Source organism: Ananas comosus, linkage group 18 (assembly GCF_001540865.1).
Source record: "Ananas comosus cultivar F153 linkage group 18, ASM154086v1, whole genome shotgun sequence".
Lineage (NCBI taxonomy): Eukaryota > Viridiplantae > Streptophyta > Magnoliopsida > Poales > Bromeliaceae > Ananas > Ananas comosus.
The window spans coordinates 9700537-9760295 of record NC_033638.1 but is presented as its reverse complement, the minus strand read 5'-3'; the positions used below and the strand labels follow the sequence as shown (position 1 = coordinate 9760295).

General features: G+C 38.2%; 8 protein-coding genes across 12 annotated transcripts; 6 read left to right on the top strand and 2 right to left on the bottom strand.

The window, feature by feature from the left end:
- Nucleotides 2606-4597, top strand: LOC109724471 (tetraspanin-6). The gene is made up of 3 exons (XM_020253312.1): nt 2606-3364; nt 3865-4184; nt 4360-4597. Exons 1-3 carry the CDS (start codon nt 2873-2875, stop codon nt 4397-4399), a joined length of 852 nt encoding a protein of 283 aa, XP_020108901.1. The 5' UTR covers nt 2606-2872; the 3' UTR covers nt 4400-4597.
- LOC109724385 lies at nt 5928-14673 on the bottom strand. Of its 2 annotated transcripts, none has more exons than XM_020253198.1 (4): nt 13907-14673; nt 13010-13795; nt 10600-11619; nt 5928-9228 (listed from the first exon to the last, which is right to left on the bottom strand). In XM_020253198.1, exons 1-4 carry the CDS (start codon nt 14085-14087, stop codon nt 6191-6193), a joined length of 5025 nt encoding a protein of 1674 aa, XP_020108787.1. In that variant the 5' UTR covers nt 14088-14673; the 3' UTR covers nt 5928-6190. The 2 variants fall into 2 exon arrangements, with proteins under 2 accessions (XP_020108787.1, XP_020108786.1); XM_020253197.1 differs by having other exon boundaries at nt 5928-9231; nt 13907-14672.
- On the top strand, nt 20203-23341 carry LOC109724458 (protein YIPF5 homolog). Its single transcript, XM_020253289.1, has 2 exons — nt 20203-21225; nt 22847-23341. Exon 1 carries the CDS (start codon nt 20419-20421, stop codon nt 21217-21219), a length of 801 nt encoding a protein of 266 aa, XP_020108878.1. The 5' UTR covers nt 20203-20418; the 3' UTR covers nt 21220-21225; nt 22847-23341.
- LOC109724014 (E3 ubiquitin-protein ligase MBR1-like) lies at nt 25187-34173 on the top strand. Of its 4 annotated transcripts, none has more exons than XM_020252605.1 (7): nt 25187-25383; nt 30006-30091; nt 30195-30854; nt 30946-31244; nt 31364-31465; nt 31578-31724; nt 33802-34173. In XM_020252605.1, the coding sequence occupies exons 2-7, from the start codon at nt 30037-30039 to the stop codon at nt 33943-33945; spliced, it is 1407 nt and encodes a 468-aa protein (XP_020108194.1). In that variant the 5' UTR covers nt 25187-25383; nt 30006-30036; the 3' UTR covers nt 33946-34173. The 4 variants fall into 4 exon arrangements, with proteins under 4 accessions (XP_020108194.1, XP_020108195.1, XP_020108196.1 ...); XM_020252606.1 differs by lacking the exon at nt 25187-25383 and adding an exon at nt 26983-27114; XM_020252607.1 differs by lacking the exon at nt 25187-25383 and adding an exon at nt 29330-29532.
- LOC109724015 (uncharacterized protein At4g08330, chloroplastic-like) lies at nt 34456-35260 on the bottom strand. Its single transcript, XM_020252610.1, has 2 exons — nt 35150-35260; nt 34456-35063 (listed from the first exon to the last, which is right to left on the bottom strand). The coding sequence occupies exons 1-2, from the start codon at nt 35179-35181 to the stop codon at nt 34691-34693; spliced, it is 405 nt and encodes a 134-aa protein (XP_020108199.1). The 5' UTR covers nt 35182-35260; the 3' UTR covers nt 34456-34690.
- LOC109724119 (phosphoinositide phospholipase C 2-like) lies at nt 38774-43025 on the top strand. The gene is made up of 9 exons (XM_020252810.1): nt 38774-39237; nt 40028-40224; nt 40726-40861; nt 40963-41208; nt 41299-41555; nt 41767-41884; nt 42025-42177; nt 42283-42369; nt 42568-43025. The coding sequence occupies exons 1-9, from the start codon at nt 38917-38919 to the stop codon at nt 42859-42861; spliced, it is 1809 nt and encodes a 602-aa protein (XP_020108399.1). The 5' UTR covers nt 38774-38916; the 3' UTR covers nt 42862-43025.
- Nucleotides 43569-45387, top strand: LOC109724120 (rhodanese-like domain-containing protein 10). The gene is made up of 2 exons (XM_020252811.1): nt 43569-44200; nt 45004-45387. The coding sequence occupies exons 1-2, from the start codon at nt 43743-43745 to the stop codon at nt 45212-45214; spliced, it is 669 nt and encodes a 222-aa protein (XP_020108400.1). The 5' UTR covers nt 43569-43742; the 3' UTR covers nt 45215-45387.
- On the top strand, nt 49439-52109 carry LOC109723657 (putative serine/threonine-protein kinase-like protein CCR3). Its single transcript, XM_020252087.1, is given in 2 exon segments — nt 49439-50684; nt 50686-52109. Coding segments are annotated over 2 exon segments (2199 nt in total). The 5' UTR covers nt 49439-49661; the 3' UTR covers nt 51862-52109.

Below are 59759 nucleotides of genomic sequence, written 5' to 3'. Positions count from 1 at the left end.
GTTAATTTTCTGTAGTACTCGTTTGTCCCTTTTATCTTTAGAAGTATTGTTCTATAAAATACACTTAAATAAAATTTTTGTACTTTATTTCAGCCAATTAGAAATTTTTAATATAAAAATATAAAAATAATTTATAGTAAAAATTTGGATAAATTATATTATTATCCTTGAATTTTTGGCTAATTTCACTTAACCCCCAAGACTCCTAAAATAGACATCTAATACCCTAAACTTTAATATTTCATTCGTTTTACTCCTTCCGTCAGTTTTCGGTTAACGGAGCTTGACGAAAAACTGACGGAAGGGATAACATGAACGAAATATTAGAGTTTAGAGGGTTAGATATCCATTTTAGAAGTTCAAGGAGTAAAGTAAAACTTCGCCAAAATTTCAGGAGGTAACAATGCAATTTACCCCTATTCCTACTGTTTCAGTGCCGATACATCTCTTACACGGTCGACACTAAAATCGTAACAGGAGTCGGCAGCGAAAGGACAAAAATTTCGTGGACATCCGTGCTCAAACTATTTGTTTGGGCACGGATGCGGATGGGCGCCGCGTGGTGTGCGGCGCCCATCACCACCGCCCCTTCCCCTTTCTCTCTCTCTTTCTAAAAAACGGAGGCCCCCGGATTTTTTTTTTTTTTTTTTTTTTTTTTAAATCTAACCCCAGGGAATGCCAGATCCGCCACAAATATAGGGAATCCACTGTTCACACGGACAGAGTCTCCCCNCGGTCACGATGGACGCCGCACACCACGCGGCACCCATCCGCATCCGTGCCCAAACAAATAGTTTGGGCACGGATGTCCACGAAATTTTTGTCCGCAGCTAAACACCTCATTCGGCCGAATTTAATGCCTGTGAGTTTCATACGGAGTATATCCGTAAACCAATTTAACTTATATTAATTTTTTTGAAGAACATTTATATAAAAGTCAATTCTAAATCCTTTTGGCATTAAAGCCAAATCTCTTCTCATTTTTATTAAATCAATATTTGATAAAAATTTAATAATAATTTTATCCACGTATTATCTGCTGCTAATATGAGCTAGTCTATCTCGCGTAAGCATATTAAGTGCCATTTAGTATATAGAAAATTCAGCATAAAGAATTTTAATCTATTAAAATCATCTAATATAAACAATTTAAATACGTTCTGTTACTGAGGAGTGACGAGACCACCTTTTACTATCAATAGCACAAAGTTATTGGTGCTATTAGTTTTTTAACCTTTCGATTGAGAAATATACGATTAGGATGATGTGGATTCCCTAGGGTTGAGTGGGTGGTTGGTTGAATAGTATAATCTAACGGATAAAAATAATAAAAGGGGTTAATCTAACGGCAGAAAACTTGATAGCACCAAGTGTTTGGTACTATTAATAGCACAGTAGCCGGACTCTCTCTCTCTCTCTCTCTCTCTCTCTCTCTCTCTCTCTATATATATATATATATATATTTCAGTGCATGGAATTACATAGAAACTGCACATGGCTTACAAAAGCAAAAACTTTTCGCTGCGGCCTGTGGGCCAATGTATATTGTTACTTTAATTTAAACACTATTATTCAAACTTATAAAGCTCAAACACACAACGACACAGTGTGGGGTGGAAACAGTGTTTAAGACCATGATGATGCCATGTCTCCATCCTTACCCTCCTCCGAGATAAAGCAAAGCTTCTCCTTTACATATCACTATAATGCAACACCAAGATTCTCTTCATTACATGCTGATCCACGAAAAAGGGAATACCCATTCTCTTTTTACCTCTATTTTCCTTCGCCACTAAGGAAAAAAAAAACAAGTATAAAACATGCATGGGACCAACTACAAAGACGCTCAAAAAGAATAACTTAAGTTCATGTACTCCAACTCAGTTGTTTTTATTTTTTATTTTTTTTAAAAAAAACTCCTCAAGCCAAGAAAAAAATAATAAAAAAAAGCTATTTTTTTATACAAATATATGGAGATCCTCTCAATTGTACGCTTTTCTAAAATTTGATCATTGAACTTTAATTTATTCTATTAATGCCACTCTAAGTCCCACTTATTTTACTATAAATTATTTTTTAATTAATCTTATAATTAATTAGAATTAACTATTTTGTTTGTTAGCCACCAAATCACTAACCAACTTACAAAATTCTCAATTCTACCAGCTCAAAAGCAATTTCAAATGACTTATAATTAAGGAACTCCTTATAAAAAATCCCTTTTATAAAATAATATGAAACAATTATTATACTTAAAAAACTTAATAAGTGGGTAGTGAGCGAACGGAATTTTAATATTATATAATAATAAACACGCTCTTCCTCTATCTCAGATGTTCGTATTTGCTACACGTGAAATAATTATTATTCTTTTTTTTTCTTTTTTTTTTTTAGAGAGATAGGTAGCATCCTACCACTTCGTTTATTTCATTTAGAAATAAATTTAGCTAGAAATGTAAATCAATTAGGATCCGAACTTGGATCTCAGCTATCGATCACCAAATCCTTGGCCACTTGCTCTAGGGACGGTCAGTAATAATTATTATTCTTTTAAAACTTGTTAGAGAATCGAAGTTTAATATTACATTACATTTAGCAATACCAAGGTTTTAAATTCAAAAAATGTGGAATAAAAAACAAGTGAAGAAGAAGAACCTGCACTTTTTCCACACAAAGGGAAAGTAAAGTAATGTAAAGGAACCTCTCTCTCTGCAGCAACACCCATGAAATCACCAAAGTGAGAGAGAGAGAGAGAGAGAGAGAGAGAGAGAGAGAGAGAGAATTTGAAGAAGAAGAAGAAGAAGAAGAAGAAGAAGAAGAGAGCAAAAGACAAGTATAGAGAAGTAAAGAGAGAATAAACGGGAGCAGAGGAATGTATCGATTCAGCAACACGATGATCGGGTACCTGAACCTGCTGACGCTGTTGGGGTCGATCCCGATCATCGGCGGGGGGTTGTGGATGGCGCGGAGCTCGGCGACGTGCGAGTCGGCGCTGCAGACGCCGCTGCTGGTGCTAGGGTTCGTGGTGCTCCTGGTGTCGCTCGCGGGGTTCATCGGGGCCTGCTTCAACGTGCCCTTCGCGCTGTGGCTCTACCTCCTCGCCATGCTCGCCCTCATCGCCGCGCTCCTCGGCCTCACCATCTTCGGCCTCGCCGTCACCGGCGGCGGCGGCGGCGCCCCCGTCCCCGGCCGCGTCTACCTCGAGTACTCCCTCGCCGACTACTCGCCCTGGCTGCGCCGCCACGTCGCCGAGGCCGCCTACTGGCGCGCCGCCCTCGCCTGCGTCGTCGGATCCAAGGCCTGCGACAAGATCGCGCTCTGGACGCCCTTGGATTACCTGCAGAGGGATCTCTCCCCCATCCAGGTCACACCGATCACCCCCCCTGTTTACTTTGCGTAATTGAGCCTCCCCATAACTTTTTTTTTTTAAAAAAAAAAATTCTTTTTTTTTTTTCCTGATGTTAACCAAAACAGAAGAACAAGCGGAATTCTCTAGTGTTGCAAATTGTTAATTCGGTATTTAGTTTTGCATTATCAAACTATATAATAACGGATTGGGGATTTCAATTTGTGCGGACATGTGTTTGTCCAAATTATTCAGCTTCTTATATTAAAAATTCTAAGGATTTGAATCCGTGTGGATGGACACACTTCTCTGCAGTTTCCTAACTACGAGAGAATTTCAGTGGTTTAGTTGCGTTGTTAATTTTCTGTATAAAGTGTCACATCACTAGAACTACAGCAATCTAAAGTTTTCATATTTGTGTAACTTTTCCACTCTATTATGTGAATCTACTATCGTGGAAACATTCATGTCTATATATATATATATATATATATTTGTACTGTATCCTTTGATCACAGTCCGGGTGCTGCAAGCCGCCGACGTCGTGCACGTACACGGCGGGCACGGCGATGGCGGCGCAGGACGAGGACTGCTACCGGTGGAACAACGCGCCGAACGTGCTGTGCTACGGGTGCGACTCGTGCAAGGCCGGCGTGCTGGAGCAGGTCAGGAGGGACTGGCACAAACTCTCCCTCCTCAATGTCGTCGTCCTCGTTTTCCTCATCGCGATATACGCCGTCGGCTGTTGCGCTTTTCGGAACGCTCGCCGGGCCGAGTCCGAGTATCCCTATGGCGAAAATCACATGTCGAAAGTCCGGCCCCGGTGGGACTATTACTGGTACAGTATATCAAGCAATGCTAATTCATCGATAATATTTGAATATTTGAAATAATTTTGATGCAAACATTGCTCTACCTAGTGAGAATGGCATATGTTTGAATTTATGATTCCCATTGATTCGTAGCCCTTTTATGTAATCTAATATGAAGCTCGGATTATTGTTTTATTGTAGGTGGAGGTGGTGGCGTGACAGAAGAGAACAACTCTACTAGCTCCTTTCTTTATGGTTACTGATAAGAGTTTCTTCAATGTCTCTTGCGTGTTATTATTATCTATGTAAAGGAATAGGACTACGAGAGGAAGGGGAAAATTATAGCTCTGTTGGGTTCAGTGCTCGTATTTTGCCTTGTAAGTTTTGTTTAGGAATACTATTGCTCACTAGTCAGAAATTTTTCTTTCTTTTTTCTTTCTTTTTTTTTGGTTTAATGATGAGAAATTCTCCCGCAAGCTTTGGAGAGAGAGAGAGAGAGAGAGAGATTTTGTCCAAGTTCTGAACCAGAGATTCGTAATTGGGGAGATACATCGTCCAACAATCATAATCTTCGGGCGATTTGATAAAAATATAAGATAAAATATAAGATTTAGACGCTTTAAGGTTGACTAGATAAGCATGATATCTAATTTGATTTGTTCTAGATAAAGATTAAATTCTTCTTCTGAGTTTCATATAAAAAAAAAATGAGAAAGATAAAATAACTCGGCTATTTTTGGATTAGTTTTATTTCTTCTTGGGGTTAATCTCTAATAAAGATATAGGTGTGGAATTACGAGTCCTAGTCCTATTTTGAAAAGTTTATATATTCCGGTATGGGTGTCGTCCTGCATGCAGAAATATAGGGGCATACATTGAATACAGTTCCGTGCTTAATAAATTTTTGGCCCTGAAATCAGGTTGATTCATCCCATATCAATACAATATGCGAGTATTCTTCACTCTCTGTCCCTGTAAATTATCTGCATCAAAATGAAGAATTCTTTTTTCTTTTTCTTTCTTTTTTCTCCCCCAGTATTATGCTATCATCTTTCTACTGCATGCGATCATCTCTATTTGACACGAAGTGGTGAAATTTGAATTGAAAACGGCTTTTCACTTCACCAACACGGTGTTTGAAATAATAATAACAGGCAGTGGAGTCATAAAATAGAAAAGTAACAAGTGTATTTATTTCTTTCTAAATCCTTGGAGTTGTAATACAAATATGCAACGCATGCCCTGTTTTCTGAAGGAGCCGTTTGGAGATATGAAGATGGGAGTGGGGGGGGGAACATCTTTCTCAGCGTCCAGAAAATAAGATGAAAAATATTCTGATCATCAAAATTAACAGCGTAGAATATTTACATTAAGCATTTATAAGCAAAAAAAACAAAAAACAAAAAATTCTCTTTTAACTGACGAAGATAGCCCCCATAGATCTGACGACTGAAACTCCAGAAAACATGCTTCACGTCCAGAAATCTGAGATAATCTGCAAATCTCAAACTGTATCTGAACAAAAGCAACAGAATACAAGGCCATACTCCCAGTCATGTACTGGAAACCAAGTTGACGCATACAAAACCCCAACCTGTATGGATGATAAGAACTGCCAAAACAAGAACTCTTGAACGGCGAACAAGACGATTGGGAGAGTTTTGAGAACGGAAATTTTGACAGGAAATAATTATCCAACTAAAATCGTCACTGAGAAAAAAGAATTCATGAGTCGAGATTTACCAAATAACTGCAGCAAAACACGGCGCTGAATCAATTGGTTATGTATAATGATGAGAAGATATAATAAAGGAAATAAAAACGGCCCACCTGGTATACTGGGTACCGTCCTCGGAGAGTGAGGATAATAAGAGCAACTAATTTCAAGAAGAGCCTAGAGTGTATGGGCAGGAAAGCAAATCCACTTTCCCCTGTTTTGATTTCATTCCAGTAACAAAAGAAAAAAAAAAAAAACTAATATTATACAACAGGGCATCAAAGACCCTCACAACATTTTTCCTTCTTCCCTTTCCTACCTACCTCCTATATCTCCCGTCCACGATTTCATTTCGGCGCCAATAACTTGACCGCTTGAAGGATACAGCATTTTTAGGGCCGCAACTGGGTCAGAGACAGCTCCATCGGCAAGAATCCCTGCGGGCCCCACAATATTTGCCGCCCCTAACCGAACCACTGCCCTTCCGGACTGCTTGAACCCCGACATGGGTTCGATCCCAGCCCCCCTCTTCTGCAGCTCCGTGAAGTTCTCGACCCGCTTCCCGTCCGACGACAAGTGCTGCAAAAAAGATGGGTGATAGTCTTTTATAATGGCATTGCCCCCCGGAGCACCATCTTTATAAAGCGATACTCCAGCCAAGGAACCTTGGTATTTTGCCAACATGAGAGCCGATTCTGACAAGGATGAAAAGCCGGTCTGTATTCTATTTCCGTCCCAGAAGCCATAGCTTCTTACCGGAAGCTCCTCAAGCCCTGTCTTGCTGCTGCTTCCAGGCACGGATGAGTGCGGAGCGCCATCGTTTACAATGTTGGATGGCTTCGCCAGTGCAGAGGACCCATTCGTTGCAGGTGAGAGAGGCCTGCTTTTGTTTTCAGGTGGCGAAGAGGTTGACTTTTGAGAAGAGGGTTGACTAAGAATTTTCCCGAAGAGCTTGATATCGCCAGTCAACTGAGACTGCTGGACTTCTGACTTATCATCAATTTTGGAGGGAGTTAGCGTTGCGGAGCTTGAGTGCGAAACACTTGACCCATTGCATTTGTCCTTCTGTGCATTCCAAACAAAGAAGGGGTTCGATTGGGAAGCACCATTTCTTCTTGAATGACTTTCGAGTAAAAAAGGGTTTCCACTAACTGAAGGAACTGATTCTCTTTTCACCTCATTCTGATTGAAAATTTGCAACGGATACCCTTTTAGAACCTGCAAGGGTTGATCAACCTGATTCAGCGAAGGATTCTTTAGCACATACTGCTGGTATAGATCTCTTGCTGCCGAGCACTGATGCCGCTTGTTTGTATGCTCATCAGAATTCAAAATAATCTGGGAAGGATGAGTTCCATCGAAACAAATAGATGAAGGGTTAGAAAAAACTGCGCTGGATTGCACAGATTGACAATTTTCCTGCTTCAATGTAATACCCTGCGTCTTTTTTGGTAAACAAGTACGAAGTTCTAGTGGAAGCTGATGCAGGTTATTTGTGGAAATGGTAGTAAGCCTTGAACAAACACCAAAACTGTTTTCCAGGTACAAGTTATTTTCGTTAGCACTAGGATCCGATCCAAAGCAAAGAGTATAGCTGCTACTTGTACCCAAATCAATGCTTGCACGCCTTCTCCTGTTTGATCCGACCTCAGGCGCTAACGGTTGATGCAAGTTTACCTCCTTTCTCAACCCATTAGAAGATAATACTCCAGTAGCATCTTTTTGTTGAATAACACATGCGGTCTGTGAGTTCAACTTCCCTTCCAAACCAGCAGTAACAAAAGCCTCAGATGGAGGGATCACACCTCCTTCAACTTTCTTTTTTTCTGTGTCAATGTTCTCCGCAACTTCAGGCTCTACTGGTTCTTTACAACTCAGTGCAGCAACACTATTTTTGGGAGTGGTATAAGATTCTTCTTTAACCTCTTCATTTTCCACCTTTACATCATGAACAACACATTGTTGCTTATCAACCTTGGAGCCATTCTCTTCAAGGTTTATCTCAACCTTTCTCTCATTTTCTTCAAGATTTATCCCAACTTTGCTTTCATTTTCTTCAAGATTTATCCCAACTTTGCTTTCATTTTCTTCAAGATTGATCCCAACTTTGCTTTCATTTTCTTCAAGATTTATCCCAACTTCGCTTTCATTTTCTTCAAAATTTCTCTCGACTTTACTCTCATTTTCTTCAAGGTTTCTGCCGATCTTGCTCTCATTTTCAAGGTTTATCCCTCCCGCCACCTCATTCTCGCTTGACCTATCAGCTCCAGCATGAGCAAGCCCTTCACTGTTCCCGTTAGCAACAGACTGAGATACATCACCATCCACCTTGGAGCAGGATTGAGTGCTGCAAATTGCAGAGTCTATCTCAGCAGCACAAATATCATCCGTATCGCTCCTCCCTCCATTGGTATCACTCGTAGGCAAAATACCAACATTGTCATTCCCCTGAAGGACGGCATCGAGCCCAAGACATTTCCGAGCTTTGCTAAAAAAGATCTTGCATTGCTCCCGTGACCGTGTCCCCACACACTGCGAGATCCTTGCAAAGTCTTTCCCGTACGTGCTTAAGGCGCGAATAAAAACAGATTTCTCATCATCAGTCCAATCAACTGATGCCACCTCACCACAATTCTCATCTGAGCAAGTATCTTCCTCGTCAAGGTTCTGAGTTACCTCTGTTGCCAGCTGTCGGTCATTCGCAACATACTTTATCTTTTCAGAAGGGCTGATAGTTGTAGTGATGCAAGAGCTCATTGCTTCGGAGGATATAGCACCACATATACCTGCCAATACACCCGCAGCTATAGATTCTCTCTCATTTCCTGACATCTCTTTGACACTTTGGGTGTGTTCTGCTACAAACGAAGCCGCTTCCAGCATATCAAGTGACGCAGCATTTGCCCCAGGATTCCACCTCTTATCTGATGTTAGAAGGTAAGTGCTAGTGGGTAAGCACTGTTGCTGCTTTCTAAGATCTAGAAGTTTCTTCACTTCACTGAAACTCTCTGACTTATGGTTCTTGTAGTAAAACTCGACGCAATCAGCTGTTGTTTTGTGCGTAAGGAAAGAAGAGATTCTACCAAAATCTTTACCAAAAGCTGCAAGTTTCTCCATGAAAATATCCTTTTCTTCCTGAGACCATGGGTTTACCTTCGCCTTTTCCTTCTCCAATGAAATTGGATCTTCAATTATACCATTGTAAGTAATGAACTTAGCATGCTTTTTCTCCTCGTTGTCTAAAATTAGTGCAGGCATCTTCAAGTAACTTCTGCAAAGCTTGGTCTGAGAGTCGGAGAGCAGTTTGCTTGTAAATTCCACTATTTCAGTTGTAGGGACTAGAGTTACATTACCTGCTGTAGAGGGGGAAAAAATTGAAGCATCAGATTGGGTATAAAATGAAAATAACAATGAGAAAATGCATATTAAAAAAAAACATAATATAATATCATGAATTGCATCCAAGTAAATTGTTAATGATTGTAAATTACAAGAAATAAGCAAAAAAGCTAATAAATGACGAGCAATGCTATGAAATGAATCAAGAAATTAACAACTTGAGCAAACTAGTTTAGTAAAATAGCATGTTTATACATTTTAAACATTATATTGTGACTAAAAAATCTAAATGTGCAAAATTTAGTACATATTATAGCTCTTAAAGCACGTTAAAGACAGATAAGAATGGCACATCACAGGGGGACAAAAGGGATTGCAAACATAATTGGAAAAAGCCTTCATGAACTTCAATGTGAAAATTTCACCAAGCAGGTGTAATGAGAATGTCTACTTGAAAATCTTTGAACTTTTGGCTCATCTATGGACTTAATATAAAAATCACCAGAAGCAATTGTAATTAAAGCCAGTAGGTAACCATCGTTTCAAGTAACTTAACAAGTAAAAACTCTCCCATGTTGACTACCAACTACATACTAAATCTCTGAACTTTGGGCTCATCAATTGGCTTAAATTAAAAATCTCCAGAAGCAATCGTAATTATAACGGCTTCAAGTAACTTAACAAATGAAAACTCTCTCATGTTGACTACCAACTACATACTTCCAACTAAATGTATTAGTATTTTATCTTGTATCATGAGGCATAGATGCATAAAAAGTACACATGATACATACTATTCAAGTTATAATGCACAGAAATATATACTTAACAGGGAAAAATTATGCTTTCCATTGGTAACAGCACATTGGCACGACAAAATACATCCAACTTTGGAACATAACACTATCTCAAAAGAGAAAAACACAAGGGAAATCTCCCTAATGGATATACTCGAGCTCATAAAAAATCTTGTTAATCTTGAAAGTTTTGACGGCATAAAATTGTTTTCACAAACACCCTGCACTTGGCTTGAATAAACGCAATTTGTTTCGCAAAAAGGTTATCCAGCATCCTAAAATTCCTGACATTTTTTAAACACTAAGAAAGCTAAGATAAAGATAAAGAGATAATGCTAACCACATAAACGGCGCAGTCTAACAACAAAATAATTTGGCTGACACCTGAAGAAGTGGATCTCGCTCAGGACGAATTCAAAAGCATGCTTAAAAAACAATTAAGGTGATATGTACTAATATAGGTGAAAATAAGCAGAAACTATGAAATAACAAGTATTAACTAAATTTTGAGGAAAAGAAAAGGCTACTTCGATAACTTTTTAAGAGGTTATATCATATGAAAGGGGGAAAGACGGATTCTTGACTGACCAGGCAATGCAAATCGGGAACGAATGGAAGAACGCTGCTTTTGAGAGCCACTATGAGAAGAGTAATTGCTTATGTCAACACGCTTGTTCGACTTCGTACGACTCTTTCTTACAGAGAGCAAACGAAGATCCTCCTTCCACAAGTGGTGGAATGCCCTAAACTTAAGAGAAAGAGCTTGCTCCTTGAATTTTAATATGCGCTTACGCACAGCAATCTTTTCCTTGACTTTTAAGTCATTTTTCCTGTGACGAGAAAGGTCACTCGATTCCCAGATATCAGTTTTTGATTGATTAGTAGGCAAAGTTTTGTTAAAAACATCTAAAGCTCTTCTTTCTGAATCCTGATTAGATGCCGTAATTAAAGATATTAAGTTACAACTTGTCCTGCCATGTGAACATGCAATAATAGCATAATCTCTGCTGCTGACATCCTCAGTTGAATGCTTTTTACCATCATCACATATAGAAGTCGCCTCTAATGTATCATCCTTCAGACGTAAAGGGCATTCAGCTGGTTCTGTTTGAACATCTTTGATATCAGACTCCTTAAAATGCATTAATGCAGAAGGAACTGCCTCTAATTTGCCCATTTCCACATCTTTAGAATTCTCCGATACACCATCCGAAGCCCCTAAACAAGATTCTAAGGCATTACTAGCAGGTAAGTTGGAAGGTAGATGGCAATCATTTTCTGCAGTAGAGTCCACAGTTTTAAGCACACTTTCAAGCAAATCAATTTCACTCTCAGTTTTCTCCAATTCCTTGGAGACATCTCCCTTCAATTGAAACAATTTGTTCACAGCAACAAGTCTTGTCGAAGTAGAATCTCCAGAGCATGCGTCCTCCGGTCCCAAAAGGTCAGCCAGTATACTTGTTAGGGAACCAATGGGATTGTCCAAGTAATCTAGCTTAATTAAGGATTCTCCGGAGCAATGTTGAAAGCCAAGTCCAGAAGCACTTTGATTATTTGTTTCATTCTCACTATTCACTGCCTTTGTACAAATCTTGTCATCTGTAAGTGCTGCAGAAGATCAAAATCACAGATGTTAGATGTATTCTTCACTGCAAACTGCAATTGAAAATACTTTTCATAAGCAAATAACAACCTAATATAATATACATCTTTGCCACAAAAGAACCAGGGTATGGACACAACTTGCACAAAATCCTATTGGATGGGATTATTATTAGCAATAAAGTGGCATAAATCAAGGTATTAATAATTTAACAGCAAAATGTCTGCGACAAAATGTAACAAAAAGCCAAAGAATGAAAAAATAATTGCAGATAGAGATTATGCTGTAACAAAGGCAGACATAATTGTCATTAATTTAGCATGATGATAATAAGGCAAAATTCATCTCTATCATTCGAGATGTATCTATTTCAGAGTGAGAATGAAATATTAGAATAGCCAGTTCAGTTAATCGTTCTGACTACGGATTTAAGGTTGTGTGAACACTCATGTTCTACCAAGAGATATTTCAATTTTCCGACGCATGGCAAATCCAACAAAACTGGAAATATATACTTTTAAAGAAATATCTTCGCAGGTCAAAGCCAGAAGATATAGGGGGAAAAACAAGCAATAATGCTTATTTCAATCGACAAACAACAAAACTGTTCATGATTGACGTCAAACTTTTCCGGCAAGGAGTCAGGCATACATTTATCGTCAACTATCTAAACCTGAACAAAATTTCTGCTAAGTAAAGCAAGAGAAGCACTAGCCGGCATTTTACAAGACCATATTGGTAGGTGGAGCAATACATGTCAGTGGGGGTGTTTACAATCATCCCACCAAGATTCCAATATCCATATATACAAACAAAAACTGTTTGTCTGTTTTGCAAGCCAATTGACACAACTGTACAAACTCAGGGTTTGCAAGCCAATTGACACAACAGTGCAAACTCAGGGGCAAAATTTGTGCCGTAATTGGTTTAAAAAACCTTTTCACCGATCCTTCAGTTTTCAGAATTTCCACTTTCCTGCCAACCCCAGAAAGCAAATCAACCTTATACTAACAAGCAGCATCTAAGCAATGAACTGACCGTTGAAAAAATAGCTAAGTCTCCCGAAAGAACGAAATGGGAGAAGCCAGCATAACATGATAAGATGCTCCAGTGATTCAAATATGAACTACTAATTAAAAACAAGAGAAGAAAATGGTTGCTGCTGACTAATACTCATCACAGGGAAGAGATGATAGTTCAGACAGACAAAAAAAGTTAAGTTTTGAGAGCAGAACACCAGACTCGTCAAAAATACACAACCAAGAACAGCTAATCAACTGTGAGATTTTAAGTTCCAATAACAAAATAAGAAATTGCATGAAAAAAAAAAATATCAGGGACCAAACTAGCATATCGAGATCCAGGAAAATGGTATAAAGGAAAAATTATCCTCACCTGGTGAAGAACTGCAGGTGGCAGAGGAAGGAGTTGCCGGAGAGGAGCATCCTGCGCCCCCGGCGGCACTCGGGCTGGTCAAATCAATAGATCCTTGAACCTTCTGCCTCTCGTACTTCGCCAGCCCCTGACCCCACCCAAGCCGCGGCTTCTTCCTTGCCGCACCCTCATCGGAGGGCTGTGGGGAGGTCACCGGCGATCGGATCGGAGTCTCCTGCCCCGAGGGCACTGAAACCTCCAGCTTTCCTTCCTCTGGCTCAGATCTGCCAGATTTTGCTGAGGATAAGCTAGACGACCGAGGCCACTTCAGCGGCTTCCATGAGATCGAGCCCAACGGATGGTCCCGATCTGATCGCTGGCCTGTACCCGAGCCATCATCAACACCACCAGCGTTGTTCTTGTCATTCTGGTGATCTTTCAAGGGGGGCTGATGAGATGTGGGTGATGAGATCGGGACTGCGACTGACCTTGGCGCCGTCACTGGTGGGGGGTGATGATGGTCATGGTGATTGTTCTGCCGAGAGGATGAGGAGAAGTAACCTGAAGAAGAGGAATCCCAAAAGGGAGATCGCCGGAAAGATCCCCGGCCCTCCCTGCTGTTGCTGCCGCCACCTCCACCTCCGCCGCCGCCGCTCCTGTTGCTACCGCCCCCGCCGCCGTACCTTCCAGAGGGTCTAAAGCCCTCATCTTCGATCCAAAATCTGTCCGATCGAGACGGGGTGCAGCCATGGGAGGCGGGATCTTCGGGATAGAACTGGTGGTACCCTCCGCCCTGCCGGTAATGGCCTGTAGAAAGAAAGCACCGCAAACGATGAGGATAAGGATAAATCGACGGCGAAAAGGGCTTTGGATTCGGCACAGAAACCTCAGATCTGAGAGGAGTTTCCACGACAGTACCTGACGGAGGCCGGCGAGGGGAAGCGCGGAAGAAGGGGCGAGGCCCGTGGTAGGGCTCTCTCCACCAAGGCGTAGAGGAGGCGCCACCGCCGCCTAGGGCATCGGAGCCCGCCCCTCTATCGTGCTTCCTTTCCTTGGAGACGAAGTCCTTGCGATCCCACGGCAAGGGTTCAGGAGGCATCAAATTTCCCAGCTACAAAGGGGCATCTAGGCCCCTCCGCCGCACGAATCTAAGCAACGCAATTCAAAAACCCCAACGACCCTCTCTCCCCCGACCCAAACACCAACAAGAGCCCCAAATCCCTAGGGTTTCCGCTCCAGGATAGATCCAAATCCCTCGCTCCAACCTCTGACCCCAGGGCGAAAACAACGACTGGAGATCGAAAGCCTAAGAAAACCAACGAAAACAACCGAAAAAAGGAGCGATCTTTCTCGCCTCCGCGTCCGAGGACCCGCCGCAGAGATCTACGGAGGAAGAACACGCCGCACGGAGAAGAAGAAGAAGAAGAAGAAGAAGAGGAAGAGGCCGAGGAGGCGATCGCCGCCGCTTCCTCCCCACCGCCGCCGCTGCCCACCGCCCTAGGGTTTGCGATGGAGACGGTCTCTATCCCTCGCGGTCGCTGTGTGGAAGGGAAAGCGCCGAGCTATGGAGAGAGAGAGAGGAAAACGTGAGCCGATAAAGGAGACAACCCAACCTGGATTTCAATGTCCTCCGCAGGCGCCATTAACGCGATTTCAATCCCCCCTCACGTCCGCTAAAAAATTAAAAAATAAAAAAAAAATCGCCCCTTCTTTTATCAATTTATAAATAATAAATAAATAAATATAATTAAATAGCGAATTATTTTAAAATAAAAATTAATAAAAATAAAAACCCTCCCAATATTTTAATCCTCTTTCTCTCGTTTTCTTCCTAATTTGGCCTTTTATGCGGACTCCATCTCCTTCCCCTCAATTAATAAAACCCCCCTACCTCGGCCGAAATTACGACTCTACCCTCGTCCCCATCCGGGTGTTTCTTTTTTAATCCAGCACTTAAAGGCGAGGCCGACCTCGTAAAACCGGGGATTCGGTAGGGGCAGTTTGGGAAAATTCTCTTAACTCTTGGGTTTCGCGATACTTCTCAACCCTCATCACCGGGGCCGCCTGGTCAACCGCAGCGGTGGCATGAGATCTGCGGCCACGTCGAGGAGCCCCGCACGTGCGACGGCACGTGCGGAGGAGGAGTGGGCGGTCGCATGCGGCCGACTCGCACGCACGCACCGCACGCCGCTCCGCAGCAGGGGAGGTGGGGAGGCGCGCCTAGGGCTGACGTGGCATTGCAGTACACAGCGCCGCTGGAATCTGTGATTAATTTAATTATTAATTAATAGCATAATAATAAGATCATTAACTACAAGAAAAAAATGGATTATTATAAATAAGAAAAAATAATACCAATTATATAAAACTGGTGTTTGTGTCAGAAAATCAAATCTAGAAACAAGAAAAATAGAAAAAATAGAAAAGGGAAGGGAGATATTCTTTGGTCAAGTTGACAAGAATGGGAAGGGCTTTTTAGAAAAGATACCTCGAGTCATGGCATGTAGTGAGGAAAAACGACGCACTAGAAATGAACGGCGCAGATTGAGAGTTTAGATTATATTTCTAATGAATAAAGCGAATATTTCGTAACAGAAAGTCGTACATAATGAAATATTGTATTTGAGAATGCTTTGGTTGGGATAAATATAAATACAGAAAGCAAAATAATGGGTGAGATTTCAAATAGAGTTTGAAATTGGGTCGGGTTGGAAATCCAAACCCATAATGTATCCGTAAATTATTTTTGTAATCTCAAATAGAGAATTCATAGCCTCTTTTTTTAAGAACATGTAGAAAAATTAATCACTAAACTAACTAGTAATTATTATTATTATTATTATGATTACGATCTAAACTGAATTAGATGTGTTGATAAGGTTCTTTGGATCACAGATTCCTTGTGCACGAAATTCCAAACGTTTGCTCCACTCTTTTGATTTGCATGTTTATAACTCAAGTTGTTTGATTTTTAAGCCATGGGCTCGTAATCCAACCTGACCCATATAATCCTCAGAGACCCTTTCAACCATAGCCCCACTTTGAAATAGGATATCTACTTCTTTTTTTCTTTTTTTTTTAATTGATTATTGATGGATCCTAGTTGGTGCCTGAGGTTACAAGTTCGATTCCTAGTTGATTTATATTTCCAGCTAAGTTTATTTCTAAATAAAATAAACGAAATGGGTAGCGTACTATTTATCTCTAAAAAAAAAAAAAAAAAGATTGATCCATGTTTTAGCTTTGATTATTTTAATTTAAAATTTCTTAATTAAGAAAGGTAAAAAAGAATTGTTGGATTTAAAAATTCAATAGGTCACCAGTATTACCTTGGTATGATAGAAATAGAAAATGATTAAAACTAATAAATCTGATACAGCCATTAATGAGTTTGATAAATCCTCTAATTTAATTTACTAAAATTATTTGATTTTACTAATTTAAAAAGTTAGGCAAGCATCAATAGTATATAAAAAAAAAAGAGAGGCCATTTTAGAATGGAAAATAGTTGAAGGGGTCTTTGTACAATTTTATCAAAACTTAATGAAACTTACCTTTTATCTACTAATAAAAGGTTGCTAAGGTTTACCTCTCAAGTTGATGTGCATTTGTTGGCGAAAAATACTCTTTCCAATTTTTAAGTGGATTGTAATTGAAGTTAAAATAATAAAATAAAAAAAAATATCGACCAAATTGCATGGCATTCCAAATAAAAATTCACTCTGAATCCAGTTAAATTTTTTGAATTGACAATCAACCCAATTGCATAGTGATTGGGTCCCTAAATCATTTAAAACAATATTTCAAATAAAATGAAATTCAAACTTTGATTTGCATTTTATTTAATATAAACTTTATATAAGCCTTTCGGGTATCGTAAGCTCTTGATTATTGTTTGGTTGTTGAAATAAAATTATTCAATATACATATTTTTTTTTCACAACTGAAGGGTAAGAGTTTATATTTTTAATTGCTTGAAAAATATTAAAATCAATAGTTTAGAACGATAACAAATTTTATCTATAAAATTATTTATCTTATTCCAAAAAAAATAACTTTCGTCTACAAAATAATATATCTTATTTCAAGATAAATAATTTAAATTAATTATTGTGATATTTATTATACAAAATTAAGTTATTTACTATAAATAGTAAATAAATAGTATTTACTAGCAAGTAGCAACTTTATAGCCCTTGGATACATACTAGCATCAACACCAAATAGTAAATTTTAGTCATCGAAGAAGCAAAAAATCTATAATAAATAATAGGTAAATATGTACAAAATTAATCTAAACTATAAACTATTTTGAGTTAGTTATCTAATTTATAAAAATTTTAATTTTACTATATATTTTTTCAATTTGTTTTATCCGAGTAAATCAACGCACTTTGACTTTAAAATTTAAACTAATTATTTAAAAATTATATAAAGTAAATTAACCAAAATTATAAATATAATTAATTTAAAATAGTTTATAGTTCAGATAAATTTTTTATATTTTTACATAAATACTATTTTTTCTACTCTCAACACTATAGTTTCTCAATTCTTATTATACGAGTAGCGCTATTATTCTCTTATGAATGTAGAATTTTTTGTCCTTATAAAGTATTTTTAATGATGGAGCTTTTGAATCGACGATCTATACCGTTAAATATAAATTAGAGTATCTAAAATTTCTAAAAAATAAATTTTATAATTTTTCAAAATTATAATAAAATCGATCAATTGGACATAAAATAAACGATCAAAATTAAATGTCCCATTAGATATAGAGAATTAGATTCTTTAATTGAAGAAGATTGGAGTTATATATCTCAATCTAGGTAAAGAATAAAATTTTCTATTAAAAAATTATCAGATTTTATTTTTTTACACTGTTAAACTAGCAAGCATTTCATACCGACCGTTAAAAATTATCAATTTTAAAATTTTTTAAATTATAAAATAAATAATATATAATTCTATGAAAATTTAAATACTTTAAATTATTTGGAAGTTTTGTTATTAAAATTTAAAAATAATTTATAGAAATATAAAGGCCAATTTGCATAAAAAAATTCACTTATTTTGGGCTTTTGCAAAATCGAGCCATCTTTTTCGTTTTTGCAGATTCGGTCCGCTTTTTCAGCAAACTGACCAAAATTTCTCGCCGGCAGAGCGGAGGTGGAAACGGTCCGCCTCTCACCCTCATTTTCTCGCCCTCGCCCTCGTCCAGGCACCCCCCACCTTCCTCGCCTCCAACCCCGCCAAGGCCGCGCCGCGACTTTTTTTTTTTGCTTTTTTCTTTTCTTTTCTTTTCCGACTCTTCTCCACCGTCTCCGACGACGACGCCTCTCTCGTCCTTCCCCGCCCTTCTCATCTCTCCCTCTCCCTCATTCTCTGCCGCCTTCGACGACGATGCATCTTCGCCGGCGCCGACGTTGACACCGTGGAGGTCACTGCGGCGCTATAGGCTCGGAGCGGGGGTCGTTAGCAGCGTCGTCACCGGCACCGTGGCTGTTGGTAGAGAGGGTGACAAAAAAAAATTATAGAAAAAACAGAAAAAAAAATAAAGTTAAAAAATTATATAAAAAGAATGATGAAAATGAAATTGTATCGTTAATTACAAAAAAATTATAAAGTACATTACTTAAGATGTAAACTGCTGCTTTAAGATGAAAATTATACTCTTTGAACGAAAATTACACCTTTTGGGTAATATTTATACTGTTTCTATTCTTATTGCACTTTTTCAGATGTAAATTGCATTCATTAAAATAAAAATTATACTCTTTAAACGAAAGTTGCACTGTTTTTCTCTTGTTGCACCATTTCTCCTCTTGTTATACTATTTTTTATCTTAAACTGCACCCTTTTAAGAGATATTTATACTGTTTATCCTCTTGTTGCACTGTTTCTCCTCTTGTTACACCATTTCTATGTAAACAAGAGGAGAAATAGTGCAATAAGAGGAGAAGCTGCACTGTTTTAAGAGATATATATACTGTTTCTTCTCTTGTTGCACTGTTTCTCCTTTTGTTGCACCATTTCTATGTAAACAATAGGAGAAATAGTGCAACAAGAGAAGAAACAGTGCAACAAGAGGAGAAACTGCACACTTTTAAGTGATATTTATACTGTTTCTCCTCTTGTTGCACCATTTTTGTGTAAACAAGAGCAAAAATAGTGCAACGAGAAAAAAAATAGTGCAATAAGAGAAGAAACAGTATAAATATCACTTAAAAGGATGCAGTTTAAGGTAAAAATAGTATAACAAGAGGAAAACAGTGCAACTTTCGTTTAAAGAGTGTAATTTTCATCTTAATGATTACAGTTTATATCTGAAAGAGTGCAATAAGAATAGAAACAGTGTAAACATCTCCCAAAGAGCATAATTTTCGTTCAAAGAGTATAATTTTTATCTTAAAGCAGCAGTTTACATCTTAAATAGTACAACTTATAATTTTTTTTGTAATTAACGATGCAATTTCATCTTCATCCTTCTTTTTATATAATTTTTTATCTTTATTTTTTTTCTATTTTTTTATAATTTTTTTTTGTTACATTCTCTACCAACAGCTACGGCGCCGGTGACGGCGCCGGTGACGATGCCGCTAAGGACCCTCCGCTCCGAAGCTGTAGCGCCGCAGTGACTTCTACGGTGTCGACGTCGGCGCCGGCGAAGATAAATCGTCGTCGGATGCGACAGAAAATGAGGGAAAGAGAGAGATGAGAAGGGCGGGGAAGGGCGAGAGAGGCGTGTCATTGGAGACGGTAGAGAAGAGTCGGAGAAGAAAAGAAAAGAAAAAAAAAAAAAAAAAAAGTCACGGCACGGCCTTGGCAGGGTCGGAGGCGAGGAAGGTGGGGTTGCATGGACGAGGGCGAGGGCAAGGGCGAGGGCGAGGTCGAAAGCATGAGGGTGAGAGACGAGACGGACCGTTTCCGCCTCTGCTCCGCCTCTGCTCTGCCGGCGAGAAAAAAAAAAGAACGAGAGAAACGAAAAAGAGAGAGAAAGAGAAAAGAGAAAAAGTAAAAAAAGTATTTTGATCAATTTGCTGAAAAAGCGGACCGAATCTGCAAAAATGAAAAAAATAACCCGATTTTACAAAAAAATAAAATAAATGTTTTTTAAGCAAATTTGCCAAATAGAAAATCGAACGCAATTATAAAAGTATAATAAGAGTCCTAAGTATAGATATGTATGATCACATTTCTTTGTTTCGAAGATATTCATTCCTCCCGAGGGAGCGAGCAAGTTTTTACACATCCCACCGGCGGTTGCTTTTAGCAGCGTTCGTAATCGTAACTCCCGTACTTGTTCTGCTTCCGCTTCCCTTCCTTCCTATACAATCTCTCTTACCCACGGTGCACATCTCCTTTTTCAACTCTCGCCCCTGTTTTTTCTTTTTTCTCTTTCGTTTCCCTTTCCCCGATCTCGCGCCATGTCGAAGGAATTCGCCGTCCCCCCCGTCGTCTTCCCCTCCGGCGCCGCGTCCCCCAACCTCCCCCAACACCGCCGCCACGCCGCGGCGGCGTCGGCGGCGGCGGCGGCGGCGGCGGCGGCGCCCTTCCAACCCCCTCGCCCCTCGCCAAACCCTAGCGGGCCCCCCAACCCCGCCCTCCCCTTCATGTCCTTCGACATCGGCTCCGCCGCCGCCTCATCCTCCTCCGCCGCCCCGATCTTCTCCGGCCCCATCTCCGCCGCCTCATCCGCCTCCTTCGAGGACGAGCCCCCGCTCCTCGAGGAGCTCGGCATCAACACGCGCCAGATCTGGCGCAAGACCACCTCCATCCTCAACCCCGTCCGCGTGAACCCTAACCTCCACGAGGACGCCGATCTCTCGGGGCCCTTCCTCTTCCTCATGGCCTTCGGCCTCTTCCAGCTCCTCGCGGGTAAGTTCCACTTCGGGATCATCCTCGGGTGGGTCACCGTCGCCGCGCTCTTCCTCTACGTCGTCTTCAACATGCTCGCGGGGCGCAACGGGAACTTGGATCTGTACAGATGCGTGAGCTTGGTCGGGTATTGCATGCTCCCCATGGTGATCTTCTCCGCCGTGTCGCTGTTCGTGCCCCACGAAGGGGTTTTGATCTTCGGATTGGGGGCGGTGTTCGTGCTCTGGTCCACGAGAGTCTGCGCGAGGCTTCTCGTCGAGCTCGCTTCGTGCGGGGACGATCATCGCGGCCTCATTGCCTACGCTTGCTGGCTCGTCTACATGCTCTTCTCGCTGCTCGTGATATTCTGATTCTGGGTTAGTAGCTCTCTTCTAGTCAAATATTACTTCTTTATTTCCATTGTCTTTCATCGTCTCGTATTATACTATTTTCGTTTAGACAACAGGTGCACTCAATAGTATGTTCCTTGGTTGTGTTTGAGATTATTTTCGACATTAATTACTCAATTTTAGTATATAAGTTTCACGGTAATCTTATGCAAGTTGTTGAAGCTGTTAGATTGTCACCTTCTGAAGTTTTATCTCGTCAACAAGTTGTGGTTCAATCATTTACACTCTCCGCTTTTATTTAATTTTTCCCTGTCCAAGTTATAAAGTTTGTTGTTCAATCAGCATCGAGTTGTATGATACTTGCTCTTTATCGATTGCTCTTTGGCTACTGATAGATGGTTTTAGAACATTTCCATCAAAGGGATCACATATGCTGTTGAATTTATTCTTCCTTACCTGCTTGGTCATTGTAGCTGATCAATCTATAAAATCTGGTGGTACATTAAGGGAAAGACGGAAATCAGCAATGTGAAAGAGGCTTAAAGTCTAAACAGGTAGTCTATGGAGTTTGAATGTTGTGTATATATTGGGAATTGGTGGCTGCCAAAAAGTTAACTAGATCAGTGAACTTTCTTCAGACAAACGAGTAGTATGCTGTCATTTGTAATCTTTGCACTTTTGAGTATTTTGCCATCAAACTCGCTTAAATTGCATGTTCATCGCATCTTGTAAGCAGAGCTGACGGATCCGTGTCAGTGGTCAAAGATAAGAGATACAACTCTACCGAGTCTCTTTTACTGATATAGGAAGTAATAATGAGATCTCAGTTTCAGATAGTTGTAATATATACAGTTTTGTATTGATTAGGTCATTAGTAAACTCATGATTCATCAGCAGATGAATTACCATCATACATCTCTTGTAGTGCAGCATCTAGGAAGTCTCATATTTCATCGAACTAGCCATTATATCCAATTGTTGTGCCTGGCTTATGAAAATCTAATCTTTTCAATTTGAACCGTTGAGAAATTAAGAAGTACCAATTTAAATGCATCAGAACAATCTTTCCCACTGAACGCTTAGATACATACCTTTTCCTACAATCCTTGATCCTTGCTTTTATGGTGCCAGTTTTGTATTCGTTCTCCCTCTTTTTTTATAGTAAGGTTATTGCACCTAAGGCTAACTCAAATGGTCAGATACCAGGTTTGTTGCTTGTATCTCTTATTAGTATATATGGAGATTCTAAGCCATATTTCAAGGGATCCCTTAGACCCTGCGATTTAGCAATAGCTTCAAATTTGTACTAATTGCCATGTTGACTCAACTTTGTTGCATGTATAACACGTCAAATGGCAACATATGCTTATGAACTCCCTTAATTCATTTGAATAATGGAGAATGGTCTCAATTTTACCTTCTTCCGATAGGACCTGTGTTTGCTGTATTTATAGCCTGTGATCGTTCTCTCTCAGGATTGCTGGGTTGCTGCTTTTTGTGTTGTTTGATAAGCATGATGATTTCCTTTTCTTCACTTTAATGGTTTTCACGAGCTGCTCCTTTCTTCTTGCTGAATTTTTTCTGTTATACTTCTTGGTTACCACAAATTCTTCGGAGTGACAAATATATATATATATTTTTCCTGCAGTTTTTGTCGGGTCATTCGCTGGAGCATTATGTTGAACTCACCATATCGTAGGGACATAAATTCATTTGTCAGAAATTGGCAAAACTCCTGAATGTCTCCTTCAGCCATTTTCTATGGAACTTCAAGCATTAGGGCCTGTCCAGTCTACGATTGTATCTATGCTTGGGTTTCTTCCTGTTTCTCTCTTTCTCTCTTTCTTTCTTTCTCTCTTTTGGCTAAAGATGTAATTCATAAGCAGGGCTTCGCGAAGCAATACTGATTGTGGAATTGGAGGAATGTGTTGTAGATCAAGAAATCTCCGTGCGGTGTAAACTGGATTTAGATTTGAGACCATCGGTATCATTAGATAGAGTATTCTTTTTGTGACCATTAATGGATTCCCTGGCTTGCTGGCATAGTGTTTGCTTTAGTATTAGCTGAATTTCCTTTGATGGCTTTTACTTTTCTATTTAACAATTTTTAATTTTTGTTAAATAATTCGGCGTTCTCATTGAATATGAATATTCCTCAATATTCTTTTCTCATCCATTTATATTACTGTTGTTATCAACATGCTGCATTTATTTTACAAATGAATTATGATTACGTCAATTCAATTGTTATCCTTTTTTTTTCAATTCAAACTTGGTGTTTATTATATTTTATTTTTCGATTTAAGCTTGGTTTTTTTTTCAACTCAAACTCCTCCTTTCAGAGTATTTTTAAGCTTCTAGATGGTTCAATCTGGGCCTTGGAACCGAACTTCAAACATCTAGACTTGGTAAACATCCACTTTTTCTACTCTCTTTTGTTATTATTATTAATGCCGATCTAAAGCAACACGGCTCCTCAGTGCACGTTGCTAATGCTTATTACTTTTACCAATATATAATGGTCGAGTGCACCACCTATTTGACTTTTATAAATTTGTGCAACTCGAGCATTTAAACGATTAGTTCCTCTTAAATTCGTGCTTAGAAAACTTCTTTAAAGAACATTGTAGAACATATAATGATAGAGTTACCAATAAAACATTCCTTGTAGAACAAATTTTTCTTAAAAAAATAAGAAGCTTAGTTCTTACTTTTCAAGCAAAAAATACTGTTTTATAAAGATCTATTTCAGAGCAGGTGGTATAAGTTCAAATCATGCGAATCTCATGCAACTCTTAGCTAGGTTCGAACTGCATGAATAAACCACGAAAGAAACTGGTTGAAGCTTCAAATTTTTCCAAATTTCTTTGCATCTTTTCATTTCAAAACTATTTCTTAATTATATTTAATTATTGCATCGGTGCTAGAGATTATCCCAAAGAAGCACCGAGTATTTGGAAGAAGCTTAATCCCATCATTAGGGTCTAATACCAAACAACAAGATTATCGGTAATAAATATTAAATAAATAGCACAAGAGGCGACAAATACACGTCGTCTTTTATGCGTGCTACACTACACTTAAAGAGATATTATTGATTGACTACACGCGGTACACTTGCACATTCCGTGCACCGTACCATGTGAACCGTTCCTCATAGTTCATGAAGGACTTTATTATTTATTATAGTAGTTAAAGTAGTTTAATGCTGATTGTACAGTAAGATTTTTTTTTTTTTTGCAATTACATAAAGTGTGCACATTGTATACCAAAAAAAAGAAAAATGTGATAAAAAATATTCTATTTATTTCTATAAAAATATTTTATTATATAAAATATAGTGAATTGGCTAGAGATATGTTATTATGGGACGGTGCACGGTATGCACAGATGCACCAGGCGCAGGCAAAATTTCTTGGGTTCAAGAGAAGTATCGCATAAATGAACAAAACGGAAGAAATTATTTCCTGCACCTGGCCCACTGGACCAGGCTAGGAAAGCATCTTTTCACGGTTAAAACATCAATTTTTTTGGAAAAATTATTAGAAAAATAAGCATTATATGAACAAAAAATCTATTTTTTTGTTGGGCGAGAAAAATACAAAGTACCAAAATAATATACACATACATTGTATTTTAACCAATGTTGTATATAAAATGAAAAACTGTTTATATTTATTTAACATGGTGGGCAATGTTTATACTATTATTTGTCTCGCAGTAAGGAGAAATAATAAAAAATAAAATAAATAAAAATTCATCTATCTATATCAGGCAGCGGTCGGATTTTTGCCACGTGTCCGGATCAGGGAAATTTTTACTTCCGCTACACGTCATCTCCCGTCTACACGCGAAACACCGGAGCTCTATTTACCATTTATAAAATATAAAAAAAAACATTTAATTCTTTATTTAAATATTTTTTACTTTTTTAAAAAAATTTTAGTATATATATTAATATTAATACAAGTACGTTTGTCCCCTCGCATATAATAACCGGAGAGAGGAGGCGGAGGTGGAGAAGGAGCAGTTCCGTGTTGCCGGGATTGCTCTCTCTCTCTCTCTCTCTCTCTCTCTCTCTCTATACCGTAGCCTCCTCCTCCTCTCTTTCTCTCTTCTCGAAGTAAAAGGGAAAGGGGACTCCGAATTCGAAACTTCGATCGATTAATTTCTTGCACTTTGAAGGTATTAATACCGCGTTTCGATCTAATCAAAGTATTAGAGATCGATTTTAGATCTATAGTGTGGTGAATATGTAGAAATGTTAGTTGTTTTCTTATAATTTTGTGGTGAAGTGATTCGATCTTTGTGTTGGATTAGCACGATGGTGAAGATTATCAATTGCGATGATCTAATTAGTTTGTGTGTGTGTGTGTGTGTGTGTTTTTTTTTTTTTTGGTTTGTCTTTTTGAGTAAACTCNGTGTTTAAGCAACCTTACATGATAAAACGTCAAAATCTGATCTAGACACCTTAAATTGCCAAATTCGAGTAACATCTATAACCACTGAAAACGTACCACTCCAAATTCGAGTAACATCTATAACCACTGACAACGTACCACCCCAATCAATTTATCAGGAAGAGTCACATAAAAAATCATAGCCTACAAAAACAATGATAAAATCCTCTCTCATATACTAAATTAAAGTTATTATACATCTGCCTCTAAACTCTCGTCTAACAAATTATCTTAGGAAAGATCATCTTTCCTGCAACAACCTCAGGATTAAAAATCCAACATCGAATTACCCAAATTGCATGATTAAGCAGAATATTATAATTCGTATTTGGATACTAAGCATGGGTTTTATAATCTCTCTTAGCATCAAGCTAATGAATTATATTTTCATGTTTTTTTTTTTCCGCAGGAAATCAGACTAATACATACGAATTATAATATTCTGCTTAATCATGCAATTTGGGTAATTCGATGTTGGATTTTTAATCCTGAGGTTGTTGCAGGAAAGATGATCTTTCCTAAGATAATTTGTTAGACGAGAGTTTAGAGGCAGATGTATAATAACTTTAATTTAGTATATGAGAGAGGATTTTATCATTGTTTTTGTAGGCTATGATTTTTTATGTGACTCTTCCTGATAAATTGATTGGGGTGGTACGTTGTCAGTGGTTATAGATGTTACTCGAATTTGGAGTGGTACGTTTTCAGTGGTTATAGATGTTACTCGAATTTGGCAATTTAAGGTGTCTAGATCAGATTTTGACGTTTTATCATGTAAGGTTGCTTAAACACATAATACAAATTACTTGATGTCATATTGTTTTTTATGCGATCATTTGTTAGTGCGTGAGATCAAGAGTTTTAGTTTTACATTCTCTAATATCAGGTAGCCTTTTCAAGTGTATACTTATCAGATGAGAGGCATCTTCTGTACCTTTCGAATATTTAGTTAATGCCTTAATTCCCATGACCTTTATTGGTTCAGATTCACATTACGACGTCGTGGTCAAAGTGAGAGGTGACAACATGCTTAAGATTGAGAACATGTTTTATTATGCTTCTTGAACCCGTGAGTTACCCTGCATCTATTTTCGAAAATAGTTTTTTCTTAGCAGGAAGATGCATTTCTCTAGTTCAACGGGTAAGTTTCAGTTTATGTGATAGAAAGGTGGTATATAGCACTAGAAAGTTTATCAGCTCGAATTGTTCTGTTTAGACCATTGTCCTTCATAGGTGCTCCTTATTGATATTGAATTTTTTTGTTTTTTATAATTTATGCGGGTATGCTTTCTTTCCTCAAAGAAATGTTGGTTAACATGTGCAGGTCCATAGGTGAAATATGTATGTTTCTTTTACATATCTTCTGCAGAACCCTTGTTAGATGTGTCAGAGAGTTGGAGTTGGATTCTCAGGATTTTTGACTTCAGCTTGGTACAAGATTTTTTCACACAAAGAGGTAGTTAGGTGTAAACTGTAAATTAGCCCACTTGTCTGCATCGTTTTGCGGTCGGGTACTGTGGATAGTTTTCTTCTCTTGATTTGATTAGCTCTAGGCTTACTGGTGATTAAGTTGGGAGGGGAAGGTATGTCCCTGGATGGTGAGCTCACCTTTTTTTATAGCAATAGTAGTTATGTGGCCTCTATATTTTTGCTTTCTTTCCATAAAAATATGCTTAAAACACCCTTTTCATTGCCTTTCTTGTTCCGTGCCTCTTGTTAGTTCACAGAATAGACAAGACACTGGGGATTTCAAAGCATTATTAACAGCCTATTTGTAGACTCTGCTGTTGGTTTAAATTTGCTTGATGGTTTCCACTGAGTTCTGGATTATATTGCAGGAACTAGTATACTCTGACCATGCTGGAGAGATTCCTTTGTAAATATTGAGTTCGGAATCAAAAGAGTTTATGAGATTAACGGTCGGTATTCTGAGGCTTTAGAAGGAAACCCTCATTCCTGGTGGTGCCATGGCACCTAATCTTTTTTAAGTTGGTCCTTAATGTTGATGCAGCACCAATGTATCTTTTGAGCAGGGAAGTTAATCGTGGGTCTCCCATTCTTTTGCCGTCTGCAATGTCTATATTCACCTATTTTTTTTCGGATGCTAGGGCTTTTGTAGCAAAGAGAGCGAGAGAAATATTGTTGGTAGAGAGAGCAAAGATAAGTGTATTTCTATATGAATAATCCAGGCATAAATGGTATAAGCATTGTGCTCTATGGGGACTGTACTTTTTCTTTTTCTTTTTAAATAGCATGACTGTTCCTACCAATATTCCTTCATTTTACTTTGACATTGGTAGGTGCCTATATTTATTTTAGAAGAGCCTATGGAAGATTGAAATGTCTAGCATCATTTTTCCGGCCTATGATACTCTATGACGTTAATCCAGGCATGTAACTAATATATTTTTGGAAGAGGAGAGAGTAGACGCAATCGGATTGAAGTGAATGTGAGAGTCCTCTGGATTTCAGATGGTTAGCAATTAGAGTTGGTTTGAGGTGTTGTTTTACTGTATAAATGCTTGACTCAGTTTCAAGTCCTTTCAGCTATTTTATATGACTCTAATCTCTATATAACTTGAATGTTGGATTTGTGTGCCCTTATATCCTGCGCATATCTCCATACTCTTGAAGGGAAAAGTTGGTTACTTGTGGTATCTTCCCCCTGTTGATCTTTTGGTGGGCCATAAAATGGAAAAAAAATGGGAAACCAAATTGTGGAAGCTCTGGAATTTGATTTGGTTACAACATAAACTCCACGTGTTCAAGTACAACAATGATTAATTAATTTGGGACCAAGTCCCAGGGGTAGCTGGGAGTTATCTGTCAAAAATTAGTTATCAGCTGACATTGATCGTTAACCAGGCGACAGAGTCAATTAGAGAACTGTAAAAGGGAAATGTAATCTCTCTTGTGGAGTATCAGGCTGTATTTTCTGTGTTCAGAGGAGGAAAAAAAAATTATGTCATTGAGCAGATACTCATGCAGGGCCAGCAATTGCTTGTGGCGACTACATTTCCTTCCGCTATCATTTGGTCATCACTATCTTTGATGAAATCTATTGGTTCCTCTGAAGCTGCAGTAGTTTTTTCCATTTTCTGACATGTGAATCATTTATAAGCTGCTATTCCATTATTGACATATCGCTTAATTTGGATAGATGCTAAGCATAAGCTATGTTCAAAAGAATTGGAGATAATTATATAGAGGCTGTTGAGATGTAAAAGAGAAGTTTTAGTTGAAAGGATAGTATCAGTTATCTATTGAGTAATCTGGTTGAGTATTTTTTGGCACCTTACCTGATAGTTGTATGGTTTATCATTTTATTGTGAATTCTTCTTTGTACTCGTAAGGCAAGTAAGTTTGGGATTAAAAAGTGGATAACAGAGGCACCATGTAGAGGCATTAAGTAAACAACCTTTTATCCATGCTATTGTCACTGCTAACCAGGGCCAACTTTCGTATATGGGTGTTCTGTTTGATCATTCAAGTCATCCTTGTCATTTCATTTGAGGGTAGTGTGGAAGTATCTGGAGAAAAGTATTTGTTGTTATCTATTGGGTTGCATACTTGTGTGGAAGACATGCCTGAAAGTCAAATTATTCAGTATACGTTGTTTATCAGTTATCACATGGAATTTTGTAATTTCTTAGAACTGCTGGTTTGCTCTCTTTCTTCATAATTGTTTTTCTTTTCTTTCTGGTTTCCTAGTTTGCTCTCATTCTTCAACAAAGAGAAGAAACTTCTTAAGTTTTGTTTAGAAATGCTGAGGGGCTTTTTTAATACATTTTCTTGGAAGGGCTTACTTCGAAGAACCTGCTTAGAAAAACATTTAGTAATTCTGAGGCCAATAAGCATGCTTATATTGTTAAAGGCAAGGCTTTTTCCTCTTCCTCTTTTCCTTTCCGTTGATGATGAGTGATAAGAAGTCTATGTTTAGATCTAGTTGGAAAATTTACTTCCAGCAGATCTCAATTCAAATAAAGTTTAGCAGTCATGCTCTTTGGGGTGTTATTTTAGAACTGTTAGACTTAAGCAAGTGTGCTTAACTAAATGGAATCGTTAATCAACTCTTGAATTTTAAATGTTTGAATGTAAAGGCGAAAGTTTTTCCCCCCTTGTCACGACATCACATTTAATCTATAGTGAAGTTACTACATGGAATTCATGCCATAACCTATTTGCAGAGGAAGATGTTCCATAGAGAGTAAATAGTTTGGCAAGTTTCCTGCATCACATGTTTAGTTTTTTGATTTATATGTAAACTTGCAGGCAATGATACGGAACTCTGAATTGATTTTGATAATTGTATAGTACCTAATGCCTATTCTTGTGATGCCAATGCAGATATCACACATAACACATCACATCTATCAGGATGGACCATAACCAAAACCGGAACCATCCATTCCCAAATACTCGCTTGTCACTAGGTATTTTTCCCCTATACATATACTTTATATGATTTGTATTGCTATTTCCTATATCTATTTCAGCAACTGAAGATGTTTAAACCTCACAAAATTTGAATGGCAGGACATAATCCCTTAACCCTTCCCACAAATAATTCAGCAGTTAATGTGTCGAACTCTACAGCTTATCCGAACATACCAATGAGATTGGTTGATCACCCATTGCCTAATTTCCATCCTCAATACCCAAACAACTGGACTGCTAGTCCTGGATTATTGCACAATACCTACACTCACTGTTCTACTTCTGTGAACCCTCATAACTTTTCATCACATCATATGGAACCTGCACCTGCTTTTTTTCCACAAACAACTGGCGATGACCTTGATACCATCGAGATGGACAACAGAAGGGTGGTGTTGAAAAGAAAAAATCCAGCTATGCCTATTTGTTCGGGGAGTTCTTCTAACCTTCCTTTTCCTGCACATTACATGCAATCCAAGCCTATTTCAGTTTCAGGTCCTGAATGCTGGCCTTCAGATCCGACAAGAATGGTTTTCAGCAATTGGAATGACAATATCTTAACTGCTGGGGAAGGATCACAGAGGAATGTGAGAAGCCGTCAGAACCATGCTTTTCCTTTTGAATTTGATCCCGCTGTATCCTATTCAAGCAATATGCCTCAGCCTTTCTATTCAAATGCAAACATGTCCGGATTACACATGCCAGAACAATGGAACCATTGCCCTGTATCTATGCCTCCTGAAGGCAGTAACTATTCTGGTTCGCCTTTTTACTCTAAGATCACTTGGTTAGTTTGTTTGGCTCATGAATCTGGGCATTTTTCATAATGAGATCAACCTTTACCTTGCAGGAAATCTTTCAATAAATGGTCCAACAATGATCAGCAGCGCATATCATCCAGTTCAGAATCAAAATATGAATGTTCCGATGATGACTTTTAACGGTCCTTTTAACCAACCTCAAGGCATTGAGGCTATCCATAATAACTACGCTCTGAGAACAGGTCCTCAAGGAACAGTTTCGAGCTATTCATCTATGGGTTCTTCACTAAATTCTTTGAGGGGTAGTATGCAGTTCCAAACAGAAGTTGCTGCTACTTCAAGGCAACCAGTTGTTGTTGGGCATAGTAGTAGCAGGAGAAATGGAAGGGTGAGGGTTTTGTTATTTTGCGTTTCACTCTTATTGGATGAGGATAACACCTTTGATAGAATAATTTCCGAGGTAGATTTTTATTTGTTTGTCGTGATGATGTGCATTTCTTATTGCAGCAGCGCTTTATGACGATCGATCAATCGGTTCTTTATGACTCTAGAGAGATGTCTGATCAGCATAGGGACATGAGGCTGGATATCGACAATATGAGTTATGAGGTGACGAAATCAGAATTCTTTTTTCTTTTAAGGAAAGAGTAGTCTACTTCTTCGTTTCTGATGTTTTGTGAATTTTCCATCATTATTTTTTTTATTTTTAAATTTGATTCAGGAACTACTTGCTTTGGGAGAAAGGATTGGGTACGTCAGCACGGGTTTGCCGGATGAATTAATATCAAGGTGTTTGACACAAACTGTTTACTGTGCTCCTAATGAGAACCAGGATGATCAAGAGGAGGGAAATTGTATCATATGCCTGGTAAGATTTTCAACTTAACAAAGTTTTATTGAGAAGAGTATGAAAATGGATCCTCGCAAAATTAACTTCTAAATGAATCTGAAGGGAGGAATTGGACTGATATTAGAGTCCGGCTACTATACTCTTATGAGTACGATTATCTTCGTACGTATAAGTTATTTTCAATGATAGAGCTTCCGAATTGACGATCTATATCATTAAGGGTGCGTCTGACTCGCGCTATCTTTTTAAGATTCCTAGTAATCCAATAGGAATAAAAAAATATGACGTTGTTTGGCTAAATACACTAAGTAATTTAGTTGGTAATATTAGATTTACTTGAGAATGAGATTCATCCCAAAGTTCTAATCTCATTCCCTTGAAGGAGAGTTGGTATCCTCATATTAATGATTGGGGTAATCATAATATGTCTAATCTCTTTCTTTCTTCCTATCCGCCGGTTAGTTGGTATTATTTTTCTTTACACTCTAATCTCATGTCTCTCTCTAAACTTATCTTTTTCTCTTTAAATTTCAACTCTTTTTCTCTCTCTAAACTAAGCTTTCTCTCTCCCTCTTTTTCTAAAATCTCAACTCTCTCACTCCCTCTAATCTCGACTCTATTTCTCTTCCTATTTCTTTAATTATGCTCTCTCTCTCTCTAACCTATGTTCTCTCACCCTTTTTTCTAAAAAGATGTTGAATTTTTGGTAGCCTTATCTAAAATTAAATAAATAAATAAATAAATTGTATATTTTTTGTAATATTAAATAACATGACTAAATAATATGACTGTGCGAACTAAACACAGGAATGCCACATTCTTAGTAATAGAATGAATAGGAATAAGATTCTCTGACATCTTTTTATTCCTAATAATCTTTTATGGTGCGAACCAAATGCACCCTAAACGTTATCTAGAGTAATGATGTCAAAATGGATTGGAGTAATGATGTCAAATTTTATAATTTTTTGACATCCTTACCTTGCGATCAAAAGATCTCAAAATTGACAATTTTTAACGGCCGGTATGGAATACTTGCTAGTTTAACGGCGTAAAAGAATCGAAATCGGTTGAATTTTTAATAGAAAATTCGATTCACTATCTAGATAAAGATTAATAACTCCGATCTTAAATTGAAGGATCTGATCATTTATTTTTAGGACGTCGTTCGATTTTGACCATTCATTGTATGCCTGCATAATGGACTTTATTATGATTTTGAAAAATTACGAAATTTATCTTTTAGAAGTTTCAAATACTCTAGATCATATTTAAAGGAGTGGATCGTCGATTTGAAAGCTCAATTATCGAAAATAATTTATGAATAAGAAGAGCTCTATACTCATAATAGTATAGTAGTCTGACTCTCTCTCTCTCTATATATATATATAGAGAGAGAGAGAGAGAGAGAGTGTCAGGCTACTATACTTTTATGAGTACGATCATCCTTGTACTCATAAGTCGTTTTCGATGATAGAGCTTCCGAATCGACGATCCATACCGTTAAACATTATCTAGAGCATTTAAAACTTCTAGAAATCAATTTTTATAATTTTTCGACATAATTTACCTTATGATCAAAAGCTCACAAAATTAACAATTTTTAACGGCCGGTATGTGATACTTGCTAGTTTAACGGTGTAAAAGAATCGGAATAGCTTGAATTTTTGATAGAAAATTCTATTCACTACCTAGATAAAGATCAATAACCCCGATCTTAAATTGAAGGATCCGATCATCCATTTTTAGGACGTTGTTCGATTTTGACCATTCAGTTTATATCTGCTTGATGGACTTTATAATAATTTCAAAAAATTACGAAATTTATTTTCTAGAAGTTTGAAATACTCTAGATCATGTTTAACGGTATGGATCGTTGATTCGGAAGCCCCAACATCGAAAGCAATTTACGAGTACGAATGGCTCTATATTCATAAAAGAGTATAGTAGCCCTTCTCTCTCTCTCTCTCTCTCTCTCTCTCTATATATATATATATATATATTGCCAAATGCTTTTGATTTCTTTATATCAAAGCTCAATATTGTCTCCATTTTTTCATGAATCCTTTTCTTCCCTCCCAAATTGTCATGGCAGGAGGAATATGGGAATGGAGATCATGTGGGGAGATTAAACTGTGGGCATGATTTCCATGCTACTTGCATCAGGAAATGGTTGCGGGTGAAGAATCTATGCCCAATCTGCAAAGCGACCACTTCCAAAGAAACTGCCAAGGAGTAGATAATTTCTTTGTGACAAGCATGGCGAAGCCAATCATCTGTGTCCATTCTTTTTTCATATGTTCTTGTAAATAAGCTATCATTAGCTGTTTTACCTGCAAATTCTTAATAACCATTTCTTCAAGTGTAAATTTTATAGTTAACTGTTCGAGATGACAATTGTACCAAGTAGAATCGTCTTTGCATCTCAAACACACGACGGCGGATTACCAGGTCTTTTTTCAAAAAAGAGGCGCCAGTATGATGAAGTGATGAACTTCTTGGGCTCTCCCTGTGGTGCAAGGAAACAGACTAAGGTATCTTTTACTGCATTCGCCGTCACAGATCACAACGCCTTCGAGTCAGCAACTTATAATTCAAATATTTATATTTTCCAGTTCAGGATTAAGAATCATTTTTTGCCCCTACTTAGCTGCGCCTCGAACGCTTCACTAGTAAACGCACAAATAGGGACTTGATCTTCGACACCATGGATCAACATCACGGAGCTGGGCCTCAAACGCTTTACTAGTAAACGAGCAAGAAGAGACTTTATCTCCGACATCATGGATTAGCATTCGATTACATAACTTGCAGGAGAGAACACCGACGATACGCTGGAAACAAACATTTGTACATGAACTTTCGACTACAAAATTACAAACAAAGCACGGAATAATTCTCCACAGTCAAAAAAAAAAAAAAAAAATCTTTACAATTTACATTCACGGGACTATTCCCCCCCACCATAAGCTTTCCCTTAAACCTTACCTCGCATCACGCGAACCAAGGAATCCGCCATCGTCGTCTTCGCCACACGAAGGTCGCAACGCGCCGATCTTAATGTAGTACACCGCACCCTTCTCCGATCCACACCCTAACGTCGCGTACGCGCACCCGATCGAGCTCCCGCATTTGCGGCACCGGAGCTCGGTCCTCCGCCTGAACAACCCCCACGAGCCCTTCGATTCGAAGTAGGGTCGGCACCGGATCCCCTCCGCGCGCGCGAACCTGCTCTCGTTAATGGCGGAGAAGGCGACGATCCCCTTCCTCATCGCCCTCCCATACTTCGCCGATCCGATGCTCGCCGTGTTCCGATCCGAGGAGCTCAAACACAGGTCGAATCCGCACGATCCGCAGCTGCATTGGATCCAATAGGTACGATTTTTAACCCCTAAATCGACCAAATTAGTTCGGAATTTGAAGGCGAATCGAGAGTTTCATACCTGTAGGCGACGTTGGAGAGGGAGTGGGACATTTGGGAGTTGGGAATTGGAATAAGAGAGAGAGACAAAGGTGGAACGTGGAGAGTGCTTTGAGATTCGTATATATATATATATATATATATATATATATATACGCGTAAGATCGCTCCACCGACTAGGATAAGTTTATTCCGGGACCGCGGATAAGCGGGTAGGATGCGGAATAAGTGCGAGCGAGCGAGAGAATAACGGGAGGTTCGGATTGGGTTTAGGAGGAGTAGAACTGTAGAACGCGTGGACTTTGAGATTAGCGCGCGGAATTAGCTATTCCCTGGGTTAGTACTTAGTAGTAATAAAAACTTTTTAGTCGGCGGTGCACGTGGATGCAGAGCCGACCAAATTTCGTTGTATCAAGCGCGTTCAGTGCATTTTGGTACCATAATGCTTACTACAAATTTGGCTACAGGAAAATAACAAAGCCACCATATAATATGATACGTTTAAAAATATCATTACATTTTTTTTTAAAAAATTTATTTTGAATTGCTGAATTGAAAGTACAGTAGAATAGAAAATGAATCACTATGGATCTGACTGTTTTTTTAATCATAAAACAAGAATAATTTTTTGTATGAGTATTACCGTAAGGTGGGAAGTATTAACTAGTTGTTGAATATAAATATTAAAAATATTATTTTTTAATAATTTAATTTTTTTTAAAAATAATTATTTTATATTATTTAATTTAATATAAAAATAAAAAATTCTGAATTCGAATCACGACCGTTTCATATATCCATATAATTTAACATAGTTATTTAGATTTATAAAATCGTATCTATCAACGCACCATTATGCATCAGTTGTCTAATAAATTAAATTTATTTAAAAAAATAGTTACTTTATATAAATATAAATTAACACTATTTATTTTAATGTATAGAAACGTATTTACCAACACAACATGACCGTCACCCTCATTCAATAATACAAATATATACTTATATATATAGAGTTGAGCTAAAATACNTTTAAAAAAATAGTTACTTTATATAAATATAAATTAACACTATTTATTTTAATGTATAGAAACGTATTTACCAACACAACATGACCGTCACCCTCATTCAATAATACAAATATATACTTATATATATAGAGTTGAGCTAAAATACTTGTAAAAATATTATATAAGTGGTGTTTTTGTGTTTTTATCTATTGGATGGAGAGATGTGAGGTTGAGATGATGGTGGTAGATGATGGTAGGTGGAATAGGATTTGATCCAAGGACTATTAGTAATCAAGGAGTAGATCCAATGGCTAAAAACCTAATAGCATCATGGGGGTAATACTTGTAAAAGTATTCTAGCTCAATTATATATATATATATATATATATATATATATATATATATATAGAGAGAGAGAGAGAGAGAGAGAGAGAGAGAGAGAGAGAGAGAGAGAGAGTGTGAGGCTACTATGCTATCGGCCAGCTCGTTTTTGATGTTACGACTTTCGAATCGTCGATCGGCTCCGTTAAACTTGATCTAGAGTATTTGGAGTACCTAGAAAATAAATTTTATTATTTTTCGATATCATTTGCCTAGTGATCGAATGGGCTCAAAATCAAAAAATTTAAATGACAGTAGTGAGCCGTTTACAAGTTTAACGGTGTAGAAATATCCAAATCACATGAAATTTTTATAGAAAATTCTTTATACTATATAAAACAAGATCAATATTTTTGATTTAAAATTTTAATGTCATATTATTACATTTTGTAAGATTTTTATTTTCAGCCATTGATTTTGAGCCTCTTCGTTCACTAGGCAAATAATATCGTAAAATCATAAAATTTATTTTCTAAGTACTTCAAATATTCTAGATCAAGTTTAAAGGAACCGATCAACGATTCGAAAATCGCAACATCGAAAACGAGCTGGAAGCACGGAAGGTTTCCGTGCTTCCGATAGCATAGTAGCCTCACTATATATATATATATATATATATATATATATATATAGAGAGAGAGAGAGAGAGAGAGAGAGAGAGAGTTTTGCTAGTAGTAAACGGCTCGGTTTACTATCGATTTATTTTCGATGATAGAATTTCCAAATTGACGATCGGCACGGTTAAACATGATCTAAACTATTTAAACTATCTGGAAATCAAATTTCACACATTTTCGATATTGTTCTCTTGTCCATCAAGTGAACAGAAAAATGAATGACTGGAAATGAATATCCTTCAAAAAGTGATGATAGTAAACTGAGCAAACGTACCATATCAGCCATTAAAATTATAGGTTTTGTGACCCTTTAATTGTTCAGTTAGTGATACCAAAAAATTATAAAATTTGATTTCTAGATAATTTAAATGGTCTAAATCATGTTCAACGGTGCCGATTGTAGATTTAGAAGCTCTATCATCAAAAATAAATCGGTAGTAAATTGAGCAATTTACTACAGATAGTAGCCTAGTCAAATTATATATATATATATATATATATATATATATATATATATATATATATATATATATATATATATATATATATATTTATTTATTTATTTGTATATATATATGTCGACATCATACCCATGTGGGGATACTACGCGGCACAGATATTTATCAACTTGATAAGAACTTTATAAGAAAATATAAAAAAAAATCTATCAAAATATAATAAGTTTTCTAAAACAAGGCTCTTTAAGGCCATATTAATTAGGACCGCAGAAAATTTGCGACCCAATCTTATCCACAGCCTTCAATATGTCGGCAGGAGCCAACGATCTGGCATTTATTAATTTTCCCTCCAGTCACTTCCGTAGCAGCTTATTACGATTGCAACCCCGTAAGGTGCAATTAGATAATCACATATAAATAAATAATGATTAAAAATGAACTCAATGGGTGAATCGTAAATTCGTAACATCTAGCTTTTAAGAAGTTTTGTTCTTTAACCTGCATAACAAATTGTTTAGAAAATTTTGATAAAAAGTCGTTAGCTCAACATCTTTATTTACAATAACATTGTTGAACAAGAATTTATTGGATTCCGCTACCACATTTATTATGGTGTGAAGCTTAGATTCAACTTTTCTATTAGGAGAGATTTTTAGGTTGTTTTCTTTCCGACAAAAATATATAAAGTTTATTTAAATTATAAATTATTTTAATTAAGTTATTTAAATTCTTAAAATTTTAATTTTATTATTTAATTTTTTAATTTGTTTGATGTGAGTCAATCAATAGCACTTTTACTGATTTAACTACTATATTTCATAATATTTTTATAATTAATTTATAAATTTATTAAATAAATAATTAGTTTAAAATTTAAAATTAAAATATTATTGATCGATTTAATTGAACAAATGAAATGATCGATCTAATATAGTCCGTAATTGAGTAAAATTCTATGAGCTTTTTTTTTTTTTTTATTCGTTTCCCTCCAACTACTTATGCTTTGTCACAACATGGGGTTACGTGACAAGTTGCTATTCGGTGAAGTTCGCGCAGATGAAATCAATAAAGAAAAAAAGAAGAAGAAAAGCCACGTCAGCTTTATGCATCGAATTTGTAGGAAATCCTTTCGACACGTCATCGTCGATAATGTGGGACCCCTTCGTTTTTATTATCCCAAACCTCTCGATGAAACATCCCTCGCACAACTTTTTCTCCGATCAAAACCCTTCCCAAAAAATCCCCAAAAAATAGCCCAAAAAAAAAAGAAGAGAAAATCCGCATCGGAGGAGGTCGTAGAACAGAGGAGGAAAAGGGGGGGCGATGGGGAGCTACAAATACTGCATTTGCTTCACGAGGAAGTTCCGGTGGAGAGAGGCGGAGCCGCCGAGCGACGTGAGGGAGGCGTTCGCGGCGTACGCCGAGGGCGGCGCCGCCATGAGCGCCGCCCAGCTCCGGCGGTTCCTCGCCGAGGCCCACGGCGGCGCCGCCACCGACGCCGACGCCGAGCGGATCATGGAGCGGATCCGGCAACTCCGGCCCCGCCTCCACCTCGCCAAGATCGCGCGGCCGCTCGTTCTCACCGTCGAGGATTTCCACCACTTCCTCTTCTCCGACGAGCTGAACCCTCCCCTCAAATCTCAGGTTTCCGATTCTTAAGCTCTTCATCCTGCTCGATTCTTCCTCGCATTAAGATTACAGATGATCCTTATTTGGACATTGCATTGTAGTTGATTTGGTTATGTTTTATTTCTTTGTTTCGGTAACTAAGTAATGCGAAATGGAAATTTAGGGACCTTATTAAAGTTTTCGGCAATTTCCGTCAAATTTAATGCCTTTGATCGCTTCTTAGCAAGTAAATTATAACGCTTAATGGCTAATAGATAATTAAGCCATTAAATTCGACAAAATTTTTAACTTAACTAACTAAAGTAATTTAAATAAATAAATCAGAAGTTGAGGAGATGTCGTAAAGCTTTCAAAATTGCCTGTAGTTCTTTTTTTTAAAAAAAATTATTTCAACAGCTAGAAACTAACGCAAACAGGAACTTAGAACATACTTTGGCACGAAGGAGTATGCTAATTCAGTAACTGAAATTCTAGTCATTTAGAGCCTAAATCCAACTATCCTCATGATTACAACTAATCATTAGATCTGTCGTCTTCAAGGTTTTCTGTCACTTCGTTTCTCGCAAAAAGAAAAGAAAAGAAGAAGAAGATAGATTTCTTTCTCTTCAATAAACCAAATTAAATTCAATTCAATTAAGTTCAATTTGTATATGTGATTCGTGCGACAACACATCTTCATTTTTGTTTGTTTTCCTGTAGATTTATTTTTTGCATTATAGTACATTATAGCGCATTGCTTCATAGTGTGTTTTTTATGGGTTTGTTCTGTCTGTTGTGGCACATCATGGAAAATCTTTCACTGCAGGTTCATCATGATATGAGCGCGCCGTTGTCACACTATTACATATATACAGGTCATAACTCATACCTAACTGGGAATCAGCTTAGCAGTGATTGCAGTGATGTCCCAATTATTAAAGCGCTCCAAAGAGGTGTTAGAGTAATTGAACTGGATTTGTGGCCTAATTCTGCAAAAGACGATGTAGACATTCTCCACGGAAGGTATCATGTCGTAGTGTTCAATTCCAATTATAATTTCATGAGCCAATCCTACATTGTCCTGTGGAGTTAATTGTTGTTCGCAAGTTACATAATGAGCACACCCATCTTATGGTCTCGTGAAATGTTACTCATCCTCTAACCAGAGTGAGCAAAATGCCAGATTTCCAGGTTACATTGTGTCGTCGACATTTTCATTTTCTGGATCTATGAATCATTTAGAAGTTGAGAAGCTAGACAGACAGTTAATGTTGGATATATGATTCATTTTTTAAAATAACAAATAATGGTAACAACCCATACTTTCTTCCTTCCGCTACAAGAGAAATGGAGAATATTCAGTTTGGCTGATTCACTTAGTGCCATACTTGCTAATTTTCTTTATTCACTTGTTTGACAATTGAAGTAGAATGCGAGATCATTATTTAGCTGCAGATTTTTTTTTTTAGTGTTTTTTTATTGTTTATCTATTTTAATTTGTTTCTCCATGTTGAAACTTTGTAGGACATTGACATCTCCAGTCCCACTTAGAAAATGTTTAAATTCGATTAAAGAATATGCCTTTTGTGCTTCTCCCTATCCTGTTATTATAACTCTGGAAGACCACCTTACTCGTGATCTTCAGGCTCAAGTTGCCAAGGTAATTTTATCTTTTTATTGAAAAAAAATAATTTTGTAGATTTTACCAATCACTTCTGTCAAATTCGTCTTTTATCAGTAACTGTTGCAATTCTTATTTAGATGGTCATAGAAATCTTTGGCGACATGCTATACTACCCTGACTCAGAATTTCTTCAAGAGTTCCCTTCACCAGCAGCCCTAATGAACCACGTCATCTTGTCAACAAAACCACCAAAGGAGTATCTCGCAGCTAAGACTTCTAAGGAGAAGAATATTGAAGTTCACAATGGAAAGGAATCAAAAGAGGAAGCTGCATGGGGAAAGGAAGTCCCAGATCTTCAGGCTGAAATTGAATCTCATAGTAAGGTTGTATATTGCTTCGAGCGGACTTGATCTTTCCCTCAATTATTTTCCAATTATTGAGTTCTTACAAGTAGGTTGCTATTGATTGATTAGTCTAAACGTAGAGATGAGGTCGACGACGACGATGATGATGAAGATGAGGATGAGGATGAGGATGAGGATGAGGATGCGCAGAAAATGCAACAAAAGCAACCACCAGAATACAAACATCTAATCACTATCAGGGCTGGTAAACCAAAGGGTGGCTTGAGTGAAGCACTAAAAGTTGATCCCGATAAAGTTAGGCGCCTCAGTTTGAGTGAGCAACAACTTGCCAAAGCAGCAGCGGCACATAGTGCTGACCTCATACGGTACTAATGCTTCTCTAGTGTTGGCATTTATTGTTTTGTTGATTGTGGAACCTTGAACGAATCTAGACCAGCTATTTGCTAGATTGTCGGTATCATCTTTATCTGCGGTATTCAGGATTAATTGATTGAGAATGCTGAACATGTCTTTCCTGTTCCACCTTCAAAAATTTTCTGATAGTTTTTAATATATCAACGTTTTTGTTTTAAATAGGTTCACTCAGAAAAATCTACTGAGAATTTACCCGAAGGGAACACGCGTCACTTCCTCTAATTATAATCCATTTATCGGCTGGGTGCATGGGGCTCAGATGGTTGCCTTCAACATGCAGGTTAGCTTCTTCATTTAAGATACCAATTGAACTGCGACCTTAGATTTCTTCCTTCTAACTTAATTTCAATCTGATCTGAGGAACTTGTACTTATACCTATTCCTTAAAGTGCACTTAGAATTTGCTTTAATATCTTCTAGGGGTATGGAAGATCCCTTTGGTTAATGCAAGGATTTTTTAAAGCCAACGGGGGCTGTGGTTATATGAAGAAACCTGATTTCTTGTTGAAAACTGGCCCCAACAATGAGGTTTTTGATCCCAAAGAAGCTTTAGCTGTGAAGCAAACCTTGAAGGTGTGGATTACTCAAGTGGAACTAATTTTTCATTTATCTCCTTTTACTTCCTTTATTTAACTTGATAGACCTCAGATTTGGTTTAATCAAAATCATCTCTTCTAGGTCAAAGTATATATGGGCGATGGTTGGCGTATGGACTTCAAGCAGACGCATTTTGATGCTTATTCCCCTCCCGACTTTTATGTTAAGGTGTAAACCTTATCTGCTGTTCTATTCGGAATCTCTGTCATTGCATTTTCTCTGTTACCACTCACACACATTTTCGATTATTCGTTATTTATCTGGTTAATTTAGGTTTACTATATATTTTTTTCAACTAATGCGTGCAATTAGACAATTTTTTTATTCTACGTGGCCAAATTAGTGACCAAATGATTGATCTAACAGGTAGGGATTGCCGGAGTTCCAGCTGATTCCATGATGAAGAAGACAAAGCCAATCGAGGATAACTGGACACCGGTTTGGAACGAGGAGTTCACTTTCCCCTTACGTGTTCCTGAGATAGCTCTGCTTCGAATCGAAGTACACGAATACGATATGTCCGAGAAGGACGACTTTGGCGGGCAGTCCTGCTTGCCCGTATCCGAGTTAAGGTCCGGAATCTGCGCCGTGCCGTTGTTCGACCGTGAAGGAATAAGGTTCAAATCTGTGAAGCTGCTCATGAGGTTCGAGTTCGTTTGATCTGTTTTGGCGCAGTTTGTTATCTCAAACGGGTGTTTTATTGTGTTGCTTGATAATAGTATGCATGTGTGAATTGGTGATTGTATAATAAACGGACGTAAGAGTTTTGTTACATGTTGCACATAATAATAATAATAATTAAAAATGCAGAGGCTTTTCAGTAACCGGTGCACCATCTTGGGAATTTACGTTCGATTCTTTTGCGTAATAGAATTAGAAACTCTAATCTAATTTAAAGGTTCCGCCTTTTAGTTAACCTCAAAATCACATTCTGAAATATCAGACTCCGCTAATTATTAACTATTTTATGTAAGTGGCTGCTGGTTCTGAAATAAAAAATAAGAAAAACTTTAAATATCACTCGTGTGGTTTTGCATTTTTTTATTTTAGTATTCTCTGGTTTAAAATATGTTATTTTCGTATTCTACGGTTTGCTTTTCTCTTTCTGATATTCCTTCATTATTTATTTTTGGTCAAATTAGTAATAAAGTAAAAATCACATGGTATTAACGTAAAATTTTTTAAAACTATAGAATACTAAGATGAATATTTGATAAGCTATAGATGAGACGTCTAAAATTTTTTATATATAATTTAATGAATAGTTAATGAAGGTGCTGACGGAAAAAAAAAAAAAAAATGGTATTAAAGTGATACACTTTAAACTATATGATACTAAAGTGAGAAAGCGCGAAACCACGTGATGGTTTTTGAAGGTTACCCTAAAAAATATACAGCGGAAAAAACTTTTTTAAAAAAATACAAGGTCTATAAAGGGGCCTGCTTTCAAAATGTAAATAGATAAGTTCCGTTGGACGTACAAGTAAAAGAGATAGTGGATAAGAGAGAAAAGCAGGGGATAATAAACGAAACCCCCGGCAATGGCGATGGCGATGCCGATGCCGATGCCGATGCAGCTCTGGTCCTCGTCGTCCTCCTCCGCGTGCTGCGCCGGCCTCAAACCCTTCGTATTGGGGGCCCAACAAGAGCGACCGGGCGGGGCAGGAGAGCTGATCCGGTCGGGGTCGGTGCGGGCCATCAGGCCGAGCGAGGCGGCGGGGATGCTGCGGGGGGAGGGGGGGTTCCGGCTGCTGGACGTGCGGCCGGCGTGGGAGCGGGAGAAGGCCCGGGTGGGCGGGTCCCTGCACGTGCCCCTCTTCGTGGCCGACCCCGACAACGGGCCCCTGACGCTCCTCAAGCGGTGGGTCCACTTCGGCTACGTCGGCCTCTGGACGGGCCAGCTCCTCACCACCGTCAACCACCGCTTCGTCGCCGACGTCGAGGCGCAAGTCCCCGACAAGGCCACCAAGTTGCTCGTCGCGTGCGGCGAAGGCCTCAGGTACAATTAATTACAACTTTCACACCTCTACAACACCCAAAATTCATAATAATTATCTTTTTTTTTTCAATAAAAAGAAAATATAGTGCTAAATAGCTACTCCTTCGGAGGGAGAGGGCGTTTTTGTTTCACCCAAAATGATTAGGGATAATGTGGTTTGCGATTGTAAATATTTATTTTCGTTTTATCTAGTTAATTTTGAAATAGCGTTAGACCGGGGTCAATTTCAGAACAAAAAATCTAAAAAATAACATATTAATCCATATCTCACATCTTTAGTTTTGATGTTATTTATTTTTTACCAAATAAATAGCAAAATTTTTTTAAAAAAAATTCAATTCTACATACTACAACTATAGATATAAACAGCACGTAGTAGAAAATTAATTTTTTATCTGAATTCTAATTTATTCGAAGTCAAATTTAACCTGAATTATTATCAAAGGTGAAACAAATGGGCTTTAAAGGTAAACACTCTCGTTTCATTTTGCATTGTTGGGGCATGCGAGTCGAGGAACAGTTTAACATAATTTAAGTAAATAATGTTTGACATAAAAAAAAATTATTTCTAAAAAATTTAAATATTGTGGGTATATTCTTTAATATAGAACTATTCAGATGTTCTATCCACTCCTTTTAAAAAGATTTTGAAATACAAATAGACAATTTGTGAGCCGCGTATATTTATATTTGTAAATATATCAATTCTGGAACCAAAAAGATAACATGGAATGCTTTATTAAAGTCCGAACTAATTTGGGTTAGACTCAGGCTCGAGTTAATAATATAGGACTTGGGTTCAGGTCGCTGATGGCGGTGCGGTTGCTGCACGAGGGAGGGTACGAGAACTTGGGGTGGTTGGCCGGGGGATTCAACCGGTGCGTCGACGGCGATTTCCCGGACGTCGAAGGGAGCTCGAAGCTTCAATATGCCACCATAGGCGGCGTGTCGTATATTTTCCTCCAACTTCTTCTCCTACTGCGGGTGATCGGAAAAGAATCAAAAGAAAGGTGACAGACGAAGAATGATCATCAACGGCTTACCGGTTGTTTTTGTCTAAAATGATGTTAGTGATATAATTGTTTTGATTGTACATTGATCACATTTAATGAATCTTGTCAGACCTAATTAATCGTTATTGAATCATTGGATTAACAGTAGAATTACCGAAGGTACAATATTTGTCATATAATAATAATTTGTCCCGCATATTTAATATTTTGTTTTTTCTAATTATGGTACGTGCTAATGGAGTGAAAGTGATGTAAACAGTGATAATCACAAAATGATTTGAGAGAGAGAGAGAGAGAGAGGTTCTGGTACTAATGAAGTGAAAGTGATGTAAACCAAGGTGATCCCAAAATGATTTGAGAGAGAGAGAGAGAGAGAGAGAGAGAGAGAGAGAGAGTTCATATTGAGACCGTGAATCTTTATTAAGAAATTTTTAGGAGGATATAACACCAACAAATTTGCTGTAGAATTGAAACAGTAGCTTTGGCTCAGTAAATAGCGCACTCATAAGTTATTCCGTTTATACTTTATTCTTACTGTATATCTTATTTTAGGTCAAGTTTTTAGCTAATAATTTACATAAATTATTAGGATGGTAATCGACTAAAACTAACTAAATATATTATCCTATAGTAAAGAGTGCTAATCAAATACTTTATGTTCTCTTGTAATTTTTTCTTATCAAAACTAGTTCAGATAATTGGGACTACTCTCCAAACAAAGAGGCCTAACTAAATTACAAGAGAACAATCTACGCACAATCTATACATCAAATTATATAAGAAAAGAAGACATTCCAATCACAATTTGCTACCTAGTATGAAAATCATTAGAATTTGCTATCATTATTGTTCTTAAAAATCTAATATTTTTCGAAGATTTAAGATATTTTTGTTCCCCTTTACAAGGTGTTTATTAGAAAGTCCACATCGCAACTTGTGCGTGGCAGAAGAGAGTAATAAGTTATGTTCAAATCCATGGTGTCTTGTCTCTTAAAAGCAGGTAAGAGTTCTGAAAGTTACACTTCACTACAGTTTTCCACTCTACTGTCTGAACCTGGTCCTGGTGCACCACATCGGCGTTGGACCAGCCAAGTCGTTCTCCCACCAGTAAATTACCTCCCAATGTTTTTTTTTTTTATCTAATATATGGTGAGAATTGAAAATTATTGATCAATGAAGAGCAATAAGAAGCTGGTCAACAGCTTGCGTAGAATAATTATTTTTCTCTAGAATTGTATGTCACTAAAGAACAATATTTTAATATATTACATTTAATATTTTTTTTTTATATTTAAACTTCTTAAGAACTTATCACTCCTAATCATGAACTTGACTCCTAATCATGAACTTGAATCAAATACGAGCAGATTAAATAAAAGAAAAGCTACCAGCTCAGAATCTTTTGTTTTGATACTTTATAAACCAATTAATTATTTTGAAACTTACGTAATTAAAAAATAATATTATATATATATAGAGAGAGAGAGAGACCGACTGAGATACTATTGTTAGCATCAAGAATTTGGTGCTATCGAGTTTTCTACCGTTAGATTTAGTCTTTTGATTATTTTTACTTCTTTAGATTATACTATTCAACCAACCACTTACTCAATTCTAGGGGATTCACATCATTCTGATCACACAGTTTTCAATCCAATGTGCTATCGAGTTTTCTACTGTTAGATTTAATCCTTTGATTTTTTTTACCTGTTTAGATTATACTATTTAACCAACACTCACTTAATTCTAGGGGGTTCATATCATTCTAACCACATATTTTTCAATCCAATGGTTAAAAAATTAATAGTACCAATAACTTAGTGGTATTGATAGTATTTCAGCCTAGTTCTATATATATATATATATATATATATATATATATATATAAAACTAAAGGCTTACATGAAAGATGGATACCAGGTGAATTGAGGGAGTAATTTCTCAGTTGCTTGTATCATCTTTCTCCGGTATTAGGGGGACATGGCACCTCTCATGTGATCAATGCCTCATCTTTATCACACACACACACACACATATGTACACACCTCCTTTTCTTATTCTTCTTTGTTTTTGTTTCCACACAGTATTTAAAGCACCAATACCACCACCGTACGTGGTGGACCCAGACCGAATTGAGGAGCCCGTGTCGTGTGCGTTCAAATTAACTACAGGAATGTCGGGTTCTCTCCGCGTTCTCCAGCATGCCTCATAAATTCCTTGACCTGATAACTACGTTCATTTGCTAACTAAATGCAGTTGTAAAACTCTTCAATTCTTTACGTACAATTAATTAAATTTACGATTTGTTCCAATGCATGAATATTTTGTTTGCACTGGGCTAGAAATCGAATGCGGAGGGAGGCTGTCCGGAACAGTTTGTCACCTCCAAGCAATTTTTTTAAAATAAAATAAATCAGTTCATAAAAAAAAAAAAATAGAAGCAAATTTATGAACAACCATTACAAAATAAAATTTCTATACCTTACATATAGTTATTCCTCAATAATTTATTCTGACATCTGGACAAGTCCTTCAAATACTAAATTTTAAAAATATTCTCGCGCCATTTTCTTAATTTATTAAACCTCTCGGCACGAAGGAGAAATTATGGTAGCATACTACGTGAACAAACGATCATGCTATTAATGAATTCGTCCAAAATAATAATAATAATAATAATAATAATAATAATAATAATAATAATAATAGCAGCAACAACAACAACCATAACAAGGATGATACAGTTCCAGTAATGCACGTGAGATTCACCAAACCAAGCCGTGAAGAAAATAATTAATATATATATATTCTCAAATTTAAAGAGGAGCGGCATCACCGTTCATTTAATTAACTCTCCCCTCGGTACCAAAGTTGTACCCAAATTAACTACAAACATATATACAATTTTTCGCCGTACGTACAAAACCAAACCAATTTATTCAACTGTCCTTAACTAAATAATAATCAAAATTTATTTTAAATTCACAGAGATATTCATACACACCTTATTCTCACGGGGGATGACGATATCCTATCTAGAAACCCTAGATAGGAAGAAGCTTAATTTGACCGGATGTAGTCGACTATTGACCGAGCCCGGAATTAGAATTTGGATCTACATTGGAGTGGACGAGTCTGAGTCCACGTGGGAAAATTTGTACAGTAGTTAACATGAAAAATACTATGCTATGAACTTTGCAAAACCTGCGTAGTTTCCACGTAATGTGATTTTCGACCAATGAGAGGGGGTTTTTTGCAAAATTTTTCATGCGACTTTTAGGCTTCGTAAATTAATTTGTGATGGCGTGGCGCGACTAAGTCTCTGGTCGTTGGCAGCCGTAGTTGGTCAGCTGTGACCTGAGATCACTTCGTTGTCACTTTTTTTTTTTTTTTTTTTTTTTTTCAAACGCTTTTTTTCTTCTCCACGTTTGATCTCCTAAATTTTATCTGCGGATACTTATTAATTAAATAAAAATTTTTAGTTATAATTATGGAGTGATTGTGTTACGTGCCGTTAAAAAAATATAATAAAAAAATATTCTGTATATTTTTGTTCGTAATTTTATGTTTTACATCAATTATGCTATATATTTTACGATTCAAAAGAAAGACAAAAAAAAAAAAATTTTATGTGCTTTCTCACAACTTTATTTTGCATTTCAGCAGTAGGTAAGATTCAATAACAAATGAGCTCCAAGTATTTATCAAAAAAAATAACCAGTAAAAATTTTGAACATGGTTTTTTTTAATTATTAAATTCAATAATTATGTACAAATAAATTTGTACTAAATGAACAATCTTATTCGAGAGATAATCAAGTTCTCTAGACACTGTTAATATGCAACTGTTAATACAATGGGAAAGTTGTGTTAGCTCTTTATTTGAACTTATTAGTAATGCTCTATAAATGGCCACAAGAATTGGAATATATATATATATATATATATATATATATTATTTACCGTTTGGACATGGGACCGTAACTTTGGATTTGATGTGGCAATTTAAGCGAGGTCAAAGAAAATTTATTGACCTTTCTATAACCCGTTCAAAAACCACGTAAAAATGGACGGTTTGGATGGGGTTTTGGTGCACCGAAACATGTCTCGAAAATGGAAAGCGGGCTCCTGCTATTAATCAGTGCCATGTAGCTATCTCCGCCGTTGATCAGGCTAATGAACGGTGATCGAAGCACTTGCCTTTAAGCGAGCCACAGCAACGAGTAACGTTAACCCAGTGTCGTTCGTTTCCGGACACAGTTTGACGAATTTTCCAAACGAGGTACGACGCGGCGTTCGCGTTTCTCTCTTCTACACCCCTTTTTATTATTTCTTTTCTCGCTGATTCTATTCGCGCTCCCTCTCTCTCTCTTTCCTCGAACTCGTTCTCTGATGATGAGGCAACGCTCTCGTTCCCACCACTCTCCTCGCTCAATCCCCACCGTCCGATGAGGATCAGGTTCTCCAACGCAGCGACTGTAGCCGCCGAGTCCATCCTCGTCGTCGTCGTCGTCGTCGTCCTCGCGCCCTCCCCCTCCCATGCCCTCGGCTCCGCCTCCACCCTCGCCATCGCCTACGGCTCCGCCACGGTTTGCGGGGCGGAGCCGCTGTCGCCCAACTTGTCCTTCGACTCAGTCTCCGGCGGCCGCGACTTCCTCTGCGGGCTGAGGTCCGGCGGCGCCGCCTTCTTCTGCTGGAACGGCGTCGGCGGTGGCGGCGCGGGGCCGCCGCGGCCGAAGCGGGTCTACAACGGCCCCGACGCCCTCGCTGGCCTCGCCGTGGGCGTGGACCAGATCGCGGCCGTGGATCGCAACGCCTCGCGCATCGAATGGTGGAGGGGCGGCGCCCAGTTCCCCCGCTCCGTCCCGGGCTCGTACCGCTCCCTCACCTCCGGGGACGGCTTCTCCTGCGCGATCGCGGGCAACGGCACAGTGGGCTGCTGGGGACCGCGCGGCGGCGCCATCCAAGCCCTCTTCTCCAACCTCTCCATGGCGAGCATCGTCGCGGGGGACTCCCACGTGTGCGGCGTGGACGCCGCGGGGTTCCTCCTCTGCAGGGGGAGCAACGCCTCGGGCCAATCCGACCCGCCCCGGGGATCCGCGTTCGAGTTCTCGGGGCTCGCGCTCGGCTCCAACCACACCTGCGCGCTTCGGCGCCCCAACAACACCGTCCTCTGCTGGGGCGGCTTCGGCGGCGGCCCCGCCGCGAACAACCACACCCCGGCGAACGCCACCGAGTTCGCGCTCGTCGTCGCGGGGGGCAACCTCACCTGCGGCGTCACCACGTCCAACTTTTCAGTCGTGTGCTGGCGATCCGATTGGCGCAATTCGTCGGTCACCACTCTCCCTTTGCCTACGATTCTTCCGGGTATTTGTGCGGCGCAACAGAGCGATTGCAATTGCGGGATTTATCCCGACTCCGGCCCCCTCTGTTCGGGCTCTGGGGTTGTATGCAATCAGTGCGGCAGCGGTCCAGCCGACGATTGCGGCCGCGAGCCGGAGCGGTGGCGGCGCCAATGCAGCTGAATCAGCCGGCGCAGGGGCAGGGGCAGGCGTGGCGAGCCCGTTCACGTCGCCGTCGGGGTCGAAGTCCCGCATATTCAGGCGGCAGGGCTCCCGAGTGATGCGGCGGCAGCGGAGCGGGCCGTCGTCGTTCAAGGACCACCGGGCCGAGGAATTCACCTTCCCGGAGCTGGCGGCCGCGACCAAGAACTTCTCGATGGAGACGAAGATCGGCGCGGGGAGCTTCGGGACGGTGTACAAGGGGAAGCTCCCCGACGGGCGGGAGGTGGCGATCAAGCGGAGCGAGTCGGGCCCGCGGAGCAAGAAGTTCCAGGAGAAGGAGAGCGCGTTCCAATCCGAGCTCGCCTTCCTCTCGCGGCTCCACCACAAACACCTGGTGGGGCTGCTCGGCTACTGCGAGGAGAAGGAGGAGCGCCTCCTCGTCTACGAGTTCATGAAGAACGGCGCGCTCTACGACCACCTGCATTCCAAGGACGCGAGCGCCGCATTGGCGAATTCCGTGGTGCGGAGCTCGTGGAAGGTGAGGATCAAGGTGCTGCTCGACGCCTCCCGGGGCATCGAGTACCTGCACAACTACGCGGTGCCGCCGATCATCCACCGGGACATCAAATCCTCCAACATATTGCTCGACTCCAATTGGGTCGCGAGGGTCTCCGATTTCGGCCTCTCGCTGATGGGCCCCGACTCGGAGGGCGGCCACCTCTCCATGAAAGCCGCGGGGACGGTCGGCTACATGGACCCGGAGTACTACGGCCTGCAGCACCTCACGGTGAAGAGCGACGTTTACGGCTTCGGAGTGGTCATGCTCGAGGTGCTGACCGGCAGGCGGGCGATATTCAAAGACGAAGGCGGGAACCCGGTGAGCGTGGTGGACTTCGCGGTGCCGAGCATTGTGGCCGGCAATGTGAGGAGCCTGCTCGACGAAAGGCCCGGCCCGCTGGGGCCGCACGAGGCCGAGGCCGTCGAGCTCGTCGCATACACGGCGGTGCACTGCGTCAGCCTCGAAGGCCGGGAGCGGCCCGCCATGACCGACGTCGTCGCCAACCTCGAGACCGCGGTGGCGCTGTTGGAGAACAGCCATGGGAGTATCTCCAGTGCCAGTATCTCCCTCGCTTCTGTCGATTGAAATTCAAATTGAGAAATTTAAATTCAAATTCAAATTCGGAAATCAAATCAAATTTTTTTTGTTCTGAGGAAAAGATAGGATTGAACTTTTGTTGAACTTTTGTTTTTTTTTTCGGCTTTGGGTTCGTTTTTTTTCCCTTTGTGCCCCTTTTGAACACATTGACGGGTTCGTTGTTGACGCCTTGTAAATGGATTTTTCTAACATGAAGTTTATTAGAATTCTCTCTTAATCCATCATTATTAATTTAACATAATCACGTGTCCTAAATTTTGACTTAATTTAAATATTATGGCCCACGGAGACATTTATTTTGAAGAACAGTATTATTCATTATATATACGTCTATAAATTAGATGTAAAATTTTAAATTACAGATTTATTCATCCGTCTTATCATTTTTTTAATGTTTAACATAAAAAATTTTAACTAGCTAAACAATAGAGCGTAAAATGTACACTTCATAATAAAGTGTTCCAATAGCTTCTTCTTTTCTTTTTTTTTTTTTCTCTCTCGATAAAAAACCGTTTGAAACAAGATTAATTATTCATGTGATTAGGAAAATGATGGTGAGGAATGATATGGAAAAAGTTCACTTCTTAGACCACCTTTTTTGAATACTTGTCAAGTAAAAGTTTGGTTTAGACTATGGGTCGCTTTCGTTCTAGTTGGTCTTGGTTATAAATTGGAACTAAATAATTTTATAGTTTGCGACGAATTAGCATACATAGCCAACCAAAATTGGCCAAAGTTTATTATTTTGTCTAATAATAAGATCTTCGTATTCAAGTTAAATTGGTTTTTAGTAATGATTTTGTTCATGTGTTGTGCCAAAATGTGTTAATTATACTCGTAAAGTGTGGGGGGGGTTTTTTTTTTTTGGTTTTTTTTGTGGCTGGATTTGATTTTTGAAGTTGATGAGATCTTTTGTTAGTAAAGATAAGTGCAAACAATAGTAGGTGACCAGTCCCTCTAGATTTGGGATTTTGCACATCAAATAGTGCCCAATTCAATCATTTATTTAGGACTATGTATAGACTCTATAGAAGAACTTATTCAACATTGCCACGTGTTCTTCTAAGGGCCGTTGGTTAGTTTATTGTTAAGAGCCAAAAAAACCAAACAAAGTCTAAAATGAAGAAAAAATTATAGCCTAAAATGAGCAAAGCATAATGATTAATCTTAATTTTAGACATGTGAAATCCAATGTCCATAACACCCTCAATAATTGAACCATCAAGCATAATTAATTCTCTCTTATGTTGAGGATTTTCCAACACTTTTATGCGAAACAACATGAAAGTATATAAAAATACGCCTATCAATTTTTCATCGTATTTTTTTACTGTGCGCAACGTAATCTGACTGCTTTTGCCTTGTTTTTCTGTCCTTCTGTCTCTGTACGAAATGATGAAATTACTTTACTTAGCTTAATTGAAACTTATTTTCGCATGCACACATTTATGTTCCAAGAGTAGCGACTTGATTGTGAGACTTATTCTCGGGGTACAAGTGTAAAAACTAACTGGGTTCAAACTAAAAACTTTTGTTTCAAACCACTTTTTGAAAGAAACAAAAAAAATCTTACGAAAAAGGTAATGGAAATTGAAACATGTGTAGCTTTTCACCTGTTCATACGGTGTGAACCAAATCACAATTATTGGAAATTTTGATGGGTAGGTAAAACAACTAATACTATTTTGCAGGTTTGCACATCTCCCCCACCAACTTCTACTAATTGCGTTCCCCGAGATAGCTTTACCAGCACGCGCAGTGTCCTTTCTATATAAATAAATTTTTTGCCCAAAAAAGATTGCAAAAATACTACATCTATCACATTCTATAATTGTAATCGGGCACTTTTAGCGTTCCTCTTGATTTATATATTATATTATATAGCAAAAGAAAAATTCTAATACAAAATAGAAGGGCTCTAAATTTTGACTAAGATTATAAAATTAATGTGCTATAATGGTAGAGAACGCTAATGATCAGCGGCGGTGTACTTAATTAATTATTTTTAAACAAATTTCTCCAATTATGGTCTTTTTCGTGGGCCCCCCTATAGTTTTTCATTGTAGCAATTGGAGAAATTAAATGGGTTAGCCGACCCAGGACGGCTCAAAATTTCGTTGTGGACATTATACGGGGCGGTGGTTGGTTATGTTTATTATTATTATTATTATTATTATTATTATTATTATTATTAATAAGTTATTATAAAGCACCATCAGTATCGAGTTGCGTGGAAATGAGTTTGGGAGATATGATGGAATCACGAGGCACCAAACAATGGACCCAAAAAAAAAAAAAAGAGGATGTATCAAAATTGTAAACTAATTGATGTCGTACTTCTCACCAGCCGCTAAGCTGCTTGTGGGTCCACAAATTGATTCCAATTGAAGCCACGCTGATGCGGTCTGAGCGAACTCGGTCCGACCCATCTCGTCCGGTTCAGACTTTCCGGTATCATGCCCGATGAGGATTTAGTTGGTTGGGCCTGGCCGATTATTTCGAGCTAGATCCGAGCTTAAACGAGCTAGAAAACGTTCAGATGAGGTCGATCAAATTAAATTATATTTTGAAATCAAGAATTCGACATTGTAGGTCCAACCTGATCGGTTGTCAAAGTGATAGATCAAATATCTGAGGTTGATCAAATTAAATTATATTTTGAAATCAAGAATTCAACATTGTAGATCCAACCTGGTCGGTTGTCAAAGTGATAGATCAAATAACGATCGAGAACAGAAGAGAGTCAAAAGAAACGTTGTTGTGAGGTAAATGACACAAGTCGCTTGTTTGTCGACTGCCGTTAGAAATCTCCAGCGAAAGTATTCAATTGCGTATTTCGATGGAAGCGAAAATTAAGGTTCGGTATCTTAGTTGAAATAAATTAAACATCATGATCTAAATGTACCAGTGGCGTAGTTATGAGCTAAATGGACCTGTAACTAAAAGTTTAGTCACCAAAGGTGCAGTTAATCCCAATAGAAACCATCTAGTTGGTAGCGAAAAACTCTGAAAATTTTGGCAGCTGAATTGGTCTCCAACCATGGGAGTCGGCAACAAAACACCATTTTTTGCAGACTTCTGGAGTCGGTGGCTAAAAGCGGGATTCATAAAACAGGCAACGAAGCATTCTATACTGCCGACTTTGGCACTAGAATTCGGTGCCGAGGAACCTTACATTCGCCGACTTCATTCTACGCGTGTTTAGAGAAAATAAGTCGGAGAAAAGACGTAGGTGGGAGAGTCGGAGAAAAACATCGTCGTCCTCCTCCTCCTCCCTCTCCATCGTCGTCGTCCTCCTCCTCTTCACTTTGCCCTAAAAGTGCGCCTTTCTCTCCTCCGACGCTCTCATCAATGGCGGCGTCCTTATCGCCATGATCGATCGCCCTTGACGAGTTGTTGATTTCGCGAAGAGGATGCGAGGGATTGCGATCGACCTGCTGTGGACCAACGCAGGTGCTTTGAACCAAGCTGTTTCAGCAAGAAATTTTGATGAGAGATTTTGTTTGTTACCTTTTTGGTCTCAGAGAATTTTCGATATTAGTACCCTGAGTTCTCTTCTGGAGGAGTTTTGCGCTGCTATGTAATTTACCTAAGGTGTACATCAACAACAGGCTATGTTAGATGTACTTGATAGATGAAATCGGATCCCACCCTAGCCTTTTGAATCCTTTGATTTGAGCCATTTAACTGTTCTTTCACTTCAGAACTCTGATTAGAGTATCACGCATGATTCACTTAACTGTGTTACCACTCAAGTGTGTGACACATCCAAATTTTGTAACAAAAGAGCACATCAAATGGTTCAAATCAAGGAATTGAATGACAGGTAAAAAAAGCCAAATTTTTTTAGGTTGAGTAGTCGGATCAAAATGGGTTATATAGTTCAGATAGTTCCATTCGTGTTTTACCTACTTAATATGCTTAATACATGTTTGGAGAGAAGCTTTGAGGATAATGGTAGATGTTCTTTTCTCGACCATGCTATATCCCTGTTCTTTTGTCATTTGTCTCTGTTGAGTTGATGTGGTGCGTAAAATAAAGAAATTTAATTTGTAAGTTTCAGATTCTGTCAGGTAAAACTCTTTTGCTGTGTCATGAGTTGTCTATCTATGGTCTTCTATTCTTTCACTTTTTCAAAGTGATGGAGAGTTTTTGATGATAATTAAAGTCGAAAATTGATTTCAGTGAAGACAGCTCTTTTTCAGATTTGAACTGATGATTTTCATCTAGTAAATTGAAATAGTATGAGTGGACTGCCAGGAAATGTGACTTTCGCTCTTTCGGATCGCGCTTTAAAAGAAAAATTGAAATGTTCTACTAGATCGGCGGCTAAATTCTTGTGATGCTTGCAGAAGCCACATCTTCGCCAACTAGAATATTTTGGTCATGAAATGTGCCTAGTTATGCCGCCATTTTTAAATTTTTGGGTGTGTTATTTTTTTACCGAATTCACAAGTTCGATGCTTAACGAGGCTAAAACAATGTTTTAGCTTCACTTTTTTGTCCCTTTTCGTGGAGTATTACGAGTAGCTGCGGATGCCATTCCAAATTCACTTTTTGTTGATAGATAACATTAAGTTTTGGTAATTTCTGAGCATTTCGCCATGTCCTTTTGAAGGGTTGTGCTATGTGAGCGAGGCACTAGGACGTGTTTTTTTTAACAACTTATACATTATCTTATCCGTGCTAGGTCATGCATTACTAGTTATAAAGTGTTTGTCGCAGTTTGCTGAAACGACAAGGCTCTTATTTGTAGACTTGCACCGTTGGCGGAGCAAATAGTTATTCTAGTTGTGATTATGGTAAGCACCATCTACCGTCTACAGGCTGTTCTGTGCCCTGAAAAACTGGGAGATTATGCAACATTAGAACCCTCAATGTACCGTTTTTCTTTTCTTTCATTATTTCTTTCTTCTCCGTTCTTTCTCCTGGTCCATTTGGGCCTTAGCTGGACTGGGCTTGTTACTACCTCTCTCATTCTTCAATAAAATTGCAGGGTTCACCCCAATAAATTTACCCCCAAAAAAAGAAAATTCAATCAATAAACATTCTATTTCATAAAAATCTCTGCAAGCACAAAATAGAGCACCTTGTTCATAATCGTTAACTCTATTTTGAGTGATCTTTCTACTGAACATAAGGTTCTTCTATTGAGTTACATCATGTTTTATAAACATCCGTAATTCCTTTTGATGATCAAATATTCTCAAATTTTGTGTTTCAAATATTATTTCTTCTCTAAATCAATCCTTGGTGTGTCTCTAGCTCACTCTTTTTAGCTTTTTCTAGTGATTCATTTGTTTTATTTATGATAAGATCTCTATAAACATCAAGCGAGAATATTTTCCAATTAGGGTTGCTTTCGAATTGGTATTTATTTGAAAAATAGAAGACAGTTTATTGTTTATTATTAGAGTAAGTAACAAGTAGGTACTAGCATACGAATATGCGCTGAGGCATTACGTTTTCTATCTTACAAGTATGTGAAGTACAGATCTTATGCAAGATGGTAGTTCCTCTTCTCTGAGGCTCTGACTAAACTAAAACCACTGCTTTTGAGGACAATTGGTCATTTTGTAGGCAAATATGATTATTTGTTCTTGTCGTCCTTATTTGGTTGTTATCAAATTCTGCAACATCCATGAGGATTTGATAGGAAATAGGACTCTTTGGAACTAATGAGAGGTGGTAATTTATAATCGAATACTGCTAACCCGACTTAGGGCCAACTAAATTTCTACAGACTGGGCCAGTGGACGTTGTAAATGGACATTGTAGAAAAATTGGGGGAAAGCCCAGTAATGTGTGTTGAAGGAAATTAACATTTGGAAACTTGTCGTTTGTTCTCTTTGTTTCCTGTCTAGTTTACTATGCCTATCTACCAATTATTATCGAAGTCTTAAGAAGTCAGGCTTTTTTTTTTTTTCTTTTCTTTAGACTAAATTAAGGTGTCAGAATTGGAACACTACGACTATGATATTGGCCAGAAACTGGAGTTACTGGACTCTCACCAAGGATTCTGCTTAAAATCAGTTAGTCGAGTCGCACTGAAATTTTCAATTTTTGTTTGTGAGTAAACTTCAGACCCTAGCATTATATTATGCTGGTAATCCAAGAGTAGATACACATGAGATATGTACATCAGTCTACTAATTTACTAGATAAATCAGAAATAAGCTACTATCTAAAAGATCAGAACATCTTATTCATACAGAAGATTTTATCTGAAACAAATTTGGTAATTGTTGCTAGTTTATTTTTGTGAAGCCAATTTTACTTAAAAGATTATATGTAATATGAAAAGCTATAATTGATAAATGGCATATGTCTTGTTATGAAATTTACGCACATGTAATTAATTCGGATACAAGGGCTCATACCTATTAATTTCCACTCTGCATATTGAGGTGCTACAATTTCATATAAATTGTTCGTGATTCCGTGCTTGTTTTCAGAGTTCTATCTTTATTCCCATAAATGCTATTAAGCGCTTTTTAATTTTGCTTGCTTTTAGAGTTCAATCTAAATGCCCACAAACCCTGTTGAAACCTTCTGAACCTTGTGGTTCCTACTATAATGCAGGTGCCTTCTTGATTGGTCATAATGTCATGTGAATGGTGGTTCCATTTCAAATGGCAAAAAGCCGAGAAAAAGCAATGTAAGTGCCCACAAGCTCTGCAGTTCAAACTTCCTTTTCTTTGTGACTGGTAACATTTTTGTGGCTTGGTTCTTTCTACTTGTCAGCTATCTCTTTAAGATGATTTGTTCCCTTTTAGGTAAAACTTTGCAGGCCTGACGTGAACAATATCATGTGCTTTGAAATGATGTTCTGAGCTTTGCAAATTTGATATTACTGCTTATTTTTTTGTCAATTTTTTTCTCTTAGAAAATTCCATTAAGTTCTGTTGAAGTCAATCAGTGTTAGTAAAATAAGTTGTAGAATAGGTTATAAATATTCTATGAAATAAGTTAAAAAACACCGTTAACTTTTGACCAAGAGATACTTAAACCAAATACACTCTTAGGTTAGATAGTGCAATTAGGACTTTCAAAGTTCAGTTGTGCATTTTAAAATGCATTATACTTTAGGTAAAGTCTATAAAATTTTACCTGCTTTTGATTTCCTTCAAGCGGGTTTGAACAATCCAGGAAATAGCTCTTAGAATGGAAAAGAATATACCAAAGAGTTTATGTTTTCTCCCAGAATTTTTATTGTATTTTATTATTTGGTGGTTCTTCATCAACCTATATGCTTCCAGGAACATAAATAATGTTTTTTTTTTAGAGATAGATAGCAGTACGTTACCCGCTACATTTATTTTATTTAGAAATAAACTTAGTGAGAAATGTGAATCAACTAGGATTCGAACTTAGGTCTCGGGTACCAACCACCAAGCCTTTTACCACTTGCTCTAGGGACGGTCGGTATAAATACTGTTAATGTACTTGTACAGATAGTATAGCTGTTACCATAACCTGTTTTTACATGTTGCCTTAGAAATGTTTGATTTTGTGTACGTAAAGTATAATAACTGTGATTTTAAATGTTGCTTTAGAAATGTTAGATTTTGTGTACGCCAAGTGTTAATTACTTGTATTTATTAGACAAGATACAATGCCTATTTGGCGTAGCATTTGAAACAAGTATTTGAAAAGCACCTATTTCTGAAGAAGTTCCAATCGAACCAAGCAATCTCACAAAAGTGAGTGATTGGACAGAACATGAAAGCGAGGCAACAAACTCTTGGTTGACCTAAATCAATATGTCATGATAAGTACTGTACCAAGTGATAACACGAAGAACTTTAATGACATTGCCACCTACTAGTAGATCTAAAACGTGCTGATATACTTCGCATATTTTTTCATCTTTATTAGCGTGACAT

Coding starts and splice junctions, on each gene's coding strand:
- LOC109724471 (XM_020253312.1), top strand. CDS start 2,873: ATGTATCGATTCAGCAACACGATGATCGGGTACCTGAACCTGCTGACG. Junction 3,365..3,864: donor GGGATCTCTCCCCCATCCAG/GTCACACCGATC, acceptor CTTTGATCACAG/TCCGGGTGCTGCAAGCCGCC. Junction 4,185..4,359: donor CCCCGGTGGGACTATTACTG/GTACAGTATATC, acceptor GTTTTATTGTAG/GTGGAGGTGGTGGCGTGACA.
- LOC109724385 (XM_020253197.1), bottom strand. CDS start 14,087: ATGCCTCCTGAACCCTTGCCGTGGGATCGCAAGGACTTCGTCTCCAAG. Junction 13,796..13,906: donor CCCTCGCCGGCCTCCGTCAG/GTACTGTCGTGG, acceptor TTCTTTCTACAG/GCCATTACCGGCAGGGCGGA. Junction 11,620..13,009: donor CACCTGCAGTTCTTCACCAG/GTGAGGATAATT, acceptor GATCTTCTGCAG/CACTTACAGATGACAAGATT.
- LOC109724458 (XM_020253289.1), top strand. CDS start 20,419: ATGTCGAAGGAATTCGCCGTCCCCCCCGTCGTCTTCCCCTCCGGCGCC.
- LOC109724014 (XM_020252605.1), top strand. CDS start 30,037: ATGGACCATAACCAAAACCGGAACCATCCATTCCCAAATACTCGCTTG. Junction 31,466..31,577: donor TCGACAATATGAGTTATGAG/GTGACGAAATCA, acceptor AATTTGATTCAG/GAACTACTTGCTTTGGGAGA. Junction 31,725..33,801: donor GAAATTGTATCATATGCCTG/GTAAGATTTTCA, acceptor TTGTCATGGCAG/GAGGAATATGGGAATGGAGA.
- LOC109724015 (XM_020252610.1), bottom strand. CDS start 35,181: ATGTCCCACTCCCTCTCCAACGTCGCCTACAG. Junction 35,064..35,149: donor CTCTCCAACGTCGCCTACAG/GTATGAAACTCT, acceptor GATCCAATGCAG/CTGCGGATCGTGCGGATTCG.
- LOC109724119 (XM_020252810.1), top strand. CDS start 38,917: ATGGGGAGCTACAAATACTGCATTTGCTTCACGAGGAAGTTCCGGTGG. Junction 41,556..41,766: donor CATAGTGCTGACCTCATACG/GTACTAATGCTT, acceptor TGTTTTAAATAG/GTTCACTCAGAAAAATCTAC. Junction 42,370..42,567: donor CTCCCGACTTTTATGTTAAG/GTGTAAACCTTA, acceptor TTGATCTAACAG/GTAGGGATTGCCGGAGTTCC.
- LOC109724120 (XM_020252811.1), top strand. CDS start 43,743: ATGGCGATGGCGATGCCGATGCCGATGCCGATGCAGCTCTGGTCCTCG. Junction 44,201..45,003: donor GCGTGCGGCGAAGGCCTCAG/GTACAATTAATT, acceptor ACTTGGGTTCAG/GTCGCTGATGGCGGTGCGGT.